The following is a 72,089-nucleotide window of genomic DNA, read 5'->3' as shown; positions in this document are numbered from 1 at the left end:
AGAGTTCTGGGTGGACGACCAACTCTTCGTGGGGTGTGTTGGTGGAAAGAAAGTCCAGACAGTGTGGAAAAGGAACATCTCTCGATGGTACGCTATCTTCATCAAGATCTGCAACTCACTGGCAAAAAAGCAGCCTCGTAAGGCCTAAGAGCTCATTCCACCGGAGCTGAGGCTGCAACCACTGCGTTAGCCCGTGGAGTTCCAGTCCTGAACCTCTGTCAGCCAGCAACGTGGGCGACCCTACATACGTTTACCAAGCACGACTGCTTGAACAGTCATGTCCGCAGGGACCGGCACATCACCCATTCCGTCCTGCAGGACTTCCTAGTCTAAATTTGTCTGCAGACCCACCTCTGGGGATGGTATTTGTAGGAAAGTGCCCCATTTTGCATTGTGACAGCCCCACATATTGTCTGACATCTGATGCAACCTGACTTGATGTGCCCTGAATCCCTGCCAATCAGGCTCCCAGGGCCTGTGTTCTTTCACAAAACTGTACTTTTGTACCACAATTGGCACATCTCTGGGCACAGGGAAGCCCCTTGTAAAAGGTACCTTGAGTGCCAAGGGCACTGAGCAGGGAAGACCTCTAAAGGCTGCAGCACCTCTTGTGCCACCCTTAGTCATTGTAAATGTAGTAAACCCAAAAATGGTCTGGGATGTGGTCATTACGTACTCCACAGCTCCATAATGGCTTTACTAAAACCTGGGAAGTTGGTTAGCAAACTTCTCGGCACATTAAACCCACACTGATGCCAGTGTGGGATTTGAGGTAAAATGCACTCAGAGGGAATCTTAGAGATGCCCCCTGAAAAAAGTCCAGCCCTGGTGTGGTTCCTGAATAGCCATTTACCATCACCAGACAGGTTTCTGGACCCCTGGGTAGAGAGTCTCTGCTCTCTGGGTCCAGAAACAAAGCACATCCTGGCAGAGGTGTCATGCCTCCTCCCCCAGGATGGGCTGGGTCCATGAATGAGAAGCTTCAAAGGCCTGCCACCCTTGTGAGCTGTCTCTGCCTTTTGCTGCTCCCCATTAACTGGCTCCCACTGGTTCTGCCCCCCCACTTTGGGTGAGAGAATCAGCTGGAAAATCAACCTAGGAGGAGAGAGGGGCCCCCCTCAGGTGGGGGATGTGAGGTGAAGCACACATCTCAGTCCCCTCCATCTTGAAGGTGAGGGGACACAACCAATCAGGAAGAGGCTCATGCCCCCCTCCCACTGGAGGATGGCAAAATAGGGGGTGTACCCCCCCCCCCCAGGAAGCGACCCATTGGTCCCGACCTGCAGACCCCCTTTAAGGCCCCCAAATCTAGTATTTAGGTGCCACCCTGAACCTTTCCTCCTCCTATTTGAGGAAGAAAGAAAAAGGACCGAAGAAGTGTGTTGACCCAGGAAGAAGAGGACACCTTCCGTGGCCCCAGCCCTATCAGCCTGCCCAGTCCCCACCCGGCGTGTCCTGCAGCCAGCAGGCCCCCAAAGACCGAAACACCTTCCCTGCAATCCCCTTAGAGACTCTGTCTCCCGTGAGCCTCGTAATTGCTCAGCAAAGACTCCAAGACCAGAATCTGGATTCCGGTGACTCTGCGATTCTGCACCACTCTGCACCCGACGTCCATCGCCCAAGTTGGAGTGGCCCAACAGCATGAGGAGGTTTCTCCAGCAATCCTGACCTGAGATCTGGTGATTCTCGACCTTCCTCATGCCTCAAGTGGACGCCTGCAGCCTCAACTTGAAGGGTTCCCTCGACCGCTACCAGAGCTGCTGGGAAAACCTGATACCAAAAGACACCCCTGCACATGATGCCCCACAGCCTTGGGCGGCCCAACCAACAGTGTCCAGGCATCCCCCAAGAATCAAACTTGCCTCTCCAGCCTGTGGTCGCTTTTAGGAAGCCTCCCTGCCTGAGCCTGCAGCAACTTTGCCGGACCGAAGGTCTCCATTGAAAACGTCAGGGTCCCCGACGTCCTCTTGGTACACTGCATCGTGCCGACTCTGTGCCGCTGGTGGTGCAGCTCCGGTGCTGATTGTTGGAACCTCCAGTGCTGACCTTAACCTCAGGAGGTTTGCTTCCACACCCGAATGGTCTGCTCGTTAGCAGTCCCTAGTCGAAGGCCCACTTAGCCCCATTGGCTAACATTGAGCCCCTGCACACTTCACCCGGCCTCCCCTGTGCCGCTGTTGGAGCCACTCAAGTGCCAACCTAGACCTTGAGAAACCTTGGCCCTAACCCCCAAAACTCCCAGATGTAAGATGTTTACTTACCTGTGAAACTAATAAACATTTTCTCCCATAGGAACCGATGTTAGGAGATTTCGGGCCTAAACTGTTTTGTGTTGAAGTGTTGTTTTGTATGGGAAAAACAGTAACTATAACTCAAGCCAAATAAAGTGTCACTTACCTTGTATTTTGAGATCTTTATTTGTGGTATCTAGGCATACCACCCCAGTACTCAAAGTAATCTAAAAGTAAATGAAAAGTATTCTAGAATTAATTCTTGTGTAATGTAAACTGCTTTTTGATTCAATACCAACCTGTAACTTTTGCAAATTCAACCATAACTGCATTTCCTTGTGAAGTCCTGCATTTGAGAGTGTATCTTACTTACCAGTGCCAAGTCCTGCTTGGTTCTAAAAATAAAACCTAATTATACCTTTTTCATACTTACCTAATTGCTCTGGATTCAGTCTCTGAGTGTGCTCCTTCAGACTTGATTGAGTGAATACAATAAATGATTCACACACCCTCTGGATATGCCTAACTGCTCGCCCACACTACCACAAAGAGAGGTGTTAGTACTTACCTAATCTAGCCTCTGCTGTACCTCTGGGGACTCCCTGGACTCTGAGCACACTGTACCATATTTTGGTATGGTATATGCTAAGCCAGCTTTCTACAGTATTGCTTTGGAATCTTCAGCTAGGTGTCTCTATCAGATGAACAGGGGACCCCATTCACTTAAATGGATTGGAAGTGCTTACTATCACCCTCAAGGATTACTAGATTACCAGCTGGACCCTTCTTCCAGTTGAAAGCTAAGAGGGCCTCCTCTTCTGACGTGTCATCCTCAATGGCTACACTGGCCACCCCATTGCTAACCACTCTTTTGGGACAGGCTACATCCCCTCTGTAGTGCCTTGCCTGTTGGCAGTCAACAGGCTATTATCCAATACTTTGTTTTAGCCCTGGGCCCCCCTTACCCTGCTTGCCAGAGGTGGGTGGATTCTGCCGTCTTCCTTTTTTAAGGTTATGGGGTCTGGAGGGAATCTGGTGGGCTTACCACCTCCCTCCTTTGCTTTTCGTGGGCCTAACCCCCATTTCTGAGGTTACCCCCCTGGGATTCCCTGGGTACTTTTGTCCTTACCCACTCATCAACCTTCTTGTCCAACTCTATAAGGGCTTAAATGCTCTGAACCTACGAGATGCTGGTGTAACTTGTCTGAGGACCAGTTTTTTCAAATGTGCGCTTTCATAATCTGACACATCTTTGTTAAGGGTCAGAAGTCTATTTTTGTCCTTCACTGAGAATAACCTCCTGAGTTGAGAGCCCCAGTGCTGGTGACCTATCCTCTTCATTTGCAGGACCTCTTAACAGCTGCAAACCATGTGTCAATGTCATCTCCATCACTAAACTTTTGAACAATTCATTTAGGGAACTTAGGGTCAAAAGATTCAATTTTCTCCCCATTAAAATTGCTGCTACCGTTATCTTTAGGCTTCAAGCCTCTCTTGACCCTTCTCTTTTCAAGGGCTAGTCTCCTTTTCTCAAGTTCAATCTTTTTCTTCTCTAGTAATAGGAGCTCAAGCTCCGCCTCAAGGCTTGCTACTACCTTGCCGGTCGAGGGTCTGCTAGAGTCACTCCTTTCACTTTCCACTGATGAAGGGGGTCTTGGAAAGAGCGGAGAGTTGAGGTCTTCACTTTCTTCTATATCATTATCACTTTGGGCGACAGAATCATTCTCACCCTCTTCAGGGTCTTCTTCTGGGGAATGGCCCTCCCTTTGTAGTCTTTTGTTCGTGCACCCCCTTTCAGTGCAAACAACTGTGGCCTCACCCCTGAGCCCTGTTACGGCCACACTCCTGCCCTCATATGTGCCTTCAGCAAAGTTGCCCCTGGAAGGGGCTGTGGCTTACCGGCTAGAGCGCCGGCATTGAACCTGGGAAACCAGGTTCGAGTTTGCCTTGTGGCTGGAACATCCTGTGATTCTGGGCAAATTACTTCATATCCCCGTGCCTAAAAATGAATGTGTTCATGTGTAATGCAACTGATGCTCATGTAAAGCACTCTGATACAGTTGGGGCGAGTTCACCCTAAGTGAATATGCAGAAAAGGAAAACAACAGAGGTGGCAAACCTGGACAACAACAACAGGAGGGGCGGGGGCAAAGCAGTTTCCATCCCATTGAGCCCCTTTGTGACTGCACTCCTGCCCCATGTGTGTCTCGCAGCAAAGTTTATCAACTCCGAACAGTTATAATGAAAAAAAATGACACTTAAAACACGCCCCCGCCGCAGCAAAGTTTATCAGCACCTAACGTTTATAGTAAAAAAAAGAGAAACCACACTTTTTATTTTTTTTTATTTAACAAAGTTTTATTGAGCACATAGTAGTCATACATTTGCGGGCATCCACATTTGTTACAATACACCATTAGTATGCTCAGCAGTATTAAACCTAAAAAGAAAAAAGAAACCGTACAACCATTGCCAAAGATCACATCACATTGTGTCTTTTGAGTATACTACTATGCAAAACCAGTAACAAGGAGTGTCAATATATCCCTCTCTGGGGGGGCACCCGCTTATGTGATGGATTGCCACCGCACTTCCTCCAACCAGGGAAGCATTGCGTGTCAGGATGTAATGTACTGGGCAATATCAGTCCGATTCCAGCTCAGTCTGATACAGTAGGTATTCTCTTAGAGGAGCCCATATATCCCTGGGGCGCGAGGACCGTGGCAGTTCTTCAGCGTAGGTCTCCAGCTGGTCTCGGCAATATACCATGTCCTTGAGCCATTTATCCGCTAGTGGACACATTCTACTGTCCCATGTGAACAAGGTGCACCTTTTCGCCAGTAACACCGCCACTTGAACAAATTTCCCAACAGCCCCCTGCTTTTTTGGGCCATGACCCAGTAAGCACAGTGCCGGAGTATTAGGCAAGGGCACACCCGTCATTGCTGTGATCAGAGCAAGTACCCTCTCCCAGTATTGAAAGACTCGCTGGCATTGACACGCTATGTGTACGAAACCTGCATCTCCCTCCCCACATCTCTTGCATTTAGCAGTTGCCCTTAGTCCCATCCTCCACAGCCGTAAAGGAGTCTGATACGTTTGATGCAGGAATTTGAGGTGTATTATGCATAAATTACTGTTGGATGTTAAACGTCCCGTTATCGAGCAGATCGTCAGCCACTCCTCCTCTGTGATGGGGGGGTCGACGTCAGTATTCCATCTTGTCAGACATGAGGTAGAGTTGTGTGGTGTATCTTTCTGTATAGTTCTATATAATTTAGTGACCAGCTTGCGTTTTGTGGGTGTGGTGAGGATCAGTTGTAGTGCAGAAAGAGTCTCGGGTTCCTTTGGGAAACTTGCGTAGTGGTCCTTTATGGCACGCCGCAGTCTGTAGCATGTGAACTGGAAAACAGTGTAGGGTTGTGTATGTAGGCTAGATCGTCCCCAGTAATGTACATGCCTTCTGGGAATATATCACTCATCAGTGTAATACCTGCTTCCCTAAGCGCCTTGACAGCCCCCTGATCGCTAGCAACTGATAATGCTGCGTGCCCCTCTATTGGCATATCGGGCGCATGTAATGGGAGCTTCTGCGTTCGTCGGCCAATCGCCTGCCATGCTGCTACTGTGGTGTCAAGTGTGCTTATCTCTTTTCTGGGGGTATGTCGGTGGGTGTGTGAAATAATGCCGCACAGAGGGATAGGGTGTGCGTCCCCCTCCTCAACAGCTACGTGAGGTAAGAAGTCGTGGGGTTTGTACCAATAGTATGCGTAATGCACCTGGCAGCACAGGTAATATACATAAAAATCGGGCGCATTAAATCCCCCTCTGTCATACGTTAGTGTCAAGGTCTTCCAGCTTATCCTCGCCTGTTTATTGCCCCAAACCAGCCTCAGTAGCTGCGTTTGTAGTGTTTTAAAAAAGTGCTGGGTAAGCGGGATAGGTATATTACAAAATAGATATAAAAATTTAGGTAGCACCGCCATTTTTATGATGGAGATGCGGTCAGCTAAGGACAGGGGAAGGCACTGCCATCTGTCTATTTGTGCAACTAATGCCTGATACGCAGCACCGTAATTTTCAGTTATTACCACTTGGGGGTCCCTATGTAGCCATATTCCTAAATATTTGACTATGGCGAATAGGAGTGGAGAGAGGGGGCATCCTTGACGGGTGCCTCTACCCACCTCAAATTGTTCAGACGTGTCTCCCCCAACTCGTACTCTCGCAGACTGCTCTGTATATAAGATCTGTATCCATTGGAAGAATACCAAGGGAAAACCCATTCTGCGCAGTATGTGCAACATGTATTTCCATTCTATAGAATCGAATGCCTTTGCGGCATCTAGGAGAACCGCAACAGCAGGCAGGTCGGGGTTCAGAACATGTAGCATGGCAAAGATAGTACGTACGTTTAAAGAGGTAGAGCGATCAGGAATAAACCCACCTGTTCAGGCAGTACAAGCATTGGCATAAGGGGTTGTAGCTTGGTGGGCAGTATTTTAGCTAGGATTTTGGCATCTAAGTTAATAAGTGATAGGGGTCGGTACGATTCGCACCGTTCAGGGGGTTTATCTTTCTTTAAGAGGGTGATGATCATCGCTTGGCGTAGTGAGGGTGGAGGCGGCCGGATTCATGTGCTTCAGCGTACATTCCTAAAAGGTGGGGTGCCAAAATATCTGCATGGGCCTTGTAAAATTCTGCAGTTAGCTCTTCCGGCCCAGGGACTTTTCCGTTCGGAAGCGTCTTGATGGCATCTACCACAACCTCCGTGTCTATCGGAAGACTCAGATATTTGCGATGTACGTCCGACAGCCATACGCAGGCGATGTCTCGTAGGTATTCATCCATGTCTGCCTCGTCCATCCCTCCCGTGGACTTATATAGCGTGGCATAGAAATGACGAAATTGCTCAACTATGGCGGGAGGAGTATAGTGAGGTGTACCATTCATGTCTACGATGTGGTCTATGGGCAGATGATAAGCCCTACTCTGCAGTCGGCCCGCTAGTATTTAGCCCGGTCTTCCCCCTCCCCATATCGCCGAGCAGCATGGCATTTGGAGAGATATTTCACCTCAGTGTCCGCGAGCGTGTTGCATTTGTCTATGTGCGCGTGTATATCAGCAAGAATGGTTGTCGAGGGTGTTGTGTCATATAGTGTTTCCAGCTCTCGCAGCTTCTTCTCTACGGCCGTTAGCTGTCCCCGGTTGTCCCTCAGTATCCCCGCGGATGTGCTTATGCAAGTGCCCCGTATCGTGACCTTAAAGTGTTTCCTGGCTGTCCACGGACCCCACATTTAACTAAAAACATTGCACTATGGCCGATTTAATAGCATCTGCGTATATAGGATCAAGGAGTGCTTCCACCCTGAACCGCCAGGTAAATGGTTTGTGTGTGTTAAGCGGGATATGTAGTGAAAGGAGCACCGGATTATGGTCTGACAGTGTTCTGGGGAGGTTACGGACGTCTGCGACCCAACCATTTGCTCCATCACTTAGTAGCCAGTAGTCAAGGCGGGACCAGCCCCTGGTCGCGGGAGTGATATGTGTCCCTGCTAGCACTCTGGCATTTCTGTGTCGCCATGCGTCTACTAGTCCAAACTCTAGCATGCCATCTTTCACACAGTCAGCAACTTTTACCATTCTGGCGCTCTGCGGGTTAGATTTGTCAGTCCGGGGATTGAGGTATGTGTTAAGGTCGCCACCAAGTATTATGTCCGTTTCTGGCCATTCCTGAAGTGCTCTAAACATGTCTAGGTATGTCGAAGTGTCGTCAACTACCGGACCATAAATATTTATTATCGTTACAAGCACATTACCTAATTTCCCCAGCACCATCGCCCAGCGGCCCTCGGAGTCAGTGTTAGTGTGGAGCGCTGTGAAGGCCACCCCTTTTTCACCAGTATAAGGACTCCCCTAGCGTAATTGGAGTACGACAATGCTAGCCGGTATGATGCCCATCGTTTGGCAATCCTGTCCTCTGATGCCCTGGTTAAGTGCGTTTCCTGTAATGACGCGAGGTGTGTCTGGTGTCTGTCAAGCTGTGCCAACACTTGCCTGATTTTTTGCGGTGTGTTTAGGCCCGGACATTCCAAGTTATGCAATTAAAGGCGGTTCCAGTCATGTGTAGAGCTCATGAGTTGTGTATCGTCGTTCGGTTTTGCAGCAGGGTCGTGTCCCCGATTGTGGAAACCATGCAGTGTAGTGATCTGGACAGTGAGTGACTTAGGCTTGTGAAGAACAAAAACATTCCCCCCCTCCCCCCTCCCACTTCAACATACCCAACTTACTAATGACATGTCCCTCAGTGAACTCCCACAAAAGTCCTAACAGTAAGAAATTCAATTCCCATTGGGGATCACCCATCGGGGATCATGGCGGCTACAGCCTCTCCCAGATGAACAGAGGGAGGGGTGCCATCGATTGTACAACATTTCCCACCAGCTCATAGCAGTACAGTATACATAGGAAACAATTACATCTTCGTGCAGGACTGGGGTTGAAAGCTTAAAAAACTCAGGTATATCATATTGTGATCATTACCACCCGTCCACCCGCTTTTGATATCAGTATCGCATGCCCTCTGTTAGGCCTTGCCGTGCCCCTCCTACTGTTCATTCATCTACGTCGGATATCTGGGAAGCCGGAGATTTCTGTTTCTGGTACCGCAATGCCCGCACATGGTCCATTGCATGCTTAGGGCTGTTGAAGATCTTTCCATTTTCCATCGTGCCAACTCGCAGTCGCGCTGGGTACAGCATTGCATAGGGGATCTGGTCTTTCTGCAGCAGCTTTTTGACCGCCTGAAATTCCTTGCGCGCTGCTTGCACGTTCGCCATGAAATCGGGGTAAAAGGATAGAGCATTACCTTGATAAGTGATGGATCCTTTGAGTCTCGTTATTCGGAGAACTGTGTCCCTATCCCTAAAGTTTACTAGGCGAGCGATGATCGGTCTAGGAGGCTATCCCGGCTGCGGACGCGCCGCGAGTGATCGGTGCGCCCTTTCTATTGCAAACAAAGGGGATAGTTCTTCCTTTCCGCAGATTTCCCTTAACATCTCTTTGACATATTCCTCAAGCCTCCCTACATTTGTCGATTCTGGCAGGCCTAAGGTACGTATGTTATTTCGGCGCGAGCGCGCTTCGATGTCCTCATTTTTGGCCTGTATGACTGCCAGCAGTTTGGTGATGTCAGAGCTTTTCTCTGCCACTTGCTGTAGTCTGTCCTCCGCATCAGAGATTCTTTGTTCAGCCTCACCAATTTGCGTCGCTTGCTTGTCGAGTTTGGTGGAAAAGTGATCCATCCTGCCATTTAGCGCCTCAATCTCGCCATCTATGGCCTGTAGACTCACCTGGATGGCGCAAGCGACTTCTCAAGCGCCGTGGAGGAGTGCGTTGGTGCGTCTTGTTCTGAGTCCGATGCTGCGCTGTTTCCAGGCTTGGACCCCTTGCACAGCTCGAATTTCAGACGGGGTTGGTTTTTCTCAGGCTTTCCCATTATCCTGGAGGACAAGTACCGGCCATAGTGTGTCGTCCCTTGTGTCGCTGCCGTAATGGTTACCTGGTCACACGTGATATTTCGGCACTATGTTAGGTGTAGCAGGAGATAGGCGTGTTAGCGCGGGTGATATGGCGTGTAGACCGTTAATAGGCGATGTGGCGTCGCTACGGTGGTGTCCACCACTGATCAGGGCTCCCCAGTGCTGTACAATGCTCAGCGGTGCGGGCTCCGCACCCGGTTCGCGGCTGGCGTCTTGTAAGTCTGTGCCCAGTTCCTCGGAGGAAGCCTATGAAGAGCCCCCTTTTTATCCGCAATTAAGGTGCGCGCGGTCTGCTCCCCTCAGGTGATCAGGACTGGGCCAGATGGTGATGCGGGCTACAGATGAAGCCAGCTAAGATCAGGAAACCTCACAGTTAGATCTCAGTCCTCTCCGCACCTCAATTATTGGCCTCGATGTGTGTCGGGTATTCCCGGCCAGCCCACCGGGCTCCCCAGGTCCTCTAATCACCTGATTTCGGTGTGTTTAGTGGGCGTCCCTCGGTTCACAGACGGTGTGGAGTGGCATCGGATTCTCCGGGCACAGTAAGGGCACCAGTAGTTGGAAGTAGATGGCACCGACGAGTTGCCTTGCCAGGCAGTCTCCCCGCAATTTGCGCCGCTGGTCGGGGCAGCAGAAGCGGGCCCCGCAGGCGGAGTCCCAGGATGTAGCAGGCCTATGTCTGCAGCATGTCGCCTGCTTCTGGCGAACCTCACCCCCCAATATGTCTGCAGTTCTCTATCAATATTAGGGGGGGGCAGATCCTGTGGTCGCAATCTCCAAATACCGTGTCACCGAGCAGCAGGGGCGGAGGAGCGCACTTTCAGCCGGCCCGCAGGTTCACTTTTTCGACCGCGGCCTACTTCCCGCCTCCAAAGCCGGGCGCTGTCTTAATTTCTCTCCCCCGACACTCGCAGCCAGCCAGCGCAGCCTCAGCCCTCCGCTCACCTTCAAAGCTGGTCACGTCGTTGTATCCCAGCAGGAGGGGAGATGCGTCCGGTGCGGGTCGCTGGTGGGTGGGAAGTCGCCTGTCTAGGTGTCTCTCGGGGATGAATATCGCGGCGTGAAAGAGCGGCCGTTAGACGAAGGCCGCCATTACAGTCTCCAGCAGTCCTGTATTCAGCCCCGTGCAGGCTTCGCCAAGCATCAGCGGGTAGCTCTTGAGCTCAGGAATTCAGTTCTGCCCTTGAGTTTCTGATTTCGCCGAGCTGGTGCAGGATAGCTTAAGGATAGTTGTCGGTGGCTTGCGGAGCTTATTTTAAAAAAACAGTGGTCCTTAGACTAAAAAGGGAATTGGTAAGGCAATAAATGTAGACTAAATAGGACTATATTTTTGTAAGACTTGTCCAGCCGGACAGTTTAATATCTTAATAAAGAAGATCACAGAGAAATATGACACACAGTGTGATGGAAGTGGGACACCAGCCGATGTCCGACTAACCCACTTGGGGGACACAAACAGAACGCAAAAGTAACAGGCAAAGTTGGGTCATCTGGATATCATAAATCATAAGCAGATAATCCACAAGTATACACATATGCATGAACAATTGTAGTCAACTATGCATTTAGTGCATTAAGGTCGACGACGTTTCGAACCATCCAAAATATTGGTTCATCTTCAGGACAGACAATGATTGCCTAAAGAAATCACACTTTCAATTGAAACCACAGTGGAGTGAGGCTGAAAAATGAATTCAGCGCGGTATACAAGGATATGTAATTATCAGGAGTAAAGTCCCTGGCAAGATAATGAATTTATCAGTTGGGAGAATGCCTTTGAACAGATGATCGGATGGTCAGTGATGCAGGTCCACAGTGGGGGTCCTTGCACGGCGAGAGGGATCTTCGCGGCGCTGCACTGCCGTGCGGTCATTTCGCCGAGCCTCAAGCCACGCCCCAAACCACACTTGAAACGCCCCTGGGAGGAGGTGTGGCTTACTGGCTAGAGCTGTGGTAAAATAAATTTACCTATGCGGAATTTCTATGCGGTAAAGTTCAATAAAATAACTCAATCAAAAAATGAGAGGCAGAGTCCGTGGCATCTGAGTTTATAAGGGTTTTATTCCATAAAAATGGAATTGGTTCGAACCAGGTATCATGTTCCATCACCACGAAGGTTCAGGAAGGGATAGACAATGCTTTATTAATGGAGTACAATATATATAGTAAATGCATACAATGGTGATGGATACAGAAGGCGTAACAGCTGAGAGAAAAGAGATAAGAACACATGTACGTAACAGAAGGCGTGCACGAGGGCGTACACGGAGGTGTGTGCTAGAAAACGTCACATGAGAGTGTCACAGGTGGGTGGATCCATAGAGGAATCCTGCAGTGTCAGCAGAAATATATGGCAAAGATGCGCGCGCAGCAGCATGACGTGTGATTGACGTGGAACTGGAGGGTGAAGGGGACTTGACATTTAGCTCTACATGAGGAGACAGAAGTCTGGAGTGTCAGAACAACCTAATCCCAAATCATATCTATATCTTGTGTTTGAGGAACTGTATTATCTAGAAGGAAAGGTCTCTCGGGCAGAGGTTATTCTATACTGACTGCTAGTGCATGCATATGTGACTACGTGTCTACGTGTAATCCGAGGGGCCATGGGCCTACCATGGTAACGGGAGCAATGAATTACTTGCACAGAGACAGAAAGGCCGGGCCCTTTGCTCTGCAGCTGGGGAGATGTTTTCCTAATTCACTAGACAGGAATGTATTTTCAAGGAGCGGAGCAGATAACTTGAAAGCAAAATACAGTCTTGGCAGGCAAGCAGGCCGAGCCGGGCACCGCTCGCCGCGCAGGGAGTAAGGCAAGGGTCACGGATGCAGATCCAGGCTGCAGCTTTCAGAGGCAGAAGGCAGAAAGGGCTCGATGGCAGAAATCAGGGCCTAGCTCGCCAGAGCCAGGAAAACGTGAAAGTGCACCATGTAAAGACGGTGGCAAGGCATACTTAGGAACGGAATTATCGACCCATTCATGCTGGATCTGAAAGAGGACATGTTAACGTTGGACGCAAATGTATTTGCGTCTTCATAGCTGGTTGTGGAGGGAACATACATGTACTTGAAGCACGTACATGGAGCCGTTGGGGTCTACGTTAGGGGACACAATTGACCATAAAAATTCATATTACCTCATTCCCTCCTTGTCCCCTACGGACCCTTCATGATATATCAATCTTCATTAGTCCATCAATTTGTTCATATAGCATCATTTGCTCTTCCTTTTTCAGGCGGGATTTAGAACGTGAACTTGGATGGGGAAAACATGATGTGGCGCACAAGCCGCAAATCGCTGGCCCACATTGCAGACATAGACAACAACTGAACACTATGAGAAGGGCTATTCCGAGGAAGGATAGGACTTTCCATCCCCAGGCTGATAACACGCTCCAGAACCAACCAGACCAAGTCCAGGTGCCTGGATTCTGGTGTATCTGACTTGCAATCTTGTGGAGACGGGTTATGGCTCTATATACTGATGGTGCGTTTTCTGGAATGAAAACACAGCAACTCGATCCGATGACTCTACAAGCTCCGCCCCTATTGGCTAGGATGACGTCAAGGACAAGACGATTTTGAAGAACAACAATCCGCATAGCAGACTGCTCCTCTGTTAAGTTACCTAGGGCGGAAGTAGTTTCATTCACTACTGCCTCGAGGGTTCTGGTTAATTTGCGTATCAGTTTGCTATTAAAAACAGCACCTAAATAGGGAAAGAAACCTTTATTGAAGTCTGTATACTGCTCCCATGCTGTTTCAGTATAGTCGACAATCGGGAGATCTCTCTGGGGTCTGTTGTGTACTAGATGGGAGTTCCTATGATAATCAGGAGGGGCTAGGAAAACAGGTGGCAGAAGGAATGCAATGTAACAAGTACCATCCCAATCAAGAGGTAAGCGTATATACACTGTATGACCACAAATGAAATAGGAATGACGGGAAGCTTTGAATGTAGACTTGCCTTTATCACTGAATTCGATCACAGTAGTACATTTACTATGACCTAGGTGTACTGAACCATTCTTCCTGACACATAATTCACCTTTGACTGGTAATACTGACATAGCGGGCAAGGCTGGTTCGGCTTCGGACTGGACATTCAGAATCATGAGGTTAAGTGTAAAATGACCTAATCCATATACTTCGTTTTCTAGATCGGTTCCTGTCCTTTGGGGAAGACCCTCCTTGTCAGGGAAACATACTTTATGCAGAACTGTGTTCAGATTTCCCCATACCCAATTGCCCTGGTACACTACGGAATCAGCCACATGTATGTCGGCCACATATCCAACAATTGGTAGCATTGTTGGTCTGATGGGAATGATGTAACATACTAATGAATGTATTGTTGCGCAGCGCAAGTCGGTAGGATAACTCGTGCGGGGGCAGTTCACTGAAAGTATGCTCAGCAGTAACATTTGAAGAAGAATGTGCACGCGTGAAAATAGGAAAGTACATGTGTAGCAATATGCTTGCAGCAATAATCATAAGACTCAGAAAAAACATAATCAATAATGTCACAATGCAGTGACTACGGAGAGATTTACAATATTCATGTTTCTTGATCTGTTTCTGTCTATCTCTCTCTCTATTGGGGTCTAACTTGTACATGTCAGGAACCTGTCTAACCGCTTCACCTAGGGGAGGACTTAAACAATTAAACTGTCTGACTTGCTAGACCTCAACTTAATGCGAAATTCCTGGGAAGGAGTTTTCTCTACCAGGGGGAGTTTAGTATCAGTCTCTGGAAGGGGGCAGGGCTGGGAGTCTAGTTTCGGAGGCAGTCCATAGTGTCTTTTCACATGACTCGAGTGGAGCCAGCCCTTGCGGCCCTCCACTTTCACTGCTGTCCTTGTTGTCAATAACACAAGCTTCGGCGCCTGCCAACGGGGCTCCAGCGGACTCCTCCTGTCGAAATTCCGGATAAAAACGTATTCTCCAGGGACAATCTCATGTGGCTTCACCTCGGTGTTGTCGGGAAAGGCTGCAGCTACCTGTGAACGACATGATTGTAGTGAAGACATCAAGGAGGCAAGGTAATCTGTCAGCATATTACAGTCAACATCTGTTATTTTACGAGGCAGAGGCGTCCCCCACATATTCGGTGGCCTACCAAAGACCACCTCATACGGGGATAGCCCTGTTCTTGAATGTGCTATCATTCTCATGTAAAAGAGTGCAACTGGTAAAGCTACTATCCAATCAACTCCCTTCTCTCTACATATTTTTGCAAGGCGTGTTTTCAGGGTCTGATTATGTCTCTCTACGAGACCTGTTGCCTCGGGATGTCGGACACAATGGAACTTCCACTGATATCCTAGCAGGAGTGATACCTGCTTCATAAGCTCGGATGAGAATGGCTGACCGTTATCTGAGTACACGATACGGGGCAAACCATACCGTGGGAAGAATTCACGCACCAGCTGCTTGGCAGTGGTCGGAGCAGTGTAATCTGGGACTGGATATGCTTCTGTCCAACGGGAAAGTGCACATACAACTACGAGGACATATTTGAATCCTCGACAACGTTCCATCTGGATATAATCCATCTGGAGGACTTCAAAAGGGTGATCGGGAGGATGAAATCCACCTTGCTCTACGGGAATGCCTTTACCTGGGTTGAACTGACAACAGATCATGCAAGTACGCACTTTCTGTTTGGCTGCTGCTCGTAAATGTTTATTGAACCAAAGATTTTGAATACTGTCTAACATGGCTTTTTCTCCTAAATGTGCAGGACTATGTACGGTGTTAATGATAACTTGAACCATAGAATCGGGGAGAAACCATGTGGCTTTCCCCTTCGTCATCCATCCCTGTTCTGTCTGGATCCCTCCTAGTTCAGTCCATTTCTTGATTTCGTCTGGTGTAGCATGTGTCTGTATATCAATTACATCTAGGGCGGGATCCCTTACTGTCATGCAATGTGTTGGTGTCGGGACTACTGTCTTTGTCAGGTCAGTTGCGTGAGTCTGAGTCTGAGCTGTATGCTTGGCTGTTCGATCTGCCAGGTCGTTACCCTGGGAAATGGTATCTGTGACTTTCGTATGTGCTTTGCATTTCATGATAGATATGGCTGTAGGCAGATGTATTGCGTCTAACAGAGCTTGAATGAGGGGACCGTGCTGGATTTTGGCTCCGTGAGAGGTCAAGAAACCTCTTTCTCGCCAGAGTACACCGAAGTCGTGTACGACTCCGAATGCATAACGGGAATCTGTATATATGTTAACTCTCTTATCCTTGGCTCGAATACAGGCTTGAGTCAGAGCAATGAGCTCTGCTGCTTGGGCTGACAGTGTATCAATGCGATGTGTTTCTATGACTTCAGTTTCGGTCGTGACTGCGTAGGCGGCCACTAATTCTCCTGTACTTGTTCTCATACATGAACCATCCACATAAAGTGTCAGGTCTGGATCTGGTAATGCAATGTCTGTCAAGTCTTGTCTGGGTTTCGTTGTAATGGTAATGATTTCGATACAATCATGTGCCAAAGGGTCTGTCTCACTTAGTGGTAAAAGTGTAGCTGGATTCAGTGTATTGCAACGTCTGATTTCTATGTGTGGCTGAAACAATGTCAATTCATAACCTGTCAGTCGTGCTATAGTCAAGTGCTGAGTCTGTGTCCTGTTTAAAAGAACTTCCACGGAATGTGGAACTTGTACTGTCAGTTGGTGTCCTAACACTATGGAATCACTTTGTCTGATCGCTAGAGCTGTTGCTGCTACTGATTTCAAGCACGCAGGCAGCGCCTGGGCTACTGGATCTAATGTACTAGAAAAATAAGCACACGGTTTGTGTGAACCTGCTTGATCCTGGGTGAGTACTGACAATGCAGTACCTTCGCGTTCTGTGACAAAAAGTGTAAAAGGTTTACTGTAACATGGTGTCGCTAAAACAGGTGCTTGACATAAGGCTTTACTCAGATCGTCAAAAGCATGTGTATGTTCCTGAGTCCAAGGGAGGACAGTCGAAGACGCTGCCTTCTGAGTTGTCAACTGTATGAGTGGCTTGGCTAGAAATGCATACTGAGGGATCCATTGTCTACAGTAAGAAGTGAGGCCTATAAAGGCCCGTACCTCCTTTTGTGTCTTGGGTTGTGACATGTTTACAATTAACTGGATACGGTCAGGTGTTAGCTGTCTCCCCCCTTTGGACAGCAAGTGCCCAAGGTATACCACTTGCTGAACACAGAATTGCAGCTTCGAAGGAGACACCTTGTGTCCCTTGTCAGCCAAGAAATACAAAACTGTCAGTGATGCTTGTTCACATTCTGGTTCACTACGGGCGGTGATCAGTAGATCATCGACGTACTGGAGTAGGGCAGTGTTGTCAGGCATGTGAATACTGTCAAGTTGTCTTTTCAATGCTTGGCTATAGATGCTGGGGCTTTCTGTGAATCCTTGAGGTGCGCGTGCAAATTTGAAGCTTCGGCCATTTAAACAGAATCCGAAAAGATATTGGCTTTCCGGATCAATTGGGACACTAAAGAAGGCGTTCTTCAGATCAATTACAGTAAAGAACGTTGCCTCTGAGTCAATAGCTGTCAATAATGAAGAAATGTCCGGAACCACAGGGTACTGTGGTACAATGCATTTATTCAATTCTCGTAAATCGATCACTAATCGATAAACTGGAGGGGCATTCGGATCAGTTCGTTTAAGAATTGGAATGATAGGGGAATTACATAGATTCGAGTCGGTTTCTACAACTACTCCTTGTGCAATAAGCTCGTCAATGATTTTCAGTAAAGCCACTACAGCATCTGGTGGTAACTTGTATTGTCAGATTCGTGGTAAAACAACACCTTGTTTCAGTGTAACTCGGTATGGTGTAATGTGCATACAACCTACATCAGTGGGGCTTTGTGCCCATAAATGTGCAGGAACATTCTGTAATCTGGGATCAATATCTCTCAACACATAGTGACCTTTAAAGTCTCGCAAAAACAATCTTACTCCTTCCGGAGAACAACAAATTACAGCTCCTAGAGCTTTCAGCGTCTTGATACCTAATAAGTTTTCTGGACATGATTTCGTGAGCAATAAATCTGTAGTGCGAGACAACGGACCAACTGAAAGGGGAACCGGTTTCGATACTTCATTTACAATAGGTTTTCCTGAAAATCCAAGGGAAACATTCTGTGAGCCTGAGAGGGGTGCCCCTGGAACCTCGTCGTGACTGATTGTTGTCCTGCTTGCCCCTGTGTCAATCAAAAACTTTCTATCCTTTCCTAATACCTGACTATGTACATAAGGACCCTCTTGATCTACAGGAACCTCAATAAGAGGCAAGCCAACCTCCCTCTCTAGGCTGTTTCATGTATATCGCTGGTAATCGGGATAATCAGTTTGAGCATATTGGTACCTCTGCTGCGTTGTATGTTGTGTTGCGGCAATCGGTTGTGGCTGTGGTACCGCTACGGTCTGTACTGTCTGTTGTGGAGCATGCATAGGCTGTACATTCTGTGTAACGTGTTGTTGGGCCTGGTCCTGTCTAGGAGGACCCGGTCTCTCTTTAGTTTTACCTGTGGATATATTGTGTTTCAGAACTGCACAATCGTTTACATAGTGACCTGGCTGTTTACAATAGTTGCATATCCCTTTAACAGGAGCTGCCGAATTGTTAGACTGTGTCATGCCCTTTTTCTGACCGTCAGCTGGAACTGACTGAGCAACGAGCATTTTCGTGTCTTTCATACGTCTCTGTTCGTGGTCATGTTCTTCCCTAATTCTGTTCTGGTGATACTGTAACATTTGTAACATTTGTGAAGGCGAATTAGCTTGCCATGTGCTCTCGACTTTCAGAACACGGTTCTTAACCTGGGGCAGAGAATTCTCTACTAATTTGGATACAAAAAGGTGTGGATATGACTCGCTGCTTGCTTTCAGGCCACTATTAATAATGAAACATTTCTCAAATCGGGAATAAAAATCACTAGTGTCTTCGTCGGGTTTCTGTTTGCAGGCTGAGATTGCATCCCAGTCCTCCTTTTTAGTTGCTAATAATCGTGGCAAGACCTGTACTAACAATCCTGGTAATGCTTTAGTTTATCCCCAAGACCTAAACCTGGGGTTCGAGTCGTTTCTTCATTTTCTAATGCAGCCCAATCTATCTTTTGGTCTCCCACCTCCCATTCTTTTTCGTTGAGTTTCTCGTAAATACCGGCAGGCAATAATACTTTCAATATTTTCATAATGTCGGGATAGGTATAATCTCCCATGAGTAACATGTCTTTCAGTTCACGGTGAAAACCTGCAGGGTCTTTATCATGACTGGGCACTATTTTCTTCATTTCCAATAATTCCATTTTAGTGATGGGCGTGTATACATACACGCGTCTAAGGGTATTATCATCATTCCTGACTGGGTGTACTTCTCGCAAGGGGTTCTGTCTGTCTATGTAGAACATTTTTCTTTCTGGGGGTGGAACTGAAACAAACTGTGGATTCAGGAAGGCACTATATCTGTGTCGATGTTCTAAAATAACTTTAATTAAATCGGTACCCAGGCCTCTCCATTTATTCATGAGTAGCTCTATTAGTACATCAGGTAGGGGACCTGGATCAGAATGTTGGCTCTTATACAACGTAAGGAGGTGTTGTATCATGTACATACCAGCTAGTCGCTGTTCGTCTGGGGAAAGATTCAAAAAGGTTTGCGCTACTGTGTCATCATTATATCTATCGGAATTGTCAGCCCATTGTACTGCTGACCTGGCTAATTCTTGTTCATCCATGGAATTGAGTACATGGTACCCCATTCGTTCTTGAAGTATTTTATCGGTAGCCTGAAATAGATGTTCAGGAGTCTTCGGATTTGACATAGCAGAGTGAAAAAGTCTCTTGCTTTCTGGACGTAATGTTTTATTAAAAGGTCTACCCTTTCCTACATATGCTACCATACCTGTATCTTCTTCTAGCTCCTCCTCCTCTGAGGATTTATTCACGTCTGCTTCTGCTTCCCTTTCAGCTTTCTCTCTTTCATGAAATACTATTATTTCTTTACGGATTTTTCTGTACATGGCATCTATACATTTCTGTTTATCATGTTTTCCGTCTGCAATATTCTGCCCCCATGTAGTTAGTACCTCCATTTCTTCTTTATTTACACCAGGCCGGTCTCGTTCTCTTATGTAACAGTTTATGAGGAATCTTAATATTAAACCTTGAGTGTCCACTTTCTGATGTGCCATGGCCTCGTGAATACATTCCTGACCTTCCCCAGTCTGATAATAACTGCTGCGCCTACAAAAAAAAGGCAGGAAGCAGTTATTACCCAACGAATTGGTACTCATTTAATCGACCTCTGAAGGATGAAAGGCTGAGTGAACCTAGACCGGGGCTCGAACTAGAACATGAACATGAATGAGACCAGGCGGCTCTCTGCGCCCTCTCCTTAAACCACTGAGCCAGCCCCCAGTCTGAACGAAACAATATATCCTGTCTAGATAATCTATCATTCCTGGATATAGAACTAAAAAGTTTGCAGTACGTCTTATACGTAATGAGGCTAACATCATGCAACCGTCTTTGCCTGGTATTGGGTCATATCTACAGTCTGTAAGATACTCTTTAAGTTTTTCAATTGTGATTGCTTTCGGAGTACGTTGCATTGCTAGTTCTCTAACGGTTAATCGCCGTACTGGTGGCGGGGTAAGGTAACCTCCTGATGCACCTCCTAAGGCGGAGGCTTGAGCATAACCTGTCTGTAGGGTCGGTGCCTGCTGTAGCTGGGTTGGATCCTGAACTGTGTCAGTCCCAAAAGGATTAGATGGATGCAGTTGTTGAGTACCAGGGAGAACAACGGGAGCGGGTGCAGGAAGCAGACCTGGAGGGGACTGCTGTTGCGGAGCTGGGGGCGGATGATCAGGGAGCGGGTTACCGTCAGCAGGTGGTACACGGGCAGGTACATTAGCATATGCGGGAGCTACATCATCTAAGTAGGACGAAATAAAAATGTCTGCTGCAGTCTTATGACGTAATTTAGTCGGAATCAATGGAGGGGGCAGATTTTTCGGTATTTCCGGGGTCGCCTTAGGCAGGCCCTCGGCCAGGACTGGATACAATCCTGTCATAATGGCATTACTCCGTCTATCGTGTTGTTCCATTCTAACTCGTTCTCCTTCTTCTAGTAGCTCTTTTTCTTTGGCTTTTTCAGAATCCTCTCTACTTTTCTCTGCTTTTCTGATTGCTTTCTCTGTCCGTCTGTGCGATTCTTTACGCCATAGCTCAATGGCATCTTTCTGTGACTGTCTTGCTTTCTTTTTCCACAACGCTTCTTCTACTCTCATGATGCACTCGGCATCCCATGTCCCTGTAGCGGGCCATCTCTGATTCTCTGCTAAATCCTTAGTGTAATCCACCCACAAGTCGAGATATAATACAGCGTCTAAGCCGTGTTTGTGGTACATAAAATAACCGGGAGTGTCCCTGGGTGGGATGGGAACAGCTTCCTCGAGTATCCCTTTTCTAGTTCCTATCTGTCTCAGTTTGGAAAACAGCGGCATTTTGAACCTTGATACTTGATACTTGATAATTACTCGGACTTGGACACAACTAATACAATAAACACAGCAATGAAGATCAAACAATCACTCATACCACGACATTAAAAACACATTAAAACATTTCAGAACGGACAATAACTTGATAGCTGAATACTTGATATACTGCTAAACAGTACAGATACACTGCTAAAACAGTGCAGACCGGGTCTGTGTACCCAAACCCGTCTTGACCGGACACAAATTAATGCACCCGTCTAGATGCGTCCCCAGCAACGGTACTCACCGGGAAGCACGGAACGGAAGGCCTCGGAAACTCGACACTGGACTGGACCGGACTGGACTCGACTCGACTCGTGACGTAGATACTTCGGAACTTCGGAACTGGTGGGCCTCTGAACACCTCGGACCTTGCTCTCTCGGCTGGGCTCTGGTCGGGATCCTCCGCACTCCTCACCGCCTCGTCTGGGTGTCGATCGCAGCCTCAGTCACCTCCGTTGGCCTGAGGGAGATACAGGAAATCCTGCGGGTACGCGTAGTTGTCCGTCACGGCTGTGGCAGGGGGCTAGGCCTGCAACGCACTGCCGGCGCGTAAGGTGGGGGAGGGGTCCCTGTTCGGGCGCCAATTATGTGGTAAAATAAATTTACCTATGCGGAATTTCTATGCGGTAAAGTTCAATAAAATAACTCAATCAAAAAATGAGAGGCAGAGTCCGTGGCATCTGAGTTTATAAGGGTTTTATTCCATAAAAATGGAATTGGTTCGAACCAGGTATCAAGTTCCATCACCACGAAGGTTCAGGAAGGGATAGACAATGCTTTATTAACAGAGTACAATATATATAGTAAATGCATACAATGGTGATGGATACAGAAGGCGTAACAGCTGAGAGAAAATAGATAAGAACACATGTACGTAACAGAAGGCGTGCACGAGGGCGTACACGGAGGTGTGTGCTAGAAAACGTCACATGAGAGTGTCACAGGTGGGTGGATCCATAGAGGAATCCTGCAGTGTCAGCAGAAATATATGGCAAAGATGCGCGCGCAGCAGCATGACGTGTGATTGACGTGGTACTGGAGGGTGAAGGGGACTTGACATTTAGCTCTACATGAGGAGACAGAAGTCTGGAGTGTCAGAACAACCTAATCCCAAATCATATCTATATCTTGTGTTTGAGGAACTGTATTATCTAGAAGGAAAGGTCTCTCGGGCAGAGGTTATTCTATACTGACTGCTAGTGCATGCATATGTGACTACGTGTCTACGTGTAATGCGAGGGGCCATGGGCCTACCATGGTAACGGGAGCAATGAATTACTTGCACAGAGACAGAAAGGCCGGGCCCTTTGCTCTGCAGCTGGGGAGATGTTTTCCTAATTCACTAGACAGGAATGTATTTTCAAGGAGCGGAGCAGATAACTTGAAAGCAAAATACAGTCTTGGCAGGCAAGCAGGCCGAGCCGGGCACCGCTCGCCGCGCAGGGAGTAAGGCAAGGGTCACGGATGCAGATCCAGGCTGCAGCTTTCAGAGGCAGAAGGCAGAAAGGGCTCGATGGCAGAAATCAGGGCCTAGCTCGCCAGAGCCAGGAAAACGTGAAAGTGCACCATGTAAAGACGGTGGCAAGGCATACTTAGGAACGGAATTATCGACCCATTCATGGTGGATCTGAAAGAGGACATGTTAACGTTGGACGCAAATGTATTTGCGTCTTCATAGCTGGTTGTGGAGGGAACATACATGTACTTGAAGCACGTACATGGAGCCGTTGGGGTCTACGTTAGGGGACACAATTGACCATAAAAATTCATATTACCTCAGAGCGCCAACATTGAAGCTCGGGAGCCAGGTTTGAGTCTGGGGCGAGGCTGGAACATCCTGTCTTTCTAGGCAAATTACTTAATATCCCTGTGACAAAAAATTAATGCGTCCATCTGTAATGCAACTGGTGCTTGTGTAAGGCGCTCTGGTACCTTCGGGTTGAGTTTGCAGTATGTAAACTGCAGAAAGGAAAAAACATTGGAGATGGAAAAACACAGACAAATGGGAGGTTCGGGAGCAAAGGCAACCGAACCACGGCAGCCGCTCTGATAACTTCGGGTCGAGTTTGCGCTATGTGATCAGGAAAGTGAAAGCACAGATAGATGGTGCACTGAAAATAACAAAAAATAAATCCCACAGTGATAATGCATTCGCAGGAAAGTGAAAGCACAAATACAAGCGAGCTCTGAGGAGAGGCCAGAAGCAAAAAGTAGTGCATTGAAATAAATATATGGCAACTTGTGAAAGGATCCATGTAGCAGGGTCAGTACCCAGGCTGGTAGCAAACCAGCCACAAGGCAGGACAAATGCACACTGTTCATCAATGAAAGCAATGGAATTTCCAAAGCAGAGGAAGGAACTAATGAAAAAGCAGTGGGCGTGTTTGGGTGTGTTCAAACCTTACTAAGATTACAGCATATCTCACAGAGCAGCACATGCGTGCTGACTGGGCTTGACCTAAAAATTGTCAAAATTCAGAAAAAATATTTTCTGATAGCTACATCTGCCTGTGGATTCCTCACCTTATGAATATCCCCTGCGCCAGCATTCCGCGGAATGTTTTCCCAGCTCTCCACGCCGACGAGGACATCAGCTCCGCTTGCGACTCCACATGACGTCACAGGAGCCATAACAGATCCCCTTTTGTACAGCTTTGTTCGCCATAAGTTGGCAGGGTATGCTCAGACGTGAGTCCCTTGCTCACTTTGCCACTGGATTCAACCAAGCCTGCCTTAAGACGGCTGTAATGCCAGAAACTGGTCGTAGGAAGCTTGAATCTGGTCCAGGGAAGGCATGGCTTGGCAGTTTGGGCTGGACTGTTCCCATGAGGCACAGGGTCAGACTGATTTGCATATGGCCATGTCTGAACTCGGGTGGCAGAGTTGGCTAAAGAACGGTGATGATTAAACCCAGATCTGTTGACTGGGTGTGAGTGTTTGATTGGTTCAGATGCTCCGTCCATTACCACCCCCTTTTGTACTGGCTTGTTTAATAGGACATCCCAAGCCGGACTCGGTCATAACACAGCCGGCTCAGAAAAAGTCCAATAATCCTTCTGCCCTGTTGATGGCCCCACCGGATAAGGAAGGCCGGAGGTTAGATAACACTGGGAAGCGTTTTTCATCAATGTCTCCATTGACAGTAAAGGCGTCCAATGCCTTAGCGCTTTTGGGGCAATACAATAGGCAGTTATGGGCAGATATGGCTCCGTATCTAGCGGCCTTACCTGATAATTCAAAGGAGGAAGCAAAGAAAATATTCCCGGAAGGTGAACGCTCAGCGTCAGAAATTATAGACTGCGCGATGGATATCGCGTCAACCTGATTTCGTCAACTTGCCGGCGCAGCAGTATTAAGATTGATTTTGTATTAAGACAACAAGGCTGGTTAAAAGGCAACTTCTTTTCATCCCGAAATACAGACAAAAATCTTGGGTATGCCTTATGATGGCCAGTTTCTTTTCGGACCAAAATTGATGAAACTCTCCAGAATATAAAGAAAGATACGGACACGGCCAGAGCATTGGGAACTCTCCAGTTCAAAAGTCTGGCCTTTTGTGGATCGAGAGGCAGAGGACAGTCCTCTTATAGAGAGAATTACCAATATCGGTTGTCATATTCTTCTGGTCAGCAACATAGGCCACAATATCAACAGAGCCAGCAGCAAAACCAACAATCCTCCTATGGTAAATCGTCCTTTCGTGGTAAAGGCCAACGGAAAGGCAACGCTTGTAGGAAATGACCCTTTACTTCAGCCAGTCTCCAGTTCATCTCCACCCTCAAGGATTGGAGGAAGGATTTCCCATTTTCTGAAAAATTGGAAGCAAATTACCACGGACCGTTGGGTTCTACAATTAGTTTAATTCGGCCATTCACTAGAATTTGTTCAGATAACTCCCCGAAACCCCTCCCCAACCTGTGCTTCACAAAAATCGACGTCTGCTTCTCCGGGTGATTTCTCTTATGCTCCAAAAGGGAGCGATAGAAAGAGTTCCTCTGTCTCAAAGGGGGAAAGGATTTTACTCCCGCTTCTTCCTGGTACAGAAAAAGGAGATGAAATGGAGGCTGATTTTAGACCTCAGAGCCCTAAAAAAATTCCTCAAAAAGCAGTTGTTTCGTATGGTGAAATCCAGGAGGTCTTACAGCTTCTAGATGTGAAAGATTACATGGTGTCTCTGGATCTTCAGGATGCTTACTTTCATATCCTGATTCACAGAAATCACAAGAAGTTCTTAAGATTTGCAGTAGCGGGCAGACACTTTCAGTTTTGCGTCCTGCCTTTCGGGCTCAAGTCTGCACCTCACATCTTTACGAAGTGCCTTTCTCCAATATCTGCATATTTCAGACAACATCACCATCAAGTTTTTCCATATCTGGACGACTGGCTTATCAAGGCACCGTCCTTCGAAGACGCGTCCAGGTCTTCCAACGCTTGTCCACAACTTTTTTATCGTTTAGGGCTCACACTCATTTGGGACAAATCAGTCCTTCTACCTTCTCAGCTTATGAACTTCCTAGGCGCTACCCTCAACACAAGACTGAATAAAGCTTTTCCATCACAGGAGAGAAAGGAAAAGCTTTTGGCTCCAGCTATTCTCGTAGCTTCATAAAGAACCTTAACGGTTCGCCTCTTCAAGCCCCTACTCGGAATGATGTCATCATGTATCCTACTGGTTCCTCACTGCTGCCTTCGAATGCGCCCTCTCCAAGAGGCGCTCTCAGCACAATGGGTCCAATGTACAGTGTCATTCGACGATCTCATAAAAATGACTCCTCAAATGGTCAAGGCTCTACAATGGTGGATGTCTCTTCAGAACCTTTCTCAAGGCTTGCCCTTCTTGCTTCCAGCTTCACCGCATATCATCACAACAGACGCCTCACTGGGAGGCTGGGGAGCTTTCTTCCAGGAACTGCGGCTAAGTGTAAAGTGGTCTCCCTTTGAAAAAGGGCTTCTTATAAACCACCTCGAACTGCGGGCGGTCTTCCTCTCCCTTCAGGCTTTTCTCCCAAGAATCAAGAATTCTCTAGTCCTCGTACATACGGACAATACCACGACGATGCACTATCTCAACAAACAGGGAGGGACTCCCTCTCTAACACTCTCTCGCCAGTTGCAAAAAATCTGGAACTGGTTGATCCTGCACAATATCTCCCTTCGGGCGGAGTATGTCCCGGGCACGGACAACGTTCTAGCCCACTAATTAAGCAGACAACACACAACCTCTTACGAGTGGGAATTGGATCAGGGGATCCTCAACCAAATATTCTCACAATGGGGCACTCCTCTAATTGATCTATTCGCCACAAAGCAAAACGCCAAATGCCAAAACGTCTCAAGCTAGCATCCCCAGAAAGGATCTCTAGGGAATGCATTTTCGATCGCATGGTGCAACGTCTTTGCATATGCTTTTCCACCGTTTCCAATGATACCCAGAGTCCTCAGGAAATTGAAAGCGGAGCCTTGCACGCTCATTCTTATAGCCCTAGCTTGTCCACGCCAACATTGGTTCACAGAGCTTCACCTTCTTTCTCAGGATCCGCCAATACGGTTGAAGCAATTTACATCTCTCCTCACGATGAACAACCAGCAAGTCCAGCATCCGAATCTGGCATCTCTCAGGTTATCCGCTTGGCTCCTGAGTTCAATGAGTTTCAGACTCTAAATATTTTGCCGGATTGTAGGGTAATCCTGGCATGGGCTCGAGCAGATAGGACCAACAAGACATACTCTTTAAAATGGAAGAGGTTTTGCATTTGGTGTAAAACTCAGAAACTACACCCTTTTTCTTCTTCTCCAGTGCAAATATTACCTTATCTTCTACATTTGGCAAATTCAGGCCTTGCTCATGCCTCCATCAGGATTCACTTGGCGTCAATATCCTGTTACAGAAGATCTTCTACTGGTGCTTCTCGCTGGTCTCACAGATTGATCAAACAATTTCTTAAGGGACTCTTCAGGACTTTTCCTCCTGTGAAGACTTTGCCTCCTACTTGGCAACTCAACGTAGTCCTTAATCAGCTCATGAAACATCCCTTTGAGCAGATACACAGGGCTGATCTTAAGTACCTATCTTGGAAAACGGCACACCTTCTCGCACTTACTTCAACGAGACGAGTAAGTGAGCTCCAGGCTTTCTCATTTCAGGAGCCCATTCTGCAATTCAAGCAAGACAGAGTTATATTATGAACAAACCCAACTTTTGTACCAAAGGTCCCGTCGGACTTCCATCTCAACAAGCCTACAATCTTGCGCTCTTTCTTTCGTAATCCTCACTCTGCAGCAGAGCGAACGCTACATTCTCTGGATCTTAAACGCTGCCTAAAGTTTTACATTGAGAAGATAAAAACCTTCCGTAAATCGAACCAACTCTTTGTGGCTTATAGTAGACCTAGAAAAGGTCTCCCTGTCACTAAGCAAAGTAATTCTCACTGGATCTCTGCAGCCATTTCATTCTGTCATGAGCAGGCGGGTCAACCCCTGCAATCTAAAGTACGGGCCCATTCTACTAGGGCGATGTCTACATCCATGGCGCTCTTCGCAGGTGTGCCTCTCATAGACATTTGCAGAGCGGCAATGTGGAAGACGCTGCATACATTCACCAAACATTACTGCCTGGATGCAGAACTCATGAAGGATGCTGCAGTGGGACAAGCAGTGCTTCGTCATTTATTTCGATAGAGGTGAGCCTTCTTTTCATCCCACTGTCCTGTCTCGTGTGTATCCACATTTCTCTATTGTATTTATTGATGGTATTTCTACTTGCATTTTGATGTTTTCTGTTGCTCACTTGATATGTTGTTATCTGGTGAATTTGTATATTTTATACCATCGGAAGTGTGCTTATCATTGCTTGCTATTCTGATTTAGGCATGTGAATCTATGAAAGATACCCCTAATACTGGATAAGAAATGTGTTACTTACCTGTAACTGCAGTTATCCAGTATTGGTATCTTTCATAGATTCACATGCAACCCTCCCACCTCCCCTGGAAGGGCTCACCTAATTCTCTCAGTAATACGCCTACTTAGCACTGTGCGTACGAAAATCTGAGGGACTGAGGCTCCTTCCAGGAGGGTTCTAGAGGGAGGTGATAGCTGATTGGCTCTTCTCTGAAGTTTGGTCCTTTCTTCAAAAGGACATGGATATGTTACTAATGTGAGGCCTTTGGGCATATTACTCTAATGGGACATTACTGTATTTATGTACCGGGGACTCCCATCCCGACGTCGGGGAATGATTCAGGCATGTGAATCTATGAAAGATACCAATACTGTATAACTGCAGTTACAGGTAAGTAACGCATTTCTTACAGGTAATTAACTTATTTTCATCTGATCGAGACAAAAAATTTCAGAAAATCTAATGTTGACGGAAAAGTTGGTTACCTGTGACTACAGTTGTCAAAATTCGGTATCCTTTATAGATGCACTTGTGACACTCCCTCCTCTTCATACATCAAGCTCTTACTTATTTCTTTTGCTCAAGTGCATTGGTTTTGATGGTCTTTAAAAGGGAGCAGAATGTAAATGCTCTTGACCTCATTAGTAAAGTAGCAACTCAAACAATGAAGCAGTTAGGCTGCATAAAGTACCATCAAATGTATGGAATTTTACAGAGTTGGTGAACTCTAATTACAGGTAAATATCTTTTTCTTCCCTTTCATTTATAGAAGCTGGAAGCTGTTTGAGTTAAGAGATCTTTAATGACAGTTTTGTTTATTGTCTTCATTTATAGGATTCTTATAGGCACTTGTTACAAGGCCCAGCAGCAAAGCAGTTGTTGGAAGCGCCTCTTGGTTCCAAGTTTCCACAGCTCCCAGGTAGCAACATCTTACTTTATACTACAGATCTATGCGAAAGGGTAAGTACAACACCACTCCTTTATTTTCTATTATAATATCATATTTATTTGAAATATAGCTCTATTTGTGGAAATGTAAGTTCTTCTTAACCAAAAATCCTCTTTCCAGGTGCAGTTTCCCTGGAGTTTCTCACTTTAGAATTGCTGGGTTCTTTTAAAGTGTGTGCCTTTTGCTGTATCCATGTATAAGACATTTGAATCATAAATATTTAGAAGTTAGTTGTCTAATATACTGTCTAATACTGTCTGAATTAAATGCTCTCCTTTGGCGGATCTCCACTGATAATCATAAACACTGTATAATCCCACCTGCACTCTGGGTCCCAAAGCACGGTTCATAGGATATACACAATTATCACTTTTAATTGGAAAAGACAGACAGATTATAACTTTGCAGTGTATTTGTAGGAGTGTATCTGTAGGCTATATTAGCCAAATTCAATGTATGTTCTTTATAACAAAAATAGGCCAAAGTCACCAGTGAAAATAGGTAATAAGAAAATACTCTTTCACAAACCTATTGAAAGGAAAATGAAAATGGGGGCCCTGTAGCTAGATAGGCTGCAGACTAGCAAGGCTGGAAAACTGACCCTTCACCTCTATGGAATCGCATGTCCCTAATACCCAATCCTGACTTGTCTGTGACAGTTGCTGCAGTTATTTTTCTCCTATTGGAAATAAGTACTTGAAGCACAGAACTCAGCATTTTTTGCCTTATTTCGATTTTGGATTTTTTCCAAATCTTCCTTAAAGGTTCATAAGACCTCTTTCAAAGGTTAGTGCTAATGTTATTTTGTGAAGCTCTCCTTGAAACGGCAAAAAAGGCTCATTAAGAACTAGGAAAGGCGACTTCAAACCCCCGGGAAAAGGTAGAAGGGGCAAACCATGACTCTTCTCTTCCCTCACTGCCATGGGGTGAAGAATATCTAACCGCCTAGTACACTGGATAAAGATCTGAAAAGACAAATGGATGCTGATTATTGCAGAAAATATCTGTACTCTCATGTTGAAAATGCCTCGACCTACATCGTTTCCAATGAAGTCAGCATTGATCTTTCAGGGTAGGCTGCATCAGAATGTCAAAATCCTTCTTCAGAAGGAAGCTAGGACTAGTCGCTCTCCTTCCCATAAAGGAAATGAAACACATCCTAAATTTCCTGGTTCCAAAGGTAGAAGCAAAGCATAAATTAAGACACTTTCTTGAACTCAAAATGGTAAAGAAATAGATCAAATCAATTCCACCACCAGCTTTATCAAGGGAACTGGATGTGCGCCTTTGTTCTTCAAGAAATTTTCTTTTCATGAAAGTGGAACAGCATCATAAGTTCCTGATAAAGAACATCCTTGATCATCGCAAAGTACAACCAATCGGCCTCAGGGCCGCACAAAAAACGTTTTCAAAATTCATGGCTGAGGTGGTGCTTATCTTAGAAGGCAACATATTTTGTCTACCCTTCCTTCAACAACTTGCTCATCAAAAACTTAAGCCCTTAGGAAGTGCTTCTGCATTTCCACACTTCGCCTTCTGGGCTTTCACACTTCACCATCTGGGCTTTCACACTTCGCCATATGGGCCTTCGTGTCAGTTAGGTGAAATTAATGTTGTCTCCGGAAGAAACCACCCAATACCTGAGAACAGCCCTTGACACTCAAGAAGTAAACGCGGGTCATTCAGAGGGGAGACTATTACATATTCATCTGCAGTGTCCCAGTCTTGTAAAGATAAAAGATAAAAAAATGTTTTTAATTCTTTGTGTTGAAGTTTCAAAGGAGCCATTAAGGCGGTCAAAGACCCAATGGAATTAAAGGTTATTTATTTCAAATTATTTCTAATAAAAAAGAAGACAGGGCTTTGGTGACCTATCATCGACCACAGGGAATTCAACAAGTTCCTCAAAACCCAGAACTTCTGCATGGTAACGCTACAATAAGTTCTTCTGATGATCCACAAAAATGACTTCCTGAAATCCTTGGATCAAAGTTCTGCATATTTTCCCAGTGGCGGGGCAGCACTATCTGTTCAAGAGGCAGCCATTTGTCCTCAACTCAGCACCTTGGATGTTTAAAAAGTGTCTGTCTCCGGGTTGAGGCTTACCTCAGAGTCACCAAGTATACATGTACTTGGATGACAAGCTCGTTAAAAGCTCTGTCAAAGGAAGTGGCAAATTCTTTGAATGTCATCTGTATCACTCTCTTCCACAAACAGAACTTACACTGGACATAGACACGTCATCCACAGAACGTCATTTACAATTGCAGTTCTTGAAAGTGATACTATGAAACTTCAATCCATAGCAGAGATCTACTCCGGCCAACAGTCTCAGTCGGACAATCAGTGCTGGACTGAACAGAAACCGGCCCTGGCAAACTACTCAGCTGCCCCCTACCCTCCCCCTGGGGTGAGGGGGAGTGCAGCCGAGCAGTTTGCGACGGCCGTTTTCGGCCGATTTTGTTACCGGGGGCCGATATTGCCAGCCCCCGGTAACAAAAACGGCCCCCCATGGGCCCGAAACTGGCCCCCAACCTAGCGGCCTACCGGGAGAAACGCCCGGTGCCCGCTATAGCCAGTCCGGCCCTGCGGACAATACAAATCACTGCTGGGCCTGATATATTCAGGCATGGGTTTTGTATCCTTTTTCATGCTCAGGATGAGACCCGTCCAGCAAGAAAAGTTCACAGCACGTGGGACAACATAATCAAAATCACAAGACTGGTAAAGCAAGAGCTATTATGGTGGCAGACCCCATAAAAACCAGTTGTCCTCAGCCAGCTGTGGCGACGGAGCGCCACTGTTGTGAAATCGCTCTGCTCTGCGAGTCGGCAGTGTCAAAGCCACAACTGTGCAGTTGGGGCGACCCTCCCTCGTTGCCAGGTACCCGGTTCAACCCGGTCCTGTGCGGCCAGGCCGAGGGGTTTGAAAACTTGCGCGGGCCCTCCCAATTACGCCGGGAGGGACCAGCGGCTGCGGGGCTGCCTGCTCCCATTGCTCTAGGAAGCCCCTCCCTCTCCGCGGGTGGGTGGGAGGGGTTACTTCTGGCCCGAGTGCCTGTTAATGTTTTTTTTTCTCGGAACGGTGCAGTCTTGACTCCCAGAGGGGAAGCCTTGAACGGGGCGGACGGACGGCGTCACCATCCGCCCGCCTCTCCGGCACCCCCAGGTGTGCGAACGTTTTTGAAAATTTGCCTGTGACTCTTTGTGGTGGATCACTCGTCTCGCTCGTCGATGAAGAACGCAGCTAGCTGTGAGAATTAGTGTGAATTGCAGGACACAATGATCAGTGACACTTCAACCGCACCTTGCGGCCCCGGGTTCCTCCCAGGGCTACGCCTGTCTGAGGGTCGCTCGATCGTCAATCGCCCCGGTGCTTCCCCGGAACGCGGCTGGGGCCGTTGCAGGGTTAGCTCTGCTTCCCCTTTGTCCCCCGAAAAGGTCAGATCCTCAGATCGCCCGTGGCAGGATCCCTCGTCGGGACCTACCACAGAGGCGCGCCGCCGGCGTGCCTAGCCCCGAGAAGGGGTCTGGCAACCGGTACGCCCCGGGCCTGTCCCGGTGTGCCTGGCTGTGTGCCGCGCGTGGCTATCTATGGTATCCCACAGGCTGCCCGCGCACACGTGCCTCGAGTGCCCACCTCCGCGGCTGGCTTCCCGGCGAGAGCGAAACCACTCCAAATCTGATCTGGTGAAAGAGGGCGCGCGCTACGGGATACCAGGCCCCTGCTCCGGAATGAGGCTGACCTTCCCCAGCTCCCCCTTAGCGCTCCGGCGTTTTTTTCCGACTACAACCTCAGATCAGACGTGGTGACCAGTAGTTCACAGATTTGCTTAAAAGTGGATTTTTTGTTCTCTTGTAGTGTAGTTATGAGATCATTAGTGAATTATACACCCAGATATTTAATTGGTCCCGGTTGTCATGCCAGACCTGTATCCCCCAGGATTCCCTTACTGCCCATGGAGTGCAGAAGCTTGACATCTCTTTTATCTTTATCAAGCATGTAGCCTGAGACTTCAGAGAACTCCTGTATTGTGTTCATAAGGGCCTGTTTAGCTGTCTCAGCCTTTCTCAGGACTATCAGAAAGTCATCCCCGTATGCGGCCACGTTGAAAGTTGCATTACCAAATTCTATTCCTGGACTTTGTGTTTTCCCTCAGGTGTTGGAGGAACGGCTCTATAGCTAATAAAAAAAGTGACGGGGAAAGAGGGCAACCTTGTCTGGTGCCTTATCGTAGTGAGAGAGAAGAGGAAACTGCACTCCCTCTTACTTTGGCTCTACGTCTGTGATATAGTGTCATGATCATTTGTATTAGTGAGTTGCCCAAGTTAAACCTTTCTAGTATCATTCGCAGAACAACCCAGTCAACTTTATCGAATGATTTTTCCGTGTCTAGGGTGATAGTGACGGTAGGGGAGTCGATTTGCTTATCTTTTTCAATTACGTGGCAAAACATCCTGGTGTTATCCTAGAGAGCCTATGTCTATGGAAACCTATTTGCAAGGGGTGGATGAGTTTACTAGTATGTTTTTGCAGGCGGAAAGACAATATCATATAGTATATTTTGCAGTCAAGGTTTAATAGGGAAATCGGCCTGTAATTTTTTTGTAAAGAGTGGGTCTTTACCCACTTTTGGGATGACTGTTATAATTGCCTCTGCTGGTGTGCCTGGGATTTTGCCTGTGTTTGCAAACTGGTGGTATAAGTTCAAGAGAGGTTGTCTTAAGTGGCAGGTGAATGGTTGGAAGAAAGTTGAATTGTATCCTTCCGGACCTGGGGCTGTACCAGATTTGAGCTTTTTAATGGCCGTGTCTACTTCTTGAACGGTATTAGGGCCATGATGGAGCTCATTTCATGGTCAGTTAAGGAGTGAGATCTTGTCTTGGAATTCTTAAATCTTCATGGGATTCGGTAATATATAAGATGTTTGAAGTTTAGAACTAACATTGAGTTTATATTTATTGGAAAACAATGTTTTGCCTTATCTAGTTCAACTTCTACATTATATTAAATTGAATTTATTCCTCTAATGTGTAATGCATATGTTTATAATTTATTAGTTTACGAAAAACTAATTAAACCCACCTGTATGGACACTTTTAGATTTTTTGATTGATGTCAGTTTTTGTGTAAGTGTCCATTATCATGAAGGCAGCTTGCATCGAATAAAAAAAAATAAGGACATTACACAGGTGTGTTTCTGTAAACATTATAAACTACCACATTACACCCACATGCATTACATATCTGTAAAATATTGTTTGTAAGAGTGATTTTAAAAATGCATAAGTCCAGTGCTAATGTCGGCAATTATTTCAAAAGGTAGCAAGTAAAAAGAAGTCTACCTTCGATTTCAGTGACCAGAGGGTATATTTGTTTCATGGTCAAGGAGCAGCAGCAAAGGCAGGACTTGGACGATCAGGTCCATGATGGAAAAGGAAGTGTGAAACAGGAAGAAGGTAAGTTTCAGGCTTTTATCCTTCCAATCTTGCAACTCAGTTTCCCAGCTACAGTTACGTGGTCAGGAATGCACATCATGATTGGCTCGGCGGAGAAACTGTGTACTCCTTTTGACAGCTGCTTTTGCCTATGGAGCCATTGACAGACAGAGATGGTGGCACTCCGACATCCTTTCATCCATCGACCCTCCAGCATCTAAATAGAGCGGGCAGATCACCTAATAGGTGGACAAAGAATCTGACGGAAAAGCGACAACAACCAAATCCCCCAAGATCTAAATCAGACCCATAGTCTTACAGTTGGCCCTCTATCACAAAAATTATGATGACCATGTCATTACAACAGGGCCCACTGCCACTGAGTCAGTGACTAGTACCCATTATCACCACCGCTGGCCAGGTTTGCATCAAATTGGAAATAGTATTTTAAGTCCGGCCACGCGACACCACATCGCAGTATATGCACTTCGCCCATCCTATCAAGGAGATTGGGTTTCCTCATCCATACTTGCTGTGGCGGGCATGGAACCCAGCACCTCTACCACTCTGTACAGCATGAACTTCCACTACTGTAAATCAGCCTTTAGTCGCTTATCCGTGCAGAATACTTTGATATGCCTCAAGTTCCGCTCAAACCCATTCAGCCAAATCATTAGACCACACCAATATTGCGGAGAGACATTTACTAGATGGCAACTATGCACTTGGCCAGCAAGAGCTCCAACTGTGAAAATCTATAGCGTGCCCTACCATCCTTCGGGCACGGGATAAGTGTAAGCAGGCAGGGCATAGCCACAAGCTCAAGGCAAATTTTAGTAGTCCATTGCAAACGGGCCACCACCTGCCAATACTCACACAACCCCAGATCGTATGAGTAAATACGGCTCCATCCCTCCTATATCTCAGGCATTCATCCGAACAGGTTGGGTATATCCCACTAAATCTTTTGGAGCCAGATGCACACTCCTTCCATAAAATGAAAAGTGACCTTTTGAAAACATCCTAGCATAAACGCTTTTTACTTCTTTTTAAAGTAATATTATGAGTAATATATTACTATGTAGCCTACATAGACTGCAGCATTAAAGCAATGCAAATAGGACATTGGAACTTTAACCCCTTCCATGCTGGTGACGAACCCCAGCCGTCACGCTCCACGGTGCTCGTGTGCTGATGACGGCTGGGGTTCGTCACGGCCCGCCCCTGTTCGTCCGGCGGCCGCACACGGGGGAAATTGCGGCCGCACGGAATGGGTTAAGGGCGTCTTCCCCCCCAGTGTCCTATCAAGTTCTTTTTTGCTTCTCAATCTGACAGGATCCTGGAGCAGAGTTCTGCCTTTTTTAAGGTTTTCGCCTCCACAAATTTAATCTCTGGCTTTTTAAAACTGTTTCACTCAATATACTTTTGCGCATACAGTATTACTAGATAAGTTCCTGACAGGAAACATGAAATGTTCTGCAAAATGGCAACTCTTTTTTTGAACTGCCAAGAGTGTGGCAGAAAAATGGCAAAAACAGACATACACAGGATCTGTATCTTTTGTTTGTCCGACTTTCATGATCCCGAGATGTGTCGCCACTGCAAAACCCTCTCCAGGCACACTTTGAGGGAGAGAGAAAATACACGCCTCCATGACCAGCTGGAGCACTGCAGAAGATGAGTTTTTGTAGCTGGAGAGCCTTCAGAAGGGTGAGGAGAAAGTATTCCCTCTACCAGTGCCCGTATGTCATGCTCTGAGGACTCCCACAGAGGGAGTCCAAAATGAGAAGTTCTGCTAAAAAATGGCATTACTCCAGTATTGGAACTTTCATAGATTCACATGCTTGAATCATTCCCCATCATCGAGATGGTAGCCCCCAGCACCATAGGAAACAATGTCACAATGGACATTGAACATAGACGTCTTAGGCCTTTTTGTTTAGGAACATATCACCCGTTAAACCCTTCCTGAAAGAAGCTGCAGTCCTTCAGATTTTCTACCGCACGTTGTGCTTGGGAGTCTCCATTGAGCTCTGCTCAGTTTTTTTCCAGTGAACACTGCTTGAAGAAGATTTTCACTGATTTGTTTCTCAACACTGGAGGATTTTTTTCTACAACTACCATTATCTGGTATCGTGGTGATTCAAACTGGCTTCCACCATGCCAGAGACACCAAAAAGGGGCTCTTCAGAGCTTGTGTCACTTGTAAAAAGAAGGAGCTACATATTGATGACCCCCATACTGACCCCCATACTGTCTCTTATCAAGAGCTCAAAACTAACTACTCCAAGGTATGTCACACGTTTTCTACCAAAACATTAAAAGATCAGAAAGGACATCTTCTTCTTTGGGTCCAGAAACTCCAATCCAGAAACAACCTGGTCTCTGATGAGGAAAGCAACACCTCAACCATGTCAACTTCTAAAACACCAAGAAATGATCCTGTACCACATACCTCTCATGAACCTCCTAAAAAGGCATAAAAAAGGCCTCTGAAGGTGCTCATATGCACAGCACCCCTCCAAAACTCCTCACAAATGCACCTAGAAGCGACAAAAAGAAATCAGATTTCCCCTCAAAGTCTCTTTAGAAATCGACTTCAGAGCCCCTAAAACCACCACCTCAAGTGAAGCATCTTTTTTTTTAAAAAAAAGTGTTCAGGACCGCAGATGTATGGGTCGTCGACGCCATCCTTTTCGGCGAGGACATCAACGATGATGCTTTCCACATTTACTTCAGTGGCATCGCCGTCACCACTATAATGGTGCCGACGGCAGCATCTTCCTCATCGATAAAGTAATTGTTGACGAATGCAGCTTCTGTACCATCAATGGTTACGATTTCAACTTTGTGGACACTCTTGTTAATGGCAGATCTTTTGGCGACGGTGCACTCATTGACGTCTCCGTGGTCGACGACGACTGAAACACCAATGACGGCGCCACTGATGACGAGTGATCTCCTGTCCACAGACCGTCAACAATAATTCCGCCACCGACTCTGAGGCTATCCACACTACCTCCTTCCTCATCGACGAACTCGTGGACAAGCCAAAAAACGGCCATCCAAAAGAAACAGATAACACCATCCCTTATCTCCCCGAGTAAAGTGTCCTCACTCCTACCATCCCACCTCTTTGATAATGAAGTCTCTGATGAAAACAGCCATTATGGGGCAGCTCAGAGCCCTTCAGAGCGTCATGTGAAATGTCAGGAACTCTCAAGGTGAAGAGAAATACTATGAGCCATATTATTATTCATAGGACTATAATCACCCTCAACAATATCAACAAGAAATGGTATTTGTACAGTCCCCTCTTTTGACGGATTTGCAGTCTATGTTGGCAGACGCTTTCCTCCCGCGTCTTCTCCGGTTCAGTATGCTCCAGTCTCCACAGTCTCTGCGCCTCGTCAACTGCAGCCATCATAGGGTCTGCCTCCTAGTAAGCATGTGCACAGTTCTCTACTAGTTTTGCTCTTGCGTGATCTCACATGATCTGAGGAAGACAGAGAAGAAGGTGAGCTTGGAGATCATCACAATGAAAGGTATGACTATGTCCTGCCTCCAGAAGAAATTGCGGGCTTCCACAACCTCTTAGAAAGGGCGGCCAACCGTTTGGAACTGCCGATGCCTGTCACGCAACAAGACTGTTTCCTTTATGACTTTAAGGAACCCTTTCAGAAAAGTCATACCCATCATTGGTTACATGTGGAGTCAGGGCCTAAAGATCATGCACAACTCAGAAACAGTATTGGCCATATTGCGCAAGCTGGACAAAAGGTATACAGCCCCGGAGGATATGCCAGCTTGCCCCACTGGCTAAACTAAACCGGACTCAGTCATCTCGCAGGTGGCACAATAAAGATTAAGGAATCCTTCCACCCCCCTTTCAGCACACCAGACAAAGATGGCAGGCTCTGGATAACTTTTGACAAAAAACAAGGACCCCCTGTTTCGGATAAATATCCTGGGACAGGGCAAACAATATATGTGAGATAACAATCCCAGGCATACAATTAAGGGAAAGAGGCAAACTAGATTAAGGCAATCTATCAAGGGATCGTTATCTCACATATAGGCTCTGGATAACATCAGCAAATTGTTTTCGACCATGTAAGCCCTCACTTTGAGGCCTGCAAATTAACTGCCACTCTTTGGCCACTATAACCGACAATTGTAGCCTAATATGGCCCCATATCTGTATCAACTTCCTGAACACAGAGGTAAAGCAAAGTATTTCTCGAAGGTCAACAATCCTCCTCCGAGATATTAGACTATGCCATGGACATTGCCCCACCGGTTTCAGGCAGCTTGCTGGCATAGAAATCCTATGCCGTCAAGGATGTCTCAAGGTGACTGATTTCAGACCCGAAGTCCAGACAAAGATACTAGATTTCCCTTATGATGGAGATGCTTTGTTTGGATAGCACATTGATAAAGCACTCCAAACAATCAAAACGGATATGGACGCTGCCAAATCACTAGGAACTTTGCAAAACAGAAGGGTGTCTTTTTGCGGAGTTCAAGGAAGAGTCCAGCCTTCCTTTCATGAAGGACTTCAACAATACTGATACCCAGTATATTCTTCCAATACTCAACAATCCCGCTACAAATATCATCAGAGACAACAACTGCCAGCTGCATCACTGCACACCTCTCGGAAGAAAGTCCGGACATCAGGCCAAAGACACAAATTGCAGACACTGACTTCAATCAGGTGCCAGCCACTACCATATCTCTTCCACCAAGGGTACCAGCAAGAATCTCCAATTACCTACACCGTTGGAAACAGATCACAATGGAACAATGGGTCCTCAACCCAGTTAAATTCAGACACCTGTTGGAATTCATATATATACCCTTCTCAACACCGCCTTAACCATGCATCCAAAAGCATTTATGCCACCTCAAATGGGAAGTAAAAACCATGTTGCAAAAGAAAGTGATAGCCGTTCCCAGAGAGGAACATTTTTCTAGTCCTGTTATCTTCTTAATCCACAAGAAGTCAAGGCAGTAGAGAACAATCATCGACTTGAGGGACCTCAACAAATTTCTCGCAAATCAATAATTTTGCATGGTTACACTTCAAGGCATATTGCAACTCCTCAACATTGGAGAATACATGTCATTTCTGGACCACCAAGGTGCTTATTTTCATGTACCTATCCCTCCCAAACACAGAAAGTTCCTTAGGTTCACAATAGCCAGCAGCCACTTTCCGTTCTGGGTGTTACCTTTTGGTTTCAAGTCTGTTGTCCGCATTTTTAACCCATTGCAGCTTACCTCAGTTAACAATATCAGGTTTTCTCCTATCTCGAAGAAAGCTCATACCAACCAGTCGGCAAAGGCATCCACCAGAGCGTGCATACACCTCTTCAATGAGCTAGGGCTCGGTCTCAATCCGGACTAGCCAATACTCCAGCCATCGTGGCGGATAACTTACCTAGGAGCCATACTAGACATAAACATCCCCATGGCACACCCTACCATCGATAGTTAACAAAAGTTGATAACTCTGGCAAGCCAAGTGCAAAAAAGTCACTTTCAGTTTGCCTCTACAATTCTCTTTTAGGGATGATGTCTTCTTGCATCCATCTCATCCTGTACTTCCGCATTCGCATGCGTCCTCTTCAGGAAGCCCTGGATGCCCAATAGATGCAGGTGTCAGGGACTTTCGAAGACATAATTCAAGTCACCACACTCATGATCAAGTCCTCCAACTGGTGAACTTGACCCATAAATCTTTTGACAGGCCTCCTGTTTTTACCTCAGCCATCTCTGCTAATAATTACAATGGATGCTTTCCTGGACGGGTGGGAGCTTTCCTCCAAGACCTTCAGGTCAGTAGCAAATGGTCTCCTTCACATCAGGGCCTCCACATCAGTGTTCTTGAGTTAAGGATGGTATAAATTGCTCTACAGGCCTTCCTTCCCAGGACTCAACAATCCTCAGTGGTCATGCAAACAGACAAGACAACAACGATGCACTACATACACAAACACAGGGCATCCGATCTTCTCTGCTGTCCCAGGAAGCCCAGCTGATCAGGCAATGGTGCGGCTGGCACACAATGCACCTGACTGCACAGCATATACCAGGAAACCAAAACGCCATAGCAGATACCTTAAGCAGGCTCAGTACATCTTGCCACAAGTAGAAATTGGATCAAGTCATGCTGGATCGCATCTTTCTCGAGGGGGGCAGACCAGATCTGGATCTCTTTGCACCCCCCCAAAAGGCCAAATGTCAGTTCTTTGCAAGTTGGCATCCTCATCAGGGGTCATGGAGGGAATGCCTTTTGAATTGCATGGCCTTTCTGCCAATTCCTCTCCTCCCAAAGGTCGTCAGGAAAATGGAAGCCAAGCCATGTCAGATCATCCTGATAGCCCCTGTGTTGCCCCGTCAGCACTGGTACACAGAACATCTCCTACTACCACTGGAACCTCTCATTCTACTCAAGCCGACCACGTCACTGCTGACAATGAACCAGAGACAAGTTCTCCATCCATCAAGGAACCTGTAATTCTCAGATCATTCTTTCCAAACCCTCAAACATCAACTTCACTCGCTGGATATCAAGAGGTGCTTAAAGTTTTACTTAGACAGAACTAGGATTTTTTTAAAAGCCAACCAACTGGCCAACAGTGCACCAAGGAAAGATTTTCCCCTAACAAAACAGCATATCTAGATGGATATCCAGAGCCATTCTGTTCTGTCATCAACAGGCGGGCCGTCCTTTGAACTCTAAAGAACAGGCTCAATCTACAAGAGCCATATCCACTTCCATGGCATTGTTTGCAGTGGTCTCATTACCAGAAATCTGCTATGCAGCAACCTGGAAGAGTGCACATACCGTCATGCAACATTACTGTTTGGATTCAGTCATCCTCAGGAATGCTGCTAGTTTAATGTTCTAGGAATTCCCAGCCTGATGACGGGGGAAGGATTCAAGCATGTGAAAATATAAAGATTTCCATGTAGGAGAATTGGAGGTACAGCGAAGTAAGTCATTTCTTCTGCCAAATTAGATGTAATTGTTTTCAGCCATTTTGGTTGTAATGCTGTTCAATGTTTGTGTGGAAATTGCATGAGTAAAACACATTTTGGGGACCCCCCACCCGATGGATCACAAAGAAGCTTTCCAGGAAGCAGCTGAGTTGGCTTTGCCTTTCTTTTTTGAAAGTTTTGTTATTTGTCAAATGGTGCCAAATTTATTAGCAAACCAAAAAATTAATTTACTGTGAAAACCCAGTCCTAACTATATAGTGTTTTATAAAGCGCTTTGTGAATAGGTTCATGGTCTGGAGTATTCATTTCTTATTTCTCCTGGAGGAGAACTAGGATTATCAGTAAGTAACTTTTCCTTCCGAAAGTTAAAATACTGTTTTCTAGATTGTTTTATGATTTACTTGGCAAGTAGCAAAACTATTTGAGTGTCTCAGACAAGTACAAGGATAACCGTTGTACTTTTCCATCCATTCTTCTTGACAGGTTTAAAGGTTTTGGAATGTGCCTGCTAACTGCTTAACAGTGTTACCATTTAAATAACCTTTCCTAAATGTATTTTGCTTTACAGCTTTATCAGCCATCTTGTGGTTTTAATCTTGGCGACCCTCACTGTCGATTATTAGAAACACAATATCAAAGTTTACATGATCCACATTTGTCGGCATACTATAAACGCAAAGATATTCTACGACGACTGAGAAAAGGAGGTTACATTACCAGCAATAATAAGGTACGTTTGAGTTCCTTTTATAAAAAAAAGTATTGATGTGGAGCACAATACTTATACAAATATTTTTATATGACATTTTCTTCCTGATCATACTTCTTCCTGCAGATTCCTCACCTTTTGACAATCAGCCAGGTACCATACTGGATCTGGAAAACTTTTTGTTTAGCAATAGTTTCTTCCGGCCACTCACTAGTGCCGTGTGATTACAGCTGAGACTCTGTTCACCCACAATGTGATGATACCGGACTACTTAAGGCAGCATTAGGTGCTCTTGAGTTAACTTCTGTTTAAACACGCCTTACTGACATGGACCTGGAGCTCTTCTTCTGTTTAAACCCAAGGTCACCTCTTAAAGTCTTGGGGTTCAAAGCCCTGAAATATATATGTGGTCCCTGCTTCCCTATCATAATCCTTTGGCCTGTGACTCCTGCACTTTCATATGCCCGAAGGCAATCAGAGAGCATAAAGCCAAATTGTTCTTTGCTCTTCTTTGTAAGGGCACCTTTAAATGGTCCCTCACTTCTCCTTTAGGTCAGTCTCTTGAAAGGAATCTATCCCCTAAAGGATCTTTCACCTACAAACACACCTTTTTTGGACGCAATTCTAGTTCTCAATAAACTTACACCTGCATGTCCAGCTCTGTCCACTGACCCTTCCCAGATTGAGTCATTTTAGCTAGCCATGCTAGTTATCTTCATGTCTGCCCCGCATTCCTCTGAGGATCGGATAAATCCCAGAGCTACCTGCAAGAACCAACCCCTTGTGATGCCTCTCACGACAGTCTTAAAATTCACTCAGATAGAATAACTCTTTGGCGTGTATTCTGATGCTCTTAATATGTCTAAACAAGACTATAGGTGCATGGAGGAGGATGATATAAAGGCTGACGCTCTCTTATGTCCTTATCAGACAGATCCATAAGTTATAGCTAGAGCTCCAAAATGCTTGTGGACGGAGATATCATTCTGGTCAGTGGTTCCCAAACATTTGACTCCTGAGGACACCCACTAAGTCACCACTGGAGCCAGGGACCCCAAGCACATTGTAGTATTTTAAATTTCAAACAATAAAACAGTAATTTGCAAAAAATATACAAACAAGTGCACATCAAACAAATACTCCAATTACTAAAGTTTGTATTATCTTATATTGAAAAAATTTGCAAAAATCAAAACTTTTAGTTGGAAGGCTGGTGCTACATCACGGCCACTAACTTTTCAATGATTTGTTTAATTTCACGGTACAAGGCTCCTGCTCCTATCAGCGCCGGACTGGAAACCCAAAGCAGCCCTGGCAAATTATGGTCCAGCCCCATACTATGCACAAGTGCAGCAAGAGAGCCTGATGACTACAAAGGGGGCTTGGGAGGTCTCCTCCCAAGAAATTAGGGAAAAAATAGTGCATTCTACAACATATTTTTCATCATACACTGAATTGTATTAGCTTTTAAGTCATAGTAAATGATGAACTTACTGTGCGCCAGGATACAGCCATATTTGTTGAGGGCTTTTCAATGATTGCCTCACTATCACCCTCCAGCAGTGCCTCATATCTCTTCATAGTCCCTCTGTCACATGTATTTCATTTTTAAAAAAAAAATCTTTATTTTGTTTTATTCGAGAGAACAGAAGTAAAGAGAAAAAACCGACAATCCCGCACAACTTCCCACGCAGGGGGCATAAATAGAGGCAGATAGCAATGATGATGAGTTCTAAAGAGCGACTACAAATCCGCCAGGGCAGCAGTTCAATGAGGCAATAGGACAGTTCAATTGCAGGATAATGCTGATCACAGTTCAAAACCTCAATGGGTGGAGTGCTCTGCGAGGTCGAAATAGCTGAACTTATACATGCCGCCTGCTGCACAGGCCTCCTGTATGCCTCAGTCATCATCGAGGGTGCTGCACAAATTGAAACAAGAAAGAACATACCCTCCCCCATCCCTCCCATCCCCCCCGTGGTGGTTCATTCACTCATCCTGATACCATATTCAGACCTGAAATAGATGGAGAGCCCGCACCGTGGGCGGGCAAACTGCAGATGGCAATCCCTTGAAAGGAAGCGGACCAAGGGCCCCCAGCGGAATATAAAGTTCTTGAAATTGCCCAGGAAGATGTCCGCTACCCGTTCCATGCTCAGTAATTTCCATAACTTCGCATGCCACCGGGAAATTGCTGGGGCCTCCGGTCTTTTCCAGGCCGCTGCCAGAGTAAGTTTGGCAGCCCCTATACACAGCCACAAGATCTTTTTGTCCGCTCGGGTCTGGTGTTCTAGATCCGGGTCTCGAAGACCCAGCAGTACATGGGCCGTTGAATCACTACTGGGTAACCAAGGATCTCTTTGATATGGGAGAGGATCTCTTCCCAATATGGGCGGATGATCGGGCAGTCCCACCAGATATGGCGAAAGTCCCCAAGCAAACCACAGCCCCTCCAGCATCTGTCCGATGAGGACGGAAAGATGCGATGTAACTTGGCCGGGTACAGATACCAGTCCATGAGAGTCTTAAGATGGGCCTCCCTCAATTCCACTGAGTGATTATGTGCAGCGATGTCCCGCCACAGGCCCGACACTCCCCTTCAGAAATATCTCGTCCGAGGAGTTCCTCCCAATGTCCCATATATCTGGGGCGAAGTGACACGGCGGAGGTAAGCAGTAGGTTATAAAGAAAGGAAATAACGCCCTTCATGGTGGTGGTCCATAAGATGAAGGCCTCAAATGCAGAGGGAGGCCTCGTGGCCGCGTCATTGACCACTGGCGACATGGCCCTGTGAAGCAGTTGGACATGTGGAATCTCTCGGATGGTGGGACTCCATAGTCCTGCATACAGTTGTCAAAGGTGAGCGGAGAATAGCCATGAAACAAGTGCGTGAGAGCTCTACAGCCCCCCTCTCTCCACACCTCGAAAGGGCCCTCCTGCAACGCCGGCGGAAAAGCCGGGTTAAAGTGTATTGGTGTAAAGGGGGATGGGAACGTAGTCCAGCGCTCATCACTAGACACTGTGGCCCAGACCTTCAGGGTAGTGCCGGTGGGGGTACTGATGTATGCGTTCTTGGGCCTATCCTTCTTCGGCTTCCACGCCAGATCCCAGATTGATCTTCCCGCTACACTCCTATCCATATGCAGCCAGTGTTTTTCCGAGAATTGCTGGGACCACTCCACCAAGACTCGTAACTACGCGGCTTTGTAGTAAGAGTGCATATCGGGGAGGCCCACTCCCCCCTCCTTCCGTGGCCGACGCAGAGTAGCAAAAGAGAACCGGGCTCGTCCCCCTTGCCAGATGAAGCGAAGCATCTGGGTTTTGAGGCGCCGGAAGAAGTCCACATCTAACGGTATAGGGAGCGCCTGGAAGAGGTACAAAAACTTGGGCAGGAGGACCATTTTGAGCTCGTGAATTCTACTTTGCCCCCATATATACTTAGGTTTCCAGCGGTCCAAGTCCGCACAGGTCTTTGCCAGCAACGGGGGGAAGTTCGCAGAGTACAACATCCCTATCGAGGGAGTCAGCCGGACCCCTAGGTACAGGATGGAGTTGGAGGCCCATGGCAGTGGAGTGAGTGGCCGCACTCTATCTACCTCCGCTGGGGAGAGTGTTAGATTGAGAACATAAGATTTATCGTAATTCACCTTGAAGCCGGCCACCTCCTCAAAGCGCAGTAACACCTTCTGGACGTGTGGGAGAGAGTGAGCCGGATCCATAACAGGCAAGAGAACGTCATCAGCAAAGAGGGTAATTTTGTGCTGTTCCCCAGAAAAGGGGAGACCCCTTAACCCCTTGTGCTCCCGCACCGCTAGTGCCAGTGGTTCAATATTCAAGGCAAAGAGCAGGGGGAGAGGGGGCAGCCCTGTCTAGTGCCCCGGGAGTGTGGAAAAAATGCTGATACGTGGCCATTTACCGCTACTCTAGAACGGGGGCTACTGTAGTTCGCTCTAACCATCGAATGGACCTTAGCAGAGAAGCCGAAGGCAGCCAAGGTGTGAAACAGGAAGCCCCAATCCACCCGATCAAAGGCTTTTTCCGCATCAAGACCCACCAGGACCGCAGGTATTTGGAATCTGTTAGCCTTCTCAATCAAGTGGATAACCCTTCTCGTATTATCGTGGGTCTGACGACCCTTAATAAACTCGGATTGGTCTGGGTGAATGAGCGCTGGCAGCAAGTCTTGGAGCCTACTTGCAATTATGGAGGAGTACAATTTAGCGTCTATATTAAGGAGGGCTATCGGGCGATCTGAGGAGCATTTAGTCGGATCCTTCCCTGATTTGGGGATAATCGAAACCACTTGATCTCGACGTTTCCCCGGATTCTGCCATGTCATTAAAAAGAGTGACCTAAAAGTCGCTCACTTCCGTCGCGAACGTCTGGTAGAGAAGAGCAGTATAGCCATCTGGCCCAGGTGCCTTATGGAGTTTCAGAGCTTTGATGGCAAATAGCTCTTCTTCCCTGGTAAATGAGGCAGCAAGTAATTCATTCCACTCCTTGCATACCTGAGGTAAGGGCAGACCATCTAGATATTCCCGTTGCTCCCTAGAGTCTAAGGCTTCCCCTGCATAGAGCGCGGCACAGAAGCATCCAAAGAGATCAGCTTTGGCCTCTTCCCGATGTTGCAGCGTCTCCGCCGCATCACGGATACCCCCTACGTAGTCTCTTTCCATCTTGTCCCGAAGCTGGCGAGCCAGGTGTCTCCCCACCTTGTTCCCCTGGGAGTAGGAGAGGTTTCGTAGTCTAAGCAAGGTAAACTCCGCTCTGTTGTTGTAATGGGCCCTAAGCTTCCCCCTAACTACAGTCAACGGGCGAAGGGTCAACCTGGAAGGATTCAGCTTATGCGCTTGTTCAAAAGCAGCGAGTTCTCCCTCCAGCTCCTCACGCTCTTTCCGCCGCAACTTGTTGAGATTAGCATTGAGGGCCAGGCAGGTGCCCCTCAGTGACGCCTTAAAGGCGTCCGAGGTGGTAAATATTGACGTGTCAGTCACGGTATTGAGAGAGAAGTAGTCCCGGATGGCCTTCCGCAGCTCCTTGCATGAGGGATCATCCCTGACAAGGGAGGCCGGAAAATACCACTTGCGCTGCCCGTCACCTTTCGCCGACCATTGTAGCCCGAGCACCAGCAGGCTATGATCAGAAACAAAGAGCGGGAATATACTGGAGTCGAGGAGATCTCCTCTGAGGGCTTGACTCAAGAACATGTGGTCCAGTCGGGAATAGGAGTGGTGCACATGGGAGAAGAAGGTGTAGTCCCGAGAATGTGGGTGCAGGGAGCGCCAGCCATCTACCAGCCCCAGATCACCTATAAGCCATCGTTTCTCAGTGGAGAACAAGCCAGTATCAGACCTCTGATTATGATAGCTATCCATTTCCCTATTCCATACCAGATTAAAGTCCCCCATCAGGAACAGGACTCCCTCAACAAAGTCTCCCACTCTCCGCAGCAGGTCCTGGAGAAAGCCATTTTGGCCTGCATTCGGGGCATAAACCACCACAAAGGTGCATAACCTACCACACACCAGACCTTTGACCATCAACCAACGGCCATCCTTGTCGCTGTGCACACCCATAGGCTGAAAATTAAGGGATGAACGGAAGAGAAGGGCCACCCCCCTGTGTTTAGTGGAAGCAGATGATCTGTAAATAAGGGGGCATTGCTTGTGTTTGAGAGGAAGCTCATCCCTGCGCGCCAGGTGAGTCTCTTGGAGACCCATCACATCTAGCTGGTGATCATTCAGATACTTTCAAACCTTTTGGTGTTTTTGCGGAGAGTTCAAGCCCTTCACATTCCACGTTCCAATACTAAGAGGCATTACAAGGAATTGACTCTACTCCCGCTACATGCATACTGTCAAGGGACCTCTCCGCCTCTCCCATCCGGACCCGCCCCAGGGCGGCCTGCGCTAGTACTCCACAGCAAGGCAGCTCAAGGAGGCCACACATCAAAAGAACAACATTTAACCGACTCCCCATCGAACCTCCTGTTCCATCTTCCAACCCCACCACCTGCCCAGACCTCAACTGGAGCAACCACAGAATCCACCCCGCCTCCTCGTTCTCAAGTGCATCAGGAGTCCAACCCAACGGAATCATTAGTACCACGCATTCAGAATGGTAAGCACATAGAGCCACCGTGCCCGGGTCTGTACAAGCAGAAGACATACACACAACATTCCACCAGTCAAAGGCTACATCGAACCACACCACCCGGTCACCACCACCGCCCTTCCCAGTCCCAGCCCTACTAATACCTCCAACAACCCCCCATGATACCCTCCCCTTCCCAAGAATTGTGAGTTCCGCTTCAGAACCAGCAGAACAGTAAGAGGCAACAAGGAGAAAAGGAAATACAAGAAAAAACAACAATCCTGAGGGGTTGGGGGTCAAGGCACCCTTGAGTGTGCCCCCAAAGTCCCGGTCCGGGGTGTCTTCCCAAAAGTACAACAAAACCCACGGTACCTGAAGAGGGGGAGTCCCTCCGGCGCCATTCAATCGTCAACCCAGGGCTCAGGCCGCTCCAGAGCTATCCTGCGATGGTGCCACCGTCACCGACGCCACGGAGGCCACCGCTGCGCCCCTCTCCTGCAAGCTGGTTGAAAGATCGGGCCTCCTCGGCGCAGCCTCTCGTCCCACTCTTTGCCAGGACGAGGATCGCCGTCTCCGTCTCGATGGGGAGCTTCCAGCGCTCGGGGAGGGGGCAGTGTCCCCCAAGCCCAGAAGGACCTTGGCCACCTGCAGGGATCTGACTTGAACCAACCTGTTCTGCCATCTGGAGATGAGCCGAAAGGGATGACCCCAGGAGTAGGACACATTTTGTTCACGCAAGAAGGTGGTCACAGGGCGAAACTTCCGCCTTTTTTGTAGTGTCGATGCCGCCAGGTCCTGGAACAGTTAAGGATGATGGTTCCGGAATTGCAAGGAGGGGGTCTCCCGGGCCTTTTGAAGTATGCGTTCCTTCAGTTGGAAGTCATGGATGCAAACCAGAATATCGGGGGGTGGGCCCCCTCCACGTTGTGGCAATCCGACCCTATGGACCCTGTCCATCCGTATCTTGCTTATGTCCTCCTCACCCAGGATCTGCAAGAGGAGGGCCTCCACATATCTCCTCAGGTCTCCAGCCTCCCCGTCCCAGGGCACGGCCCGGATGCGGATGTTGTTCCGACGTGACCGGTTCTCCAAGTCCTCCGCATGGGCCTGGAGGTTTAAAATCTGCTCAGTGAGTCGGATCACTTCCTGCTGGAGCTGGTGCACATCGCCCGCCACACCCAGGTCATGGTCCTCCAAGGTAGCCACTCGTTCTCCGATGCCATCCACATCTCTCCTCACCTCTCGAAGGTCTGAAGCCAGCTGTCCTCCTTAATGGCAGCAAAAAGTTCCAGCATAAAAGCCTTAGTGGCGGGCGCCTCATCATCCTTCCGCTTAGGTGAGACACTGGGGCCCGGGGACGTTGTCTGCTGGTTCCCCTTCGGAGGGGGGTCCTTGCCTGGCTTCTCCTTACGCTGTTTGGTAGACATTTCCCCTCCGCTGATCGAACCCCCTCTTGATGGTGCGTCAAAGATGACTCTTCACCGTTGCTGTGGGGCTCCACAGGTCGCCCCTGGGTGCCGCCGCTGCCGCCGTAGCGTCTATAGGAGCTAGCGCCGGTGCAGCGCAGACAGATCCAGGTGGTGTGGCCAGGGAACGCCAGTCGCTACCAATATATATGCCCAGTAGCCGGTGCCAGGCTCAAGGGGCCACCGCAGGCCACGAATGTTCCGTCCCAGAAGCCAACTTCTCCACGTCTTCCCCCACAATGGCCCCGGGAGCAGGACGTTAGCTCTCAGCTGCCCTCTTCATCACGCTGCACACCTCACGCGGTATACGCAACCCGTTGCTGCTCCTTCCTTTCTGGGTCAGGTGGCCCCCTAGTGCTCCCGTAGTGCCGCCGGTACATAGGGGTCTCTGGGCTGGGATCGACTCGCTTGCAGCACCCCTCGGAGGCCCGTCCCACGGGTGTCAGCCGCTACCAGCCCCGAAACCAGGGCCGGGGGCCCCCGCAGCAACCAGCCGCTTCAGGCTCCTGGGACCCGCTCAATTAGGCCCTCGCAAGCAGTCAGGGTTCAGAGCTCAGTGTTCTTCCTCTGGAGGCCACATCTCCCATGCCGGCGGTTCGACGCTACTCCCAGCGCCGTCCCTGAACAAGGCAGCGGCGAGGCGCAGTCCCTCACTACGATCGGCACCGCCGGGCAGGACACGCCTCCTCTGTGTCACCCCGGGGGTCCCCAAACCCGGCCCCCCGCAGATGCGGGCCGCTCACAGGCCTCGGGTCAAGCACGAGCCCCCCCCGCAGCAAGGCGTCCCCTACGCCAGAGCAGTTTACTGTTCGAGGGGGGGGGAGGGGAGCGCGATATCCCCCCGGTCGTCTCTTGTAGGCCGCCGATCCCCGGCCTCAATCGCCAATCTCCGAGCGGCACCTGCAAACCTTGGGTTATCTCGTGATGACCCACGGGCCGGGAGGCAGGAAGGCAACGTCGCCAGCAAATGTCGGGAGGAGGCGGCTCAGCAGAGCAGCTACTTCGCCGGCGAATCCCCGATCCGCACCGCTGCCGGGCTCACCGCCGGTCTCCGCTCCTTTCCCAGCAGCTCTCCAGATTCGGCCACTCCCTCTAGCCCAGGCCGGGGATCCCAGGGCCTCACCACGCCGCAGGCCACGCGGCCAGATTCCGCAGTCACAGTGCTCCGGGGGGTCAATTTATGCCAACGGACCGTGCCCCACCGCCCTAGGACTCACAGCGGGCAGGTAGGGTGGCAATATCGAGCCTCTCAGGGGGCTATAACAATGCTAAGCAAGTGGCTGCGCCGGAGGGACTTTCCAACACGTCCTACTCCGCCGCCATCTTGGCCATGCCCCCTGTATTTAATTTTTATAGCACCTCTCATACCAATGTGTAGGGAATCAGAGCACTTTACATCACACTCATACAGAGACAATGAATCATACATGTGTAAATCAGTGTATAGAAAATGTCACATAAAATAAAGGGGACTACAAGGTATAAGATTCACTGGTAGGCATTTTTTCAGAGTGCTTTGTCTTGAGAAGCACAAACTCAAGGTTCAGAACATAACACAGTAGTTAGCGTTGACTTTAATAAAAAATAATGTATTTCTACCTAAACAAACCTTTTTTAACAGCATCAGGCTAGAACGAAAGACTGGGAAAGAAACATAACTTGCTAACTTGTACCATGCAGTTTGCATCCAGCTCTTTGATGGCAGTTCATAGCTCACTGTACTAGATTATAATTGTAATTTATGAACTGCACAATAAAAACGGAACAAGCAATACAACGAGTACCACTTGGATGTGGAGACATTTGAGGGCTATGCACCCTCAAAACCTTGCTTGGGTTGATTTAGTCCTTGCTGCAGAGCTTGATAACTCTTCAGGGACATCCACATCTTTTCAACATGGTGACACTGTGCCTGCTGAGATATTCGCCACTCATGCAGATAACAACTCAGCTTTTCTGAACAAAGCCCTTTTTTGCTGCTTATGCAAGCAGATAATTTTTACTTCTGAGACAAGCAGGGCTGCATAGGACAGGGTTGTCCAGCTTCAGAAATGCTCACAGTGGCAGTAGTTTTTAAAAAATATCCATAGTTTTTTCTCATTTTGTTTTTTAAGGAGATTTTGTTTTTTAATTTACTTCCATTTTCCTGTTTTTGTTGTACCCTTTAAAAAAAAGTTGAAAATGTAAAGAAACATAAAGAATTACAGTTGTTAAAAAATGTCAATTAAAAAAGCTCTTTTCAGAGATACCTATACTTTCATTATGTATGTTGTTTGTACTGTTACCCTTTTTTCCCTTCTTGATGACTTACCAGACACTCGTGAGAGCCATGCTGCTCTCATATGTAGCTTGGTTGACTCTCACTGGCCTCTCACGAGAGCCAGGCACACAGCCTTCCATATCCACTGCGAGGGGGCAGCGTTTGCTGCTTTACGCTCAAGAGTGTTTCACGAGAATGTACTTTTAAAAAGTGATTTTTATTTCACCGAACATACCCTGTTGTAATAAATATAATTTATATCCACCAGATTTTCGCTGCCCCTTTTTGTATACAATCCCTCGAGACTACTGCGAGCGTGTGAGTGCCTAACCGCCTGCCTTCAACCATGTATTTCTCTGTGTCTCATGAAAGTCTTGCAAGCTTGAGCATTTAGTATATTTCTCATGGACAACAGGTCTGTATCTTTCAGTATGGATAGTAAAGCATTCAAAAACATAAGCCTATGCACTGGCCCTGGCACCTTTCTCTATAATCAGTTTTCTCTACCACCCCCTACCTTTCATTCCATGATCTCAAGAGATTGTAAATTTTTCTTAAATTACATAATGTACGCTCTTCTTCATTACAGTACTTGCCATTTTTACTTCCTTCTCCTGGGACTTTAGGAAAAAGTGACCACTCCACTCCCAGCTTTCCACAGTATGGCAGCAGTATAGTAGGAAGTGACAAGAGTCTGGACTCTTCAAAAACCCCTCACCAGAGGATAACCACTCTACATAGTTGGGTAAAATAGGGACTGGCCATTCCACTGAGACCTCTTCCCAGGTCAACAAGGATGTGCAATACAGTGTGGGGAAAGACTGGACTCAACAATAAGAATTCTCTTTTGGATGAAGGGTGTGTGTACCAGGCTGTACATTGAGACCTCTCTCAGATTACAGAGTAGGGTGTGGGGAGGTATTGGTCTCGAAAAAAGGAAGGAGTGAGGGGGTCTATGTGTGGTTAGTTTAACGACCTCAATATCTCAAAACCCAAAACATAACGAGAACAATAAACAAGAGATATAAGGTCTGAGAAGATGTGTGCTGTTCTGCAACTAAGAACTAAAAGGGATCATGAAACACCAAGAAATTACATGTGGCTGAAAACTCCCATCAGACCACCATTGTGGCGGAATATCATCACGTGGGATACGGATGGTAGATTCCAAATCTCGCCCAACCCATCAAGTGATGGTGCAGAGATGGATTTCCGAGGCAGACTTCTAGCCACAGTGTATTTTAAGTAGGTGCTGATGGTGTGCAGTGCTGTGTGAAAAGTGAGTGATAAAGATAAAAATAACTACTAGAACAGAAAATATGTTTAATGGGCACTGTTCTAGTGTCAAGATTAAAATAACGGCTAATAGTCTGAAAATATGACTATATACAGGCGCAGTGCAGAGTGGTCGACATGTTTCAGCTATATGGATTAATTTTATCCAGCTTTCTTCAGGACCATGGTCTAATAGCAACTGCAGAGTAAGTGAAAATGTGAAAGTGAAGCAAGGCAATATCAAATCAAAATATTCCTACCAGGAACTTGGGTCCCCAATGTAGACTGGTGGAAAACTGGGTTAATCGTCCTTTCCTAAAAAAGTAGGAGAAATAGTGCACACAATATGTGGTCTATGGTCATAAGACCTATCCCTACCACTAGGGATATTGCTGCCACCATGGGGCTCTAGCCCCATCTTTTTCCTCTCTCTTTCAAGAGCTAGGGTCTCCTTTTCTAAGGCTTCTTCTTGTCTCCTTATCCTAAGCTGAGCTTCTCTCATCCTAGCATTATGCTCCCTCTTCTCAAGAGAGGTACCCCTACTATGAGCAGAGGCAGAAGACCCTACAGATGTACTAGAATGATTGGACCACGTGAGGGATAGAAGTGAGGCCTAGGGCCTGTAGAACCCCTGGGGAAACCAGGAACTAACCAAGGTAGGGATGCAGGAGACCCATGGGGGGACGCGTGCTGTGTCTAAACAAAGCTGCGAATCACCATTGACTTCTATGGAGAACGTTTAAGTTAGAATTTTAAAGTTTTAGGACACTTAGGAGTGGACTGCGGTGAAACCCCTTTAGAACTAGACACTTCGAGAGTCAAGACCCACGGGAGCACCAAAGTACTCGTGTTACTTCACCCATGGGAAGCCGGGTGCATATGGAATCTTTTCGTGTTTGGTTTCGTCGTCAATTCCAATGGAGAGCTGCGAAGAAGTGCTGCAGGCGACCAGAGGAAAAGTGTCCAGATGGATCCAAGGGTGGATCAGAGATCTGAAGAACCTGAAAGCAAAGGGGAGAGAGTCTGGGTCACTAGCCAGTGACCAGGATGGCGACAGGAAGATGCCAGCCGATGTCGGGTGCTTTAAGGTGAAGAAGGTGAAGCTTGACTCTTCAGCCACGAGGTCCAGGAGGCGTCGACGACAACCAGGAGCTGGATTTGAGCTGTCCCATGTCGGATGTCGAGTGCTGCAGCGTCGGTATACGGATTGAACCCAACAAGACTTGGTGCAGACCAGCAAGGTCTGAGGGACTCACCCTTTGGAGGAGAGTCAGGGCACGTTTGGAGCAAGCAGGAAAGCCTAAGAAACAAAGGATTGTCCTACATGGGGACCCACTAGCTAAGGGACTAGAGATTGCAAAGGAGCCTCAAGCTGCGGTGAAGAAAGCAGGCCCACGGAACACTTGTGGAGTGTAGGCCTCTCCGCTTCGGTGCAAAAGGTGCTCGGGGCAAGGGTAACAAATAGCTCAATGCACAACTTCGGGAAACTTTGGGAAGTAGGTGCACTTGCAAACTTGGAGGAAGTCCAGGAGTTCCGGTCCCAGTTCTCTTGTGATAGCTATAGGTCTCAGCTTCACTGGGTACTCGTGTCAGCCTCGGAGATGTCTAAAAGTCCATGTCTTGTGTCGCAGATTCTTCGGGATCCGACAGGAGCCTTGAAAATACAGACCGGCAAGATGCTTCTTTGGTGCCTGTTTGAACAAGGGGGTCACTCCTTGACCCCAAGGGAGATTTCTTCCGTTTTCCAGTCGATATGGAATGCCGAAGGTCCAAAAATTCGTCTTCAGAGTTTCGTCCAGGGTAATCTAAAGTCCTAGGGACTGGGCTTCTATACTTATACTAAGTTTAGGGGTTGAACTAACTCTAGGGTCCCAACTATGGGAGGTCCTGGGGAGGGGGTGGTTACACCCCTTCCCCTTCGTCCAGTTTCGCGCCAGAGCTGAGGCTGAGTGCCCCAGCAACTGATTTGAACTAGGAAATGCATGGAGCACCTTGTGTTCCCCAGGCAGTGTCTCCAAAGCATTCACTAAATGCAACCCACCTGACTCAATACACTATCGCCTGTCTGGGGAGGTGCTGACACCTCCCTGGACAAGAAACCTATTGTCCAGGCCTCCCCTGCCGGAGTTTCGTCCAGCAGCAGGAGGTCAGACTCATGTCTGTTGCAGCAGCATCCATTTTGTAATGCTGAGGCGCTTTTAAACTTCTACCGGCATACCAGTGTGTACATGTCTTCTCCCTCTAGAAGGGCGGAATGCTACACCCGCCGCCAGAACTGGCGGGGGGTAGTATTCCAAAGTGTATGACACCAGACACAACATGTTTTGATAAAGCCAAACGAAAGTTAGCATTAACAGCGAGGATTATAATGTACTTAAGAGTATGTGGTATGACTATATAATAGAACAGCTATAAGGAAGGGATTCCGAAAGCTGCAGAGGGGCTCAGCTCATGCTAGGGCACACCTCAACCAAAACCAAGCACTCTGCCTTCAGGATTGTCAAGGCCTGCCATAGGAGTGACTTATAGGTTAATATGTGTCTATATATATAGGTATACTATATCTAAGTAAGGGGTGCTTACACCACCTTACCCAGGCTGTAAGTGCCGACCTGTGGTGCCATTTTGGAAGGCTTCCCAGGGGTGGCATAATACATGCTTCAGCCCCTGGTATTCCTCTGTGGTACCTATGTCTTTGGTACCTAAGGTACCATATACTAGGGACTCATAAGGGTGACCCAGTAACCAATCTGGTATGTACCTAAATTACATGCAATCAATTATGATGTTGGACTCAGCAGCAGATATTTTCCCAGTTGCTGCCCATCTGGTTGAATTCTAATGTCAGGGCAAATCATCTTTCCACGAAGGATCACAAATGGGAGCTCCATCCCTATGTGTCAGGCATACTGTTTTCTCGATTGGGATGTCCTTATTTGGACATTCTTGCCATGGCTCAGAGCACAATGTGCCTTTCATTCCACACCCTGCATTTTCTTCTAGGGGGTTCCTTGAGGAAGACATTAGGGTTCAACTCATGGGAAGGTCTGCTTTATGCTTTCCCCCAGATTTCTCTCTGTTAGAATGTGTGCAAGGATGGAGTACAACTCATTCTTATCAACCAGATTAATTGAGCAGGATTTGGTACACCAGTGTGTTTGAACTCAGCATGCAGCGCTGGCTTCCCCTCCTACACACAATAGATCTGCTTTCACATCATGATGGACAGGTCCTCCCCCTAATCCTTAGATGCTCCATCTGCACCTGTGGATATTAAGCAGGGTCCATTAAAGCCTTTTAACTGCTGTCAGAAGTAGCAGATTTCATCTTAGCTGACCAAAATCCTTCTACTAAGTTGGCTTATGTGGGCTGCTAGGCTGGCGCCTGATTTAGGGATTGGTGGATGGATTGTGGTGTTGTTCCTCTGTCATGGTGGATGCGATCAGTCCATCAGGATGGCAATTTAGAGCTTGGCCTAACGGAGCGCCTTCTGTGTAGGAGTATGTTAGGCAACCTACGTACAATTCATGATTCTTTTTCATCTAATAGAGACTTCTAGCTGCAAATTCCTTCCCATAGAATTATTCCCAGGCGTCAAAGTGGATCTGAAAATGCCCTCGTGAGCAGTACCCCTGTGCGCCAGTAGGTGGCACTGTTTGGCTCCGTGTGGCATCTTCCGAGCTGGAAGTGATTCTATGCCTATAGGCACCACCCCTGTGCACTGATGTCAGTTTTTTTCCACGCCTGTCAGCGCAGATCAAGAGTAGAGCTACTCCAAGTCACTTTTTGACTGACCTTTTTTGACTTTTTGTCAAAGATATTATTGACGTCAATATACAAAGACCTGGATACAGATTACATATAGACATTTTTATACTGTAAGGTTAAGTTGCACCATTTCTTATCTTGGTGGGACAGGGTTTGCTGTCTTGTCATATACCCCCCATATATGTCATCTTAGTATATTAAAACCAATCAGCGCAGGCTGGGAGCCCACAGAACTTTAACAACTAACTGGCACATGCATCAACATAGGCTATTGCAATTCCTTAATTTGTGATTATTAAGGAATCGCAAAAGTTTATGCATGTAGGAATCGCTATAAAATAGCGATTCCTAAACATCCCTTAATTGGGACTCGCAAATTGCTAGTCGCAATTAAGGAATGCTGTCCAATTCATTCTAATGGGCCTCCAGGCCCATAGGAATGAATTGGAGATTGCATGAGAAATTTGCGAGTACCAGCAGGTACTCGCGAATTGCTCAACCAATTTCAAGGTGCAAGGGTGTCAAAATGACACCCTGTTGCACCCCTGAAATTGATCTGTGCACATATGTTGCACACACACATGCCCTAAGGGCATGTGTGTGTGCAACATGAAACTTTGAAAAATGCACAAAAGTGCATTTTTCAAAGTTTTTTAAATTACCATCATGGTAATTTGTTACTCCTATTAGCGAAATCGCTAATTTTTTTACTTTAATGCATTGCATTTAAGGAATCTCAATTTGGGATTCCTTAAATCCAATCGCAATTTAAGGATTCGCATTTCAGAGATTCCTTAAATTGCGATTTTTGCATTTGGGATGATTCATCCCAAATGCAAAAGATTCTGAGCATCTGCCCGTTTGCGACCAGTTTTTGCTTTGATGCATGTGCCTGTAAGCGGGTACAAAAAAGTGAAGGGAAACAAAAAAGCGCTTCACTTAAGCTACACCAGGGGAGCTACCGGTAGGTACTCATCAGTTAGCTCACATCCGCGCTTTCTTGATACAAAAGGGAAAAGTAACCAAACTCCCAAATGTGTGCCACTTAAAGAAAAAGATGTATCAAAGGAATAAAAATCAACCCAAAGATTGAAACCTAAAGATCCCAATTATACAAAGGAGGCTCATAGTGCTCTCCTATAAAGCTAAAATTGAGGTACTGCAACACATTGCTCCTTTCTTTAATTTTTTGTGTCCGTATCTGTTTAAAATCACCATATCATGTTCAGACCATTTTAACCTGAACTGCCAATATGTTTCATTACTTTGTGTCAATTTTATCAGGACATGGAGACCCTAACCCACCTCCAAAATGCACAGGACCTGCAGTTTGTTTATTAAAAAGGTGATAGAAAGAAACAAGGCAAGTGACATAAATATATATATTTCATAATATTCAGCCTACATAGGGCATGCTTAACAGTATTTAGCATTGAATATATATTTACCAGGTCGTTGCCAGGTGGATTCCTAAAAGCAAGCCACTGATAAAGATCACAGGAGACCCACAACAAGGTCTCAAGCGACTGTAAGTAGATATGTGCATATTATTGTAGGCAATGCTCTCCAATTTCGTCACCCCCTTTCTTTTATTTAAAGAAAATGGCTCTTTCGACCATTCCACTTTTATCTTTCATAATATCGAGCCCTGACTGGGAGTCTTAAAAAAGTCGAGAGCTTTATTGAAAGTAAGTGGGAACAAAACATTACGGTTCCCTCTTATGATCAGTAAATATTTCGTACCACCCTGCCCACATTGTTTAAAATTGCAGAGACTGATTCAGGAAACCAACTGATCTAATATATTGCATATCGGACTCACCGCTGGGCCTAGCGTCTACGGGTACTCAGCAACCATTGACTTCGGCGCCCCTCTCCAATCACGGGCTGCCAGTGTCGCCACCAGCCAATCCAAAACAGTCACATTTCTTCCTGTTCCTGTGTACCATTTTAAAGCAAAGCAGTGTGCATACATACCGAAGTTAGCCTCTTCAATGCGTCGGACCGTACCCTGCCGTCCGACGCTACAGTTGGCGTGTGCGTCGGACGGCTGGGGGCCGTCCAATCTGCGCACGAGTCAAATTCTGCTGCACCACGGCAGAATTTGCGCCGTGTAAAAGAGGTTAAATGTCAATCAGTCATTCTTAAATAAAATAATGACTAACTTGAGAGTCGCTGGCACCTGTTAGCTTGTTATTTTCAATAGAGATCATTATATCATCATAACTGCTTGCAGATTAAAAATTTCAGGGTCTTAATTCATAAAACACGATCAAACTGAATTGCTTAACTCCAAGCCCAGACAGTAATCATACAGTTGTATTCATAAACCAATATTTAAAGATCGGAGCCACATTGTGACCATCCAATGCACTCTTTTCCCCTTGATATGTCATACCAAATATCCTGTAGACATGGCAAATATCCTGTAGACATGGCAATAAAATATTTAGACCTCCTCCATCCAACACTGTATAACAGTTTCTACATTTAAGGACAACCAATCACTTGCCAACTAATTACAATGTTTGATGGAAGGGTTTAATGGTGTTACTTCATCTACCTTTCTTATGCCATTTTATTAGATGATTCAGGGCACCTTGGTCTTTCTTCTCGGAAAATATCCAACTGGCTTCTTTGTTATCAGTATATTCTCTGTGGAATGTGGTGTGTCTATCACTCTCTCAAAGGCTGTACACCCGAAATCCCTGCAGCCGTGCCCCATCTCATGGAAAGGGCAGACAATTCGTGTAGTCAGTTTGGCAAATTTCAGCGTACCGATGGGTTCATGGAACCCTGACCTTGATTTTTCTTTGAAGTTAACCCAATGTAAAGCAGACCACAGCCACATGTCAGCCGATAGATGACATTGCTGGTATTACAGTTGCTGAATTTATTCTGGAACCATGTTCTTCCATCTGTAAGGATAGTGGATTTTAATGCCCGAGTCAGATTACAAACTGCAATTTCCGCAAAGAAAATGGCTTGGGGGTACACTAGTTTCTCGTTTTTGATGATCATTCTGTCGAGAATTGACTAAGCAATCCCTCAGGTTACTAGCCCTTCTGAACACAAATCTTGGCTGTGGCATTCTATTCAGAACCACATCCAGTAAATGCCAATTTTCCAGATAATCTGTCTGATCTTTGTTGAAAAAGAGTTAAATGTAGTTATCCAGTATTATGGGTATCTTTCATAGATTCACATGCCTGAGTCCCCGGTAAATAACAATAGTAATGTCACATAGACATATACTTAGTACTAGGCCAGAGGCCTCACATTAGTAGCCTATCTAGGTCCTTATGTAAAAAGGACCAAACTTTGGCAAGGAGCCAATCAGCTACCATCACCCTTCTCACCTTCCTGGAAGGAGCCCTAGTCCCTCAGATTTTCTACCGCACGTCGTGCAAAGGAGTCTCCACTGAGCTCTGCTCAGGTTTTTTCCTATATCTTTGGATTTTTGCCTACCAACTCTTCAGGTTCAGTTGGAAAAGGAGTATTGATATTTAATATGTCTACTACTCCTAAAAGAGGACTTTTTAGACCTTGTGCCTCATGTAGTAAATTGAGGTTACATATAGAGGACAAGCATGAAGACTGCTTGTACTGCCTCTATCCTCAGCATTCTGCCAAGGAATGTAAGATTTGTCGCACTCTCCCGGTCAAGACATTGAAAGACAGGGAAGGGCGACTGCTTCTGTGGCTCCAGAGACTGAAGGACAAAGACCAAGTCTCCTCAGGTGAGAGCGAGTGTTCTTTCAGAAGTTTCCACTCCTCTCCTAAAAGGCCTCGACAGACATCCCCAGGTCAGTCTGCTGTGCCTCCTCACAAGAAGCCAAAGTCCATGGAGGGTCATCCTAAGGTCAAGCCTTCTCTTCAGATGACAGCCTTCAAGAAGCCTGCTGTGGTATCTTCTGGCCTGCCTGTGACGATGTCGACAGTATCCATTTCGACATCCACGGCGTCTACTTTATCCATGGCTTCAACTGCTACAACATCGTCGACGATGGGTAGGTCAATATCTTCTGTTATTCCTCTCACAAAACCGTCGACGACGCTCCCGTCGACGTCTGCTTCATCGTCGACGAAGGCAAAGCTTCCAGCGTCGACAAAAATCCCATCGTCGACGTTGAGTTCATCGTCGACGAAGACTTCATCGTCGTCGAAGACACCGTCGACGAGGACACCGTCGACGTGGACACCATCGTCGACGAGTCCGTTGACGACGACACCGTCGACGAAGCCATCGTCGTCGACTTCTACAGTGTCGACGCCGCCGTCGACGAGAACATTGTCGTCGTCGTCGACGAGGACATCATCGACGTCGATGCAGTCGACGATGAAAATGCATGATAAAATATCAAAAATCGTAGACGCTCCACAGTCGGATACCATGTCAACGAATCTACAATCGAAGGGCTCTCCATCAGTGAAGTATTCCTATACCCATTTTAAAATGTCATCATGCATGGTGACACCAGAGATGACCTCACCTAGCAAGGTCCAGCAACTGCTGCCAACGCAGTTTCTAGAAGAAGATCCTGACGTACAGAATATGTTTCCCATAGCATCCAGTCCCTCTCATCTTAACATCAAGGTTCATGAGAGTTCAGACTGTGAAGATCTTGAAGAGATTACAATTCAAGAAGAAGTTCGACAGCATACCACTGTTCAGCCTATGGTATGCCTTCCAGCGTCAATTGTCTCTGACCTACAGTTTCTAATTTCAGACTATAAGCAAAGATTTCCATCTTCTGCTCCTGCTTCAGGAGTGCCAGCACAGCAGGAAGCTCGAACTCCTCAACATCGCCAGCGACCACCTCCGCTGGTTGTGCATCAGGAGCAAGAGAAGTTACCTCCTCAAATTTCTTCGGATGAGGATGAATATGAGGAAGAAATGAGACATAATGAGGTCCAAGATGAGGAAGGTGAAATACATGATGAGGATTCTGATGATAACGCCAACCTGGATCCGGCATCCCCAGAACAGGTACAGGATGATTCATCCCCTGAAGATTTAGGGGGATTCCATAATATAGTAGGGAGAGCGGATGCAAGGTTCAACATCCAAATAGCTTCGGAAACGCAGGACTGTTTCCTTCACGATTTTAAGGAATCCTTCAAAAGATCGGTTCGATCCATCCCAGTAATCGATTATATATGGGAGCAAGGACTTAAAATTATGAAAAATCCCTCCTCTCTCATTCCAGTGCCGGCTAGACTTGAAAGGAAGTACAAAGCCCCAGACACTGCACCCGCATGTTTAATTGGCCAGACTAAACCGGACTCGGTTATATCACAGGCCGCTCAGCAGAAGTCTAGCAACCCGTCAGCGGCAATAACAGCGCCTCCTGATAAAGAGGGGAGAAAACTTGATGCCATTGGCAAAAGATTTTCATCCATGTCCGCCCTATCAGTCAGGGCTGCAAATTCTCTGGCATTACTAGGTCGCTACAATCGACAGATATGGGCAGATATAGCCCCAAATCTAGGGGCAATCCCAGAAGACCAGAAAGAAGAGGTTAGGAAAATTTTGCTGGAAGGCGAACGCTCTGCATCAGAAATGATCGATGTGGCCTTGGATATCGCTTCCACAGGATTTCGTCAACTGGCAGGAGCAGCGGTTTTGAGACGCCAGGGCTGGCTTAAAGCCACAGCATTCCGGCCTGATGTGCAAGCTAAAGTTCTAGACATGCCATTTGATGGAGAACTGCTCTTCGGTGAACATATCGATGACATGCTGCAAGGTATTAAGAAGGATACCGACACGGCGAAAGCCCTAGGCACCCTGCAATACAAGACTAATTCCTTTCAAGGATCCAGAGGTAGAGGGCAACAGAACCGAGGCAGCTATCAAGGTTACAAGTCCGCTTATAACTCTTCTCAGCAGTACAAGCCTCAATATCAGCAGAGGCAGCAACAAGGACGAGCTTCATACAACAAGTCGTCCTTTCGAGGGAAAGGAGGAAAGAAAAATAATTACAGACGCCAATGACTGCTTTCTCCAGCATGCCTCCACCTCTTCTCCACAATTCGTAGTTGGAGGAAAAATTACCAACTTGCTTCACAATTGGAAGCAAATTACAACAGATCGTTGGGTGTTGCAGTTAGTTCGCTTCGGACACACTTTGGAATTTGTGGAGCATCCTCCTCCGAACCCACCATGTCCTATGCAGCACAAGAATCTAAACCTACTTCAACAGGAGCTCTCTCTAATGCTCCAGAAAAGAGCAGTGGAAAGAGTTCCTCGAGGTCAGAAGGGGAGAGGATTCTATTCCCGATTCTTCCTGATCAGAAAAAAGGAGAAGAAGCAGTGGAGACCAATATTGGATCTGAGAAACCTAAACATATACCTCAAGAAGCAGTCCTTCCGTATGGTTACCCTCCAGGAGGTATTACACCTACTCAATCCAAAAGACTATATGGTATCCTTAGACCTCCAGGATGCCTATTTTCATATCCTCATTCACAAGAGTCATCGACAATTTCTGAGGTTTGCAGTGGCAGGCAGACACTACCAGTTCAGAGTTTTACCATTCGGCCTGAAATCAGCTCCACGCATCTTCACGAAGTGTCTGTCTCCGGTAGCGGCATACCTTCGCCAGCATCATCACCAAGTCTTTCCCTACCTTGACGACTGGCTCATCAAAGCTCCGACTCGCGTAGCCAAGTCCTCTTCGGCCTGCCTTCATCTCTTCGAAAATCTGGGCCTAACACTCAACCAGGAAAAGTCAACCGTCACAACGTCTCAATTTCCTGGGAGCAACGTTGGATACACAACAAGAGAAAGCCTTCCCTTCCAGAGAACGTCAGGTCAAGCTGAAGACCCTGGCGGTCCACATTCAGACCAAATAGAGAGTCAAAGTTCGACTATTCAAGTCGTTGTTAGGAATGATGTCTTCCAACATTTTTCTCATTCCTCACTGTCGCCTACACATGCGGCCTCTACAGGAAGCCTTAACAAATCAGTGGATCCAAAGTACAGGGTCTTTCGACGACTGGATCAAGATCACTCAGGTCATGAAGAAAGCTCTGAGATGGTGGCTTCTGGGCGACAACTTAAACAAGGGTCTCCCTTTTCTTCTCCCAGTCTCTCCTCATGTGATAACCACATACGCTTCACTGGAAGGATGGGGGGCGTTCCTGCAGGAGCTGCAAGTGCACGGTCAATGGTCAGTGGCAGAAAAACAACTCCACATCAATCTGCTAGAGTTAAGAGCAGTGCGCTTGGCACTTCGAGCATTTCTGCCCCGAATCCGGAACTCCCCAGTGCTTGTGAGGACGGACAACACCACCACAATGCACTACCTGAACAAGCAGGGGGGTACTCGATCCAGGACGTTGTCTCGAGAATCTCAGCAAATTTGGATCTGGCTGGTACAACACGACATTTCTCTGCGGGCAGAGTATGTCCCAGGAGTAGACAACACCCTGGCAGACTCGCTAAGCAGGCAGCGTTCACTTTGTCACGAGTGGGAGCTCGACCAGCAGACGCTCGACTCGGTGTACTCCCGTTGGGGCAAACCTCACCTGGATCTCTTTGCGACGGAAGTGAACGCGAAATGCCAACATTACGCAAGCTGGCTTCCCCAGAAAAGGTCCCTAGGGAATGCCTTTTCGATGACATGGTGCAACGTCTTTGCTTACGCTTTTCCACCGTTTCCCCTGATCCCCAGGGTTCTCCGGAAACTGAAAGCAGAGAGTTGTACCATGATCCTGATAGCCCCAGCGTGGCCGCGCCAACACTGGTATACAGAACTACACCTTCTATCGCTGGAACCTCCAATTCTATTCAGGACATGCCCACATATCCTCACAATGAACCAGGGACAAGTCCAGCATCCGGATCCAACATCTCTAAACTTATCGGCTTGGCTCCTGAGTTCAGAGAGTTCCAGGATTTAGATATTCCTCAGGAATGCAGGGTCGTCTTAGCCCGGGCTCGGGCTGAAAGTACTAATAAGACGTATTCCCTCAAGTGGAAAAGGTTCTGTTTGTGGTGTAGAGCTCAGAATTTGCATCAGTTCACTTCTACTCCAGCACAAATTCTGCCCTACTTGCTCCACTTAGCCAATTCAGGACTGGCAGACGCTTCAATAAAGGTCCACCTGGCGGCCATATCCAGGTTCAGACGATCTTCGTGTGGAGCTTCACTATGGACCAACAGACTAATCACACAGTTTCTGAAGGGATTATTCAGATCTTTCCCTCCAGTTAGAGCACCTCCACCTACATGGCAACTAAATGTGGTACTAGCTCAACTAATGAAACACCCGTTTGAGCCAATCCACAGAGCAGATCTAAAATATTTGTCATGGAAAACAGCTCTATTGCTGGCGCTCACGTCAGCAAGGAGAGTGAGTGAACTGCAGGCTTTTTCTGTGCAAGACCCCTTCATCCAGTTCAAGAATGACAGGGTCATTCTACGGACTAACCCTAAGTTTATACCGAAGGTTCCGTCCTCTTTCCATCTCAACGAACCTATTGTCCTACGATCTTTCTTCCCGAATCCATCATCTGCGGCTGAAAGATCTCTCCACTCATTGAACCTCAAACGATGTCTCAAATTCTACCTTCACAGGACGGAGCAATTTAGAAAGTCCAACCAGTTGTTTGTTGCATTTAGCAGGCCCAGAAAAGGCCTAGCTTTAACAAAACAGAGCATTTCCAGATGGATTTCAGCGGCCATCGCCTTCTGTCACCAACAGGCGGGCCATCTTCTGCCTTCAAAAGTTCGAGCACACTCCACTAGAGCGGTATCCACCTCCATGGCGCTCTTTGCTGGGGTATCCATTGTCGACATTTGCAGAGCGGCGACATGGAAGACACCACATACGTTCACCAAGCACTACTGCTTGGACTCTGAACTTATGAAGGATGCAGCAGTGGGGCAGGCTGTCCTACGTCATCTATTTCATTAGTGGTGAGCCTTCTTCCTACCATCCCACCTTCCAGGTAATTTATCGCACATTTCTTATCAGGTTGTGAGTATCATGTAAACTGTATAACAACTTATGATAAGATTATTATGTCTTTACGAATGTATTATGTGAAATGTGCTCATTATTGCTTGCTATTCTGATTCAGGCATGTGAATCTATGAAAGATACCTCATAATACTGGATAAGAAATGCGTTACTTACCTGTAACAGCAGTTATCCAGTATTGGTATCTTTCATAGATTCACATGCAACCCACCCGTCTCCCCTGGAAGGGCTCACCTTTCCCCTCTCAGTAGCTACTACTTAGCACTGTGCTTACGAAAATCTGAGGGACTAGGGCTCCTTCCAGGAAGGTGAGAAGGGTGATGGTAGCTGATTGGCTCCTTGCCAAAGTTTGGTCCTTTTTACATAAGGACCTAGATAGGCTACTAATGTGAGGCCTCTGGCCTAGTACTAAGTATATGTCTATGTGACATTACTATTGTTATTTACCGGGGACTCCTACCCCGACGACGGGGAATGATTCAGGCATGTGAATCTATGAAAGATACCAATACTGGATAACTGCTGTTACAGGTAAGTAACGCATTTCTTACTAGTGGAATACATGGGCTAGTGGTTCTAGTGTACCTCTCTAGTAAGGCGGTACGAGGAGTGTTGAAGGACTGGGTTATTTAAGACCCAGCGGTGCCAGGGGACAACACCTGAAACCTTCGTGGGTAACCTGCTCCGGCGTACGAATGACAGAGACACGGGACACTTCCTTCGGCGTCAAAGATTCGAGGTTTATTTACTGCAGGGAACACAGAAGTCACAGGAAGTACAACGAGTGTAAGTTCGAGGAGACTGCTTCAAATTGCTACTGTGGATCGCTCCTTTTATACAGATTTCTCCCATAGGGTTACATGGTACACAAAGGTTTACAACTCGGTTCCCATAATTATCCCCGAGAGGGGTCACTTTGGTCACTTTGATACATTCAAGGTCCGGGGCATAAGTGCGGAAACATTTGGTGGTTCCCAACTGTAAAAACCCATCTTCCCACCATTAGTACATTCCAATCGGCAATAAAACAGATCGAAGAAGGAACAAGGACAGGTGCAGAGGAAGATGGAAACAGTGGGGAGATCGAAAAGGGTGTAAAAAGGAGAGGTATCGGGAAACACGAGCTACAGGCATCAAAGGGACGTGCCTAATGAGATGCACGGCTGAGACAATAGACCGGCACGGCAAGATGAGCCTCGAGCGGGGCCATCTGCCTTACAGTATCATCCCCCTCATCATAAAGACACTTTCAAAGGAAACGTGTCTTCCGCAAGAGTTTTGGGAATCCCAGGGTCGCGAAGCGGACAGCGTCCGTTCGCTGGCTACTTGAGGGCAAGAAACAAAATGGATGCCGTATCTAAGATGGAACCCGTGGGTACAGATGAAAAACCCACGTAACAAACGAACGGTTTAGGTTAACACAGCGAAACTGCGTACACCCACTAAACTCGCCATTTGCGGTTCATAGATACTAGACTCGACCATATTCGTGCGAGTCGAAAACACCACTTACAATCGTCACGGAACCTCAGACGCTCCTTTTGCCCTCATGTAGGCAAGCACTAGTCAGAATCATACTCAATATTCATCAGACCATCTAGATGTTGCTGTAACATAGCTCTGTCCAACCGAGTCCCTTTGGTAACAGGCGGCTGTCTTATACACGTCGTAGCACAGAGGCCACATAAGGCAGGACCACACTGCACACAAAGGCAACACGTGAACAGGAACACTACAACAACTCCGATGATCATCAGAATCTTCCAACCCCAAGTCGACATCAGGCCCCAAAACCACCCAAGCAGCGTCCAATCCCCTACGTCCACGTGTATGGACTCAGAGATCTTATGCAACCTTGAGATGGCTTGATAGACAGTCGGAGCGTTATCTGGAATGAAAATGCAGCAGCTCGAATGGATCACCTTACATACCCCACCTCGATCTGCTAAGATCACGTCTAAAACCATACGGTTTTGTAACGTCATAAGCCTATCCGCCTGAAGTTCTGTGGTGATATTACCAAGGGCACTGGCAGTAATATTAGCTGTCGATTCCACCACTCGAGTCAACTGTCTCAGGTTCCTACTATTAACCATAGGCCCCCAAAACGGGAGGAAACCCTTGAAAAAGTCTCCTGCCTCTTGACCGGCAGTGTCCTCTTCGCTAATTACGCCTCTCACAACTCTAGTCTTGTGATAGTCTGCGTCTACAGTGAACGTCGGAGGCAACAGGTTTGCGATAAAACATGAGCCCACAAAGTCGGAGGGCAACCATGCATACGCACGATCATGGCAGACAAAGTATGTACCCTTGGCAGCCAGAAACACAGGGGACGAGACCATCGGCAGAATGTAATTCTCGGTGCAAGCACTCTCTCCAAGTCGAGCTTTCGATCTTCGGCCACGACCCATTAGACAAAAATTACCAATGTGGGGTACGACCCATATCAGAGGCGAGCTTTTAAGCTGTTTTTCACTCGTGAGCGCACTATACTCGACCTTACTCAGGACCCTATAGGCTTGTACCTCTTCCTCTGGGATGAGCGACAGCTCATAGATATCTCTATCTAAATCTTCTATCGCTATAGACAAAGGCTTATGATACGAGCCAGGGCCAAAGAAGGGAGAACGTGACTCTCGACTGGGGTAAGAATCTAGTGCGCTTCGAAACATTGTTTGGAATGCTCGAGCTGAACCCTGGGAACTATACGGTAAGACCAGATATGGAATTCCCTTATCCGTGGTATGTGGCATCAGCCCACACACCCAACAATTTGTAGTATTAACCACTAACTGGTGCTGATGAAGGAGCTGAATAAAGGAATTATTTCGGAATTCTGCACGTCTAGCCTGCTCGTGTTCGGGTAGGATATGGAAAGAATGAGGGGATGCAGTGGAGGTAAGTTTAGGGTCAGAAGTAGGAGTAGGTATGGCAGAAGGTAAGAAGTACGACATCATGTAATACACCCCACCCGCCAATAGTGCAGAAACAGTCAAAAGCAATACGAACATTTGAAACATAAAACATTTGGTACGAATAAGTTGTTGCAGTTTGAATCTTTGCGCCTGAGCTTCTTCCAAGTCCATCAGCTTTGAAAATGCCATCCCCTATGACCGTCCGCAACGTTTCTTGACGCACTTCGTTCTGTGTAGCAGTAGTCAATCCCCAGGAGTTCCCAGGAACCGACGGTCTTTAACCTAGCGTCAAGACCTACTAACCAGAAGGAAGTACACGCGCGGCCCTACGGCCTTTATTCACAATGTATATGCAAAATGTCTCTCAGCTGTGGAAGCAAAAATACATATGGAACGAAACTCAATATATACAAAAATAATTACAATGATATGGGTGTTCAGACTGATCGTGGAAAACGGGAAATGCAATTGTCAAGGGACAAAACGAAATCCTTTTATTTGTCCTTAGTGCTGGATCGCAAAAAATATCGAGTTTTCCCAGGACGTGTATGTTCATCAAACAAAGGATCCGATGAGGGAACAGAGTCCTGCTGATCAGTCGAATGTTCCGGTCTTGAGTCTTTTGGTGGCAAATGTTCAACAATGTCTTTCTGCTGCACTGAGGATTCTCCGACAGGTTGTGCGTCGCTAAAAGGTACAAAAGCCGGCAATCCTTCGGATTCAGCTGAAGCAATGCCCCTCCTCACCCACGAGTCTGCCGGTAAGGGTATAGGAACTTTCTTCGTATGGGTGGCATGCACCCAATTTTTTCGGCCTTCTAAACGGACGGCAGTTCTCGTGGCAAGGAGGACCTGGTAGGGTCCAGTGAAGCGGGGTTCCAAATTCTTCTTACGGGCAAAGTTGCGTGTTACCACCCAGTCTCCGGGCTGGAGCTGGTGGCCTGGACCCTCCGTCTGCGTCGGCAATGCTTCGTAAACCTGTTGGTGAATTAACCTCAGTTTAGCAGTCAGATCATGAAGATAGTCAATCAACATTGGATACTCAAGACTAGAGAACACACCCGGTCTAGGGACCCCCCAGACATTCGCAGGACGACCGAACACTATTTCATAGGGACTAAGCCCTACTCGGGAGTGTACTGTCGTCCTTGTTGACAACAAGGCAAGGGGTAAAGCGTCAGGCCACGAAAGACCAGTCGTAGCCTGAATCTTAGCCAGTTTGAGTTTAAGGGTGCCATTGTACCCTTCAACCAAACCTGCTGACTGGGGATGATTGGCGCTATGGAATTTTTGATTAATTCCAAGGCCCTTACACACACTCTTCATCACACTCCCTACAAACTCACTTCCGTTATCAGACCATACAATTCTGGGCATTCCATACCGAGGAAAGTATTCCTTCAGCAGGATTTTCGCAGTAGACAGAGCAGTATTGTCTTTAAGAGGGTAGGCTTCAATCCATCTGGAGAATGCGCAAACCACAACTAAAACGTATTTCAGATTATTGCATCTCTCCATATGGATGAAGTCTAACTGGATTACTTCAAAGGGATATGAAGGGGGAGCAAAATGGCCAGGAGGTGTGGGGGTCCCCTTTCCAGGATTGTATAACATACATATCATGCAATTCTTCACCAATCTCTCAGCACACTTCGTAATACCATCATTCTTCCACACAGGAGACAACAACTTACAAATACCTTTCGCACTAATATGTGCTAACCCATGCGCCATTGTCACAACAGCTAGCACATACGCATCCGGCAACATCCATCTCTTATGTTCCGACAAATCAACCCAACAACCATTTGCATCCAACTTTCCCGTACTTTCTTTCCACTTCGTTTTTTCAGTCTCGGTGGCCTCATCTTGAATCGCTTTCACACTCTCGATAGTGTCCTCACACATACTAGTCTCTGTAGGCCACCTAACCGAACTCGTCACATACATTCTAGTGCTAAGGTTCCGGGCAGTCTCCTTAGCAATCTCATCCGCAAATGCATTACCACGACCAACATCATCCGTCACCTTACGGTGCGCACTACATTTAACAATCGCCACTTGCTTAGGTAACGTAAGTGCATCCAAAAGATCATTCACAAGTTGTCCATGCTGAATCTTCGTGCCATGCGACGTCATAAAACCTCTCTCTCTCCACAACCGTCCAAAGCTATGGGCGACGCCAAATGCATATTGGCTGTCGGTAAACACATTCACACGTTTCCCTTTCGCTAACACACACGCTCTAGTGAGAGCAATCAGTTCTGCAGCCTGGGCAGAGTTCTGATTCAATCTCGCAGCTTCCACAACAGTATTCAAAGTTACAACAGCATACGCAGTAGTCACATCACCATTCGGCAATTTAAAACATGAACCATCCACATACAAAGTTCCATCTGGATTTTCCAAAGGAGCGTTTTTAAGGTCCACTCGACCTTTTGTTTCCTCTTCAGTCCTCAGATAACAGTCATGGGCTGCTATTTCATCTGACTCTGCACTAATTGGCAACAAAGTCGCCGGGTTCAGGACGTTACATCGTTTTATCTGAATGTGACTTGCCAACCACGTCAGCTCGTACCCTGACAACCTCGCACTCGTCAAGTGCTGAGTTTTCGTACGATTCAAAAGAGTGTCAACTGCATGCGGAACCATCACCGTAAGCATATTATCCATGACCAATCCTGCTGATTGTCGGATGGAGACCGCAGCTGCCGCTGTTGCTCTCAAGCAACTCGGCAATGCTCTAGCTACCGGGTCCAAGGTCGAGGAAAAATATGCACATGGACGTTGCTTACCACCAAAAGGTTGCGTTAAGACACTCAAAGCACAACCTTCCCTCTCGTGAACATATAATGTAAACGGCTTACTGTAGTCAGGGGTACCTAACACAGGAGCCGAACACAATGAGTCACGCAATTCAGAAAAACTCTTCTGACATTCTTCCGTCCATGGCAAAGGAGTCGAAACATCCTTGCACGTAAGAGCCACCAATGGTTTC

At 47.1% G+C, this 72,089-nt stretch overlaps 1 non-coding gene across 1 annotated transcript; it reads left to right on the top strand.

Moving 5' to 3' along the window:
- Nucleotides 1–32,371: 32,371 nt before the first annotated feature.
- LOC147697159 (5.8S ribosomal RNA) lies at nt 32,372–32,525 on the top strand. The gene has a single exon (XR_015299479.1). It is a non-coding gene; the product is annotated as a 5.8S ribosomal RNA (ribosomal RNA).
- Nucleotides 32,526–72,089: the final 39,564 nt, after the last annotated feature.

The sequence above is a fragment of the Lissotriton vulgaris genome, chromosome 8 (assembly GCF_964263255.1).
Source record: "Lissotriton vulgaris chromosome 8, aLisVul1.2, whole genome shotgun sequence".
Taxonomy (NCBI): domain Eukaryota; kingdom Metazoa; phylum Chordata; class Amphibia; order Caudata; family Salamandridae; genus Lissotriton; species Lissotriton vulgaris.
Note: the sequence above shows the minus strand (reverse complement) of the source record. Positions and strands in the feature narration are given on the sequence as shown.